This window comes from Mobula hypostoma, chromosome 5 (genome assembly GCF_963921235.1).
Source record: "Mobula hypostoma chromosome 5, sMobHyp1.1, whole genome shotgun sequence".
NCBI classification, from domain to species: Eukaryota; Metazoa; Chordata; class Chondrichthyes; order Myliobatiformes; family Myliobatidae; genus Mobula; species Mobula hypostoma.
In genome coordinates this window covers 119965449-120037537 of record NC_086101.1, presented here as the reverse complement: position 1 = coordinate 120037537, position 72089 = coordinate 119965449, and the positions used below count along the sequence as shown (strand labels likewise).

At 47.1% G+C, this 72089-nt stretch overlaps 1 protein-coding gene and 1 non-coding gene across 3 annotated transcripts; one reads left to right on the top strand and one right to left on the bottom strand.

Moving 5' to 3' along the window:
- Positions 1-26503: 26503 nt before the first annotated feature.
- LOC134346973 (lysophosphatidic acid receptor 6-like) lies at positions 26504-36110 on the bottom strand. 2 transcript variants are annotated; one of them, XM_063048898.1, is made up of 3 exons: positions 35948-36110; positions 34271-34361; positions 26504-31806 (listed from the first exon to the last, which is right to left on the bottom strand). In XM_063048898.1, the coding sequence occupies exon 3, from the start codon at positions 31661-31663 to the stop codon at positions 30557-30559; it is 1107 nt and encodes a 368-aa protein (XP_062904968.1). In that variant the 5' UTR covers positions 31664-31806; positions 34271-34361; positions 35948-36110; the 3' UTR covers positions 26504-30556. The 2 variants fall into 2 exon arrangements, with proteins under 2 accessions (XP_062904968.1, XP_062904969.1); XM_063048899.1 differs by lacking the exon at positions 34271-34361.
- A 24724-nt stretch (positions 36111-60834) lies between these two features.
- trnaq-uug (transfer RNA glutamine (anticodon UUG)) lies at positions 60835-60906 on the top strand. Its single transcript has one exon. It is a non-coding gene; the product is annotated as a tRNA-Gln (tRNA).
- The last annotated feature ends 11183 nt before the right edge of the window (positions 60907-72089 follow it).

Below are 72089 nucleotides of genomic sequence, written 5' to 3'. Positions count from 1 at the left end.
TGCTCACATTCACACACACTCTCTGCTCAAATTAACACACACTCCCTGCACATGCATGTATACTCTCTGCTCACATCCACACACACTCCCTGCTTACATTCAGACACACTCCCTGTTCACATTTACACACATTCCCTGCTCACACAACCTCCCTGCTCACAATCACACACACTCTCTGCTCACACTCACACACACTCCCTGCTCACACATATACACTCCCTGCTCACACATAGGCACTCCCTGCTCACATTCACACACACTCCCTGCTCACATTCACACACTCTCCCTGCTCACACATATACACTCCCTGCTCACACATACATACTCCCTGCTCACATTCACACGTACTCCTTGCTCATATTCACACACACACCCTGCTCATTCACAGGCATTCCCTGCTCACATTCAACAACACTCCCCCTGCTCACACACACTGCATGCTCACATTCACACACACTCTGCTCACTATATACACTCCCTACTCACACATACACCCTCCTTACTCACATACACACACAAACCCTGCTCACACATACACACTCCCTGTCACACCCTTCTCACATTCACACTCTCTCCCTTCTCACACATGCTACTCCTTGCTCACATTCACATACATACCCTGCTCACATTCACACACACTCCCTGCTCACACATACACACTCCCTGTTCACATTCAGACACATTCCCAGCTCCAATTCACACACACTCCCTGCACACACATATATACTCTCTGCACACATACACACACATTCCCTGCTCACAGATACACCCTCCCTGTTCACATTCAGACACAAACCCTGATCACACATACAAAATCACTGCTCACATTCACACACATTCCCTGCTCACATTCACACACGCTGCTCACATTCATACACATTCACCTCTCACATTCACACACAAATTCCGAGCTCACATTTACACAATTTCCTGTTCACATTCACACACTCCCTGCTCCCACACACACACTCCCTGCTCACATTCACACACTCTCCCAGCTCACACATATACACTCCCTGCACACACATACACACTCCCTGCGCACATTCACACACATTCACTGCTCACATTCACATACACACTCCCTGCTCCCATTCACACAATCTCCCTGCTCACATTCACACATACTGGCTGCTCACATTCATACACACGCTCTGCTCACATTCACACACACTCCCTACTCACACATATACACTACCTGCTCACACATGCACACTCCCTGCTCACATTCACACACACTCACTGCTCACTTTCACACACTCACTGCTCACATTCACACACACTCTCCCCGCTCATAGTTACACACAATCCCTGCTCACATTCACACACACTACTTGCTCACATTCACTCACACTGCCTACTAACACAAACACTCCCTGCTCACACATAAACACTCCCTGCTCACTTTCACAAACAATCCTTGCTCACACATATTCACTTCCTGCTCACACATACACACTCCCTGCTCACATTCACACGCACTTCCTGCTCACATTCACATACACACCCTGCTCACACACACACACTCCCTGCTCACATTTACACGCACACCCTGCTCATTCACATGCATTCCCTGCTCACATTCGCACACACTCCCTGCTCACATTCACACACATTCCCTGCTCACATTTACACACACTCCCTGCTCACCTTCACATGCACTCTCTGCTCACGTTCACACACACTCTGCTCACATTCACACACACTCTCTGCTCACACACACATTCCCTGCTCAGATTCACACACACTCTCTGCTCACATTCACACATGCTCCCTGATCACATTCATACACACTCCCTGCTCACATTCACACACACTCCCTGCTCACATTCATACACACGCTCTGCTCACATTCATACACACGCTCTGCTCACATTCACACACACTCCCTACTCACACATATACACTCCCTGCTGACACATGCACACTCTCTGCTCACATTCACACACACTCACTGCTCACTTTCACACACTCACTGCTCACATTCACACACACACTCTCTGCTCACATTTACACACACTACCTGCTCACATTCACGCACACTGCCTGCTCACATACACATACACTCTCTGCTCACATTCACACACACTCTCTGCTCACACACACACTCCCTGCTCAGATTCACACACACTCTCTGCTCACATTCACACATGCTCCCTGATCACATTCATACACACTCCCTGCTCACATTCACACACACTCCCTGCTCACATTCATACACACGCTCTGCTCACATTCATAAACACGCTCTGCTCACATTCACACACACTCCCTACTCACACATATACACTCCCTGCTGACACATGCACACTCTCTGCTCACATTCACACACACTCACTGCTCACTTTCACACACTCACTGCTCACATTCACACACACACTCTCTGCTCACATTTACACACACTACCTGCTCACATTCACGCACACTGCCTGCTCACACAAACACTCCCTGCTCACACATAAACACTCCCTGCTCACTTTCACAAACAATCCTTGCTCACACATATTCACTTCCTGCTCACACATACACACTTCGTGCTCACATTCACACGCACTTCCTGCTCACATTCACATACACATCCTGCTCACACACACACACTCCCTGCTCACATTTACACGCACTCCCTGCTCAGTCACACACATTCCCTGCTCACATTCGCAGACACTCCTTGCTCACACATATACATGCTCTGCTCACATTCACACACTTTCCCTGCTCAGACATACACTCCCTGCTCACACACACTCCCTGCTCACATACACGCACACTGCCTGCTCACACATACACACTCCCTGCTCACATTCACACACACTTCCTGCTCCCACATATACGCTGCCTGCTCACATTCACACACACTCCCTGCTCACATGCAACAACACTCCCCCTGCTCACACAAACTCCCTGCTCACATTCACACACACTCCCTGCTCACACATATACACACCCTGCTCACACATACACACTCCCTGCTCACATTCACACACACTCCCTGATTACATTCACACACACACTCCCTGCTCTCATTCACGCACTCCCTGCTCACACTTACACACACTCCCTGCTCACATTCACACGTACTCCCTGCTCACATTCACACAATGTCCCTGCTCACATTCACACACACTCCCTACTCACGCATATACACTCCCTGCTCACATTCACACACACTCCCTGCTCACATTCACACACACTCACTGCTCACATTCACACACACACTCCCTGCTCATATTTACACACAATCCCTGCTCACATTCATACACACTACCTGCTCACATTCACGCACACTGCCTGCTCACACAAACACTCCCTGCTCACTTTCACAAACAATCCTTGCTCACACATTATCACTTCCTGCTCACACATACACACTCTATGCTCGCATTTACACGCACTTCCTGCTCACATTCACATACACACCCTGCTCACACACACACACTCCCTGCTCACATTTACACGCAATCCCTGCTCATTCACATGCATTCCCTGCTCACATTTGCACACACTCCTTGCTCACGCATATACATGCTCTGCTCACATTCACACACACTCCCTGCTCTCATTCACGCACTCCCTGCTCACACATACACACTCCCTGCTCACATTCACACACATTCCCTGCTCACATTTACACACACTCCCTGCTCACCTTCACACGCACTCTCTGCTCACGTTCACACACACTCGCTGCTCACATTCACACACACTCTCTGCTCATATTCACACGCACTCCCTGCTCACATTCACACACACTCCCTGCTCATATTCACACACACACTCCCTGCTCACACATATACATTCCCTGGTCAAACATATACACTCCCTGCTCACATTCACACACATTTCCTGCTCACATTCACACACACACTCCCTGCTCACACATACACTCCCTGCTCACACAAACTCCCTGCTCACATTCACACACACTCCCTGCTCACACATACACTCCCTGCTCACACAAACTCCCTGCTCACATTCACACACACTCCCTGCTCACACATACACTCCCTGCTCACACAAACTCCCTGCTCAGATTCACACACACTCTCTGCTCACATTCACACATGCTCCCTGATCACATTCATACACACTCCCTGCTCACATTCACACACACTCCCTGCTCACATTCATACACACGCTCTGCTCACATTCATACACACGCTCTGCTCACATTCACACACACTCCCTACTCACACATATACACTCCCTGCTGACACATGCACACTCTCTGCTCACATTCACACACACTCACTGCTCACTTTCACACACTCACTGCTCACATTCACACACACACTCTCTGCTCACATTTACACACACTCCCTGCTCACATTCGCTCACTCTCCCTGCTGGCATTCACACACATTCCCTGCTCACATTCACACACACACTCCCTGCTCACACAGACACTCCCTGCTCACACAACCTCCCTGCTCACATTCATACACACTCTCTGCTCACACTCACACACACTCCATGCTCACACATATACACTCCCTGCTCACACATGCACACTCCCTGCTCACATTCACACACACTCCCTGTTCACATTCACACACATTCCCTGCTCACATTCTCACACACACACACTCCCTGCTCACACATACACTCCCTGCTCACACAACCTACCTGCTCACATTCACACACACTACCTGCTCACAATCACACACACTCTCTGCTCACACATATACACTCCCTGCTCACACATAGACACTCCCTGCTCACATTCACACACACTCCCTGCTCACACATACACTCCCTGCTCACACAACCTCCCTGCTCACATTCACACACACTCCCTGCTCACATTCACACACACTCACTGCTCACTTTCACACACTCACTGCTCACATTCTCACACACACTCCCCGCTCACATTTACACACACTACCTGCTCACATTCACGCACACTGCCTGCTCACACAAACACTCCCTGCTCACACATAAACACTCCCTGCTCACTTTCACAAACAATCCTTGCTCACACATATTCACTTCCTGCTCACACATACACACTCCCTGCTCACATCTACACGCACTCCCTGCTCACACATACACACTCCCTGAACACATTCACACACATACCCTGCTCACATTCACACACACACTCCCTGCTCAGACATACACTCCCTGCTCACACAAACTCCCTGCTCACATTCACACACACTCCCTGCTCACATTCACACACACACTCCCTGCTCACACATACACTCCCTGCTCACACATACACACTCCCTGAACACATTCACACACATACCCTGCTCACATTCACACACACTCTCTGCTCTCATTCACACACTCCCTGCTCACACATACACACTCCCTGAACACATTCACACACGTACCCTGCTCACATTCACACACACACTCCCCTCTCAGACATACACTCCCTGCTCACACAAACTCCCTGCTCACATTCACACACACACTCCCTGCTCACACATACACTCCCTGCTCACATTCATACACATTCCATGCTCACAATCACACACACTCTCTGCTCACACTCACACACACTCCATGCTCACACATATACACTCCCTGCTCACACATGCACACTCCCTGAACACATTCACACACATACCCTGCTCACATTCACACACACTCCCTGCTGACATTCACACACATTCCCTGCTCACATTCACACACACACTCCCTGCTCACACATACACTCCCTGCTCACACAACCTCCCTGCTCACATTCATACACACTCCCTGCTCACAATCACACACACTCTCTGCTCACACTCACATACACTCCATGCTCACACATATACACTCCCTGCTCACACATGCACACTCCCTGCTCACATTCACACACACTCCCTGTTCACATTCACACACATTCCCTGCTGACATTCACACACACACACTACCTGCTCACACAACCTCCCTGCTCACATTCACGCACACTCCCTGCTCACAACACACACACTCTCTGCTCACACATATACACACCCTGATCACACATAGACACTCCCTGCTCACATTCACACACACTCCCTGCTCACACATACACTCCCTGCTCACATTCACACACACTCCCTGCTCACATTCACACACACTCACTGCTCACTTTCACACACTCACTGCTCACATTCTCACACACACTCCCCGCTCACATTTACACACACTACCTGCTCACATTCACACACACTGCCTGCTCACACAAACACTCCCTGCTCACACATAAACACTCCCTGCTCACTTTCACAAACAATCCTTGCTCACACATATTCACTTCCTGCTCACACATACACACTCCCTGCTCACATTCACACGCACTTCCTGCTCACATTCACATGCACTTCCTGCTCACATTCACATACACACCCTGCTCACACACACACATTCCCTGCTCACATTTACACGCACTCCCTGCTCATTGACATGCATTCCCTGCTCACATTCACACACACTCCCTGCTCTCATTCACACACTCCCTGCTCACACATACACACTCCCTGAACACATTCACACACATACCCTGCTCACATTCACACACACACTCCTTGCTCACACATACACTCCCTACGTACACAAACTCCCTGCTCACATTCACACACACTCCCTGCTCACATTCACACACACACTCCCTGCTCACACAAATTCCCTGCTCACATTCACACACACTCCCTGCTCAAATTAACACGCACTCCCTGTTCACATACACACACATTCCCTGCTCACACAACCTCCCTGCTCACATTCACACACACTTCCTGCTCACAATCACACACACTCTCTGCTCACACACACACACACTCTCTGCTCAAATTAACACACACTTCCTGCACATGATTATATACTCTCTGCACACATCCACACACACTCCCTGCTTACATTCACACACACTCCCTGTTCACATTCATACACATTCCCTGCTCACACATACACTCCCTGCTCACACAACCTCCCTGCTCATATTCATACACACTCCCTGCTCACAATCACACAAACTCTCTGCTCACACTCACACACACACCCTGCTCACACATATACACTCCCTGCTCACACATAGGCACTCCCTGCTCACATTCACACACACTCCCTGCTCACATTCACTCACACTCCCTGCTGAAATTCACACACATTCCCTGCTCACATTCACACACACACGCTCCCTGCTCACACATACACTCCCTGCTCACACAACCTCCCTGCTCACATTCATACACACTCCCTGCTCACAATCACACACACTCTCTGCTCACACTCACACACACTCCATGCTCACACATATACACTCCCTGCTCAAACATGCACACTCCCTGTTCACATTCACACACATTCCCTGCTCACATTCACACACACACACTCCCTGCTCACACATACACTCCCTGCTCACACAACCTCCATGCTCACATTCACACACACTCCCTGCTCACAATCACACACACTGTCTGCTCATACACACACATTCCCTGCTCACACATATACACTCCCTGCTCACATTCACACACACTCCCTGCTCACATTCACTCACATTCCCTGTTGACATTCACACATTCCCTGCTCACATTCACACACACACACTCCCTGCTCACACATACACTCCCTGCTCACACAACCTCCCTGCTCACATTCACACACACTCCCTGCTCACACTCACACACACTCCCTGCTCACACATATACACTCCCTGCTCACAGATACACACTCCCTGCTCACATTCACACACACTCCCTGCTCACATTCACACACACTCGCTGCTCACATTCACTCACACTCCCTGCTCACATTCACGCAAACTGCCTGCTCACACAAACACTCCATGCTCACGCCCACACACTCCCTGCTCACATTCACACACAATCTCTGCTCACATTTACACACACTCCCTGCTCGTATGTGCACACTCCCTGCTCACATTCACACACACTGCCTGCTCACACAAACACTCCATGCTCACACACACACACTCCCTGCTCATATTCACACACAATTCCTGCTCACACATATACACGTCCTGCTCACTCATACACACTCCCTGCTCACATTAACACGCACTCCCTGCTCATATTCACACTCTCACCCTTTTCACATTCACACTAACTCCCTGCTCACATTCACAAACCCATCCTGCTCATTCACACACATTCCCTGCTCACATTCGCACACACTCCTTGCTCACACATATACATGCTCTGCTCACATTCACACACATTTCCTGCTCACACATACACACTTCCTGCTCACATTCACACACATTCCCTGCTCACATTCACACACTCTCCTTGCTCACACATAGACACTCCCTGTTCACACATACACACTCCCTGCTCACACTCACACACTCTCCCTGCTCACATTCACACACAGTCCCTGTTCACATTCACGCTCTCTCCCTGCTCACACATATAAACTCCCTGCTCACACATACGCACTCCCTGCTCACTTTCACATACTCCCTGCTCACATTCACACACACACCCTGCTCACACATACTCACTCCCTGCTGACAGTTACACACACGCCCTGCTCATATTCACACACACTCCCTGCTCACATTCATAAACACTCCCTGCTCATATTCACACACACACCCTGCTCACACATACACACTCCCTGCTCACATGTACACACATTCCCTGCTCACCTTCACACACACACACACACACACACTCTCTCTGCTTACATACACACACACTCCCTGCTCACATTCATACACACTCCCTGCTCACATTCACACACACTCCCTGTTCACATTCACACTCTCTCCCTGATCACACATATACACTCCCTGCTCACACATACACACTCCCTGCTGACAGTTACACACATGCCCTGCTCACATTCACACACACTCCCTGCTCACATTTACACACACTCCCTGCTCACCTTCACACACACACACACACACACACACACACACACACACACCCACACACACACACACACACACACACACGCACACACACACACTCTCTGCTTACATTCACACATACTCCCTGCTCACATTCACACACACTCCCTGCTCACATTCGCACACACACTCTGCTCAAATTCACACACGCTCCCTGCTCACATTCATACACACTCCCTGCTCACATTCACACACACTCCCTGCTGACATTCACACACACTCCTTGCTCACACACTCACTCCCTGCTCACATTCACACGCACTCCCTGCTCACATTCACACACACTCCCTGCTCACATTCACAAAAACACTCTCTGCTCACATTCACACACATTCCCTGCTGACATTCACACACACTCCCTGCTCACACATACACTCTCTGCTCACACACACACACTCCGTGCTCAAATTCACACACACTCCCTGATCACACACACACTCCCTGCTCACATTCACACAGACTCTCTGGTCACATTCACATATGCTCCCTGCTGATATTCATACACACTAACTGCTTACTCATATACACTCCCTGCTCAAACGTACACACTCCCTGCTGACATTCACACACACTCCCTGCTCAAACATTTACGTTCCCTGCTCACATTCACACACACTCCCTGCTCATATTCACACACTCTCCCTGCTGACATTCACACACACACCCTGCTCACATTGTCACACACTCACTGCTCACACATATACACTTCCTGCTCAAATATATACACTCCCTGCTCACATTCACACACACTCCCTGCTCATATTCACACACTCTCCCTGCTGACATTCACACACTCTCCCTGCTCACATTCACACACACTCCCTGCTCACGCATATACGCTCTCTGCTCAGATTCACACACACCCACAAACACAAACACACACACACACACACACACACACACACACACACACACACACGTATCCATACACATACAGAATCAGGTTTAATATCACTGGCAGATGTTATGACATCTGTTGTTTTGTGCCAGCAATGCATTGCAATTCATGATAATATAGAGATAAAGAAAGCTGATTTTCTGTATTTATATTAAATGGATAAATTAAATAGGTAGTGCAAAAAAGGAAATAATAAAAAAAAGTGAGGTCATGTTCTTGGGTTCAATTTCCAATCAGAAATGCGATAGCAGAGGGAAAGCTGATCCTGAATCACTGAGTATGAGCCTTCATACTCCTGTACCTCCTTCCTGATGGTAACACTGAGAAGAGGGCATGTCATGGATGGTGGAGGTCCTTAATGTCAACACTCCCTTTCTGAGGCATCGCTCTTTGAAGGTGACCTGGATACTACGAAGGCTAGTGCCCGTGATGGAGCTGACTAATTTACAACTCTTTGCAGCTTCCTTCGTTCCTGTGCAATAGCCCCACCTCCATGCCAGATGGATGTTGCAGCCAGTTAGAATGCTCTCTGCATTATGCTTGTAGAAATTTGCGTGTTTTTTGGTGACAAACTAAATGTCCTCAAACTCCTAATGAAATATAGCCACTGTCTTGCCTTCTTTGTAGCTGCGTTGATATGGTGAGTCCAAGTTTGGTCCTCAGATATATTGACAACCAGGGACTTGAAGCTGCTCACTGTCTCCACTTCTGATTCCTCTATGAGGACTGGTATGTGTTCCCTCATCTTACCCTTTCTGAAGTCAACAATCAGTTCTTTAGTCTTACTGACATTAAGTGAAAGTTTGTTGCTCCAACATCACTCAACTAGCTGGTATATCTTGCTCCTGTACGCCCTATCGTCACCTGAAATCTCAGAATCTGAGATTCTGTCAACAATTTGTAGATGGCATTTGAGCTGTGCCTAGCCACAGAGTCACGGGTGCAGAGAGAGTAGAGCAGTGGGCTAAGCATGCATCCCTGAGGTGCACCAGTGTTGATTAACAGCAAGGTGGAGATGTTATTTCCAATCCACACCAATTGCGGCCTTCCAGTTAGGAAGTCAGGGGTCCAGTTGCAGAGGGAGGTACAGAGTCCCAGGTTCTGATCAGAACTGTAGAATTGATGGTGTTAACTGCTGAGCTCTTGGCAGTAAGTAGCATCCTGATATAGGTATTTGTGTTGTCCGGGTGATTCAAGGCCATGTGGAGAGCCATTGAATCCGCTATAGACCTATTGTGGTGATAGGCAAATTGCAGGGGGTTCAGGTCCTTGCTGAGGAAAGAGTTGATTCTGACCACAATCAAATTCTCAGAGCATTTCATCACCACACATGTGAGTGCTCCTGGGCGATAGTCATTAAGGCAGCTCACCCTGCTCTTGTTGGGCACTGGTATCATTGTTGACCTTCTGAAGCAGGTGAAAACTGCTGACTGTAGCAATGAGAGATTAAAAATGTCTTTGAACAACCCTGCCAGTTGGCTGGCACAGATTTTCAGAGCCTCACCGGGTTCTCCATCAGGGCCTATCACCTTGTGAGGGGTCACCCTCCTGGAAGACAGCCTGATGTCGGCTTCGAAAACTGAGATCACACAGTCACCAGGTGCTGCAGGGATCTTCTGTGCTATAAATTTATTCTCCCTTTCAAAGCAAGCCTAAAAGGCATTGAGCTTGTCTGGGAGTGAAGCGCCACTGCCATTCATGATGTTGGGTTTTGCTTGGAAACCCTACCAGAATTGACGTGCATCCAATGTCGCCTCTAGACTCACTTTGAATTGTTCCTTAGCTCTTGAAATAACCCTCTGCAAGTCATACCTGGTTTTCTTATACAGACCTGGGTCACCAGACTCAAATGCCGCAGGTCTAGTCCTCAGCAGATGACGAAACTCCTGGTCCATCCATGGCTTTTGATTTGGGTATGTACAGGAAGTTTTCGTAGGCACACACTCATCCACACAGGTTTTAACAAAGTTGGTGACAACTGTGGCATACTCATTCAGACTCGAAGATGCATCCCTGAATATTGTCCAGTCCACCAGTTCAAAGTGCGCCTGTGCCTCTCTTGTCCATACCTTCTTGCTGTCTTCAGTCTCTGCCAATACACTGGGAGTAGAAGTACAGCCAGGTGATTGGACTTTCCCAAGTGTGGGCATGGGATGGAACAGTAAACACTCTTGATGGCAGTGTAACAGTGGTCCAGTGTGTTGGTTCCTCTGGTTCTACAAGTGATTTGTTGGTAATAATTACTCAGAGCCTTTTTTAAGCTGGTTGGTTAAAATTCCCAGAATGATGGGGAAGGCATCAGGGCGTGCTGTTTCATGCCTGTTGATTACATCACTCAGTTCGTCTGGAGCCTATTTGACATTGGCCTTAGGTGGGATGTACACCACTACCAAAAAGATCACTGAAATCTCCCGTGGCAGATAAAATGGACAGCACTTGATCACGAGGTGTTCCAGGACTGGGACAGCTCTGCCATGTTTGTACACCACAAGGAGTTGATCATGAGGCATACTCCGCCATCTATCATTGGCTTTAGAAGACTCAGCAGTCCTGTCCTGGATGTGTACTGTGACCCTGTCAATCTGAATTGCTGCTTCTGGAATGGAAGGAGTTTGCCAAAATTCCATGAAACAAAAGATGCAAGCGGTCATAACGTCCCTCTGATAGAACACCCTAGCTTCAATTTTGTTTAGCAGAGACTGTACATTTTCCAGCAAGATAACTGGTATTGGGAGTCAAAAGCCTCATTTTCTTAAATGCTGTTTAGCCCAGCATGACAGCATCTCTTGCACTGCTGTCTTAAAGGGGCAACACGCCAGCCAGAATCTGATCTATTTCTGTTGACTTTGACCAGCGATAAATTGTTTAATCGCATTAAAACGTTGTTACTAACTGTACAGACCTTAGATGCAGTCGTGGTTCTCAGTTGTAGCAGACTGAAACGAGAGTATTTGATGTTTTCCATCAGAGATGCTGTATGAGTCACCTTTATTGATGGTGGCCCGGAAGTGAACTGACCTACGGGAGGCACATGCAGAAATTGCAGGGGCTCCAACAGGGATGCTTAATCATTCTTAGCAACAGGTGAGATATCAAAGGATTGGAGAATGGCTAATATTGTTCTGCTATTTAAAAAAGGCTCTAAACATAAGCCAGGAAATTATAGGCCGGTCAGTCTGACATCAGTAGTGGAAAAGCTATAGGAAGGTATTCTAAGGGACTGGATACGCGAGTATTTAGATAGACAGGGACTGATTAAGGATTGTCAGCATGGTTTTGTGCACAGTAGGTCATGCCTAACCAATATTATAGAAATTTTTGAGGAAGTGATAAGGAAAGTGTTTTGAAGGCAAGGCATGGATGTTGTCTACATGGACTTTAGTAAGGCATTTGAAAAGATCCTGCATGGGAGGCTGGTTAAGGTAGTTCAGTTGCTTGGCAATCCAGATGATGCAATAAACTGGATTAGATTAGACACAGGCTTTGTGCGAGAAGCCAGTGAGTGGTAGTAGAGAGTTGCCTCTCTGATTGGAGATGTGTGACCAGTGGTGTGCTGCAGGGATCAGTGCTGGTTCCTTTGTAGTGTATCAGTGATCTGGATGATAATGTGGTGAACTAGATCAGAAAATTTAAGGATTATACCAAGAATGGGGTGTAGTAGACAGCAAGGAAGGCTATCATGGCTTGTAAAGGGATCTGCATCAGCTGGGAAAATGGGCTGAAAATGACAGATGGAATTTATTGCAGACAAAGAGAGGTTTTGCACTTTAGTAGACCAACCAGGGCATGTCTAACACAGTGAGCAGTAGGGCACTGAGGAGTGTGGCAGAACAAAGGGATCTGGGAGTACAGGTACAGAATTCGCTGAAAGTGGCATCACAGGTAGACAGGGTTATAAAGAAAGATTTTGGCACTTTGGCCTTCATATATCAAAGTACTGAGTAAAGAAGATGGGATGTTATGTTGAAGTTGTATGAGACATTGGTGAGGCTTAATTTGGGGTATTGTGTGCAGTTTTGATCACCTACCGACCACAGGAAAAATGTAAACAAGGTTGAAAGAGTACAGAGAAAGCTTACAAGGATGTTGCTGGGTCCGGAGGACTTGAATTACAAGGAAAGATTGAATAAGTTAGGACTGTATTCTTTAGAACGTAGAAGACTGAGAGGAGATTTGATAGAGGTATACAAAATTATGAGGGGTATAGATAGGGTAAATGCAAGCAGGCTTTTTCACTGAGGTTGGGTGGGACTACAATCAGGGTTAAAGGCGAAAGGTGAGAAGTTTAAGAGAAGCAGGATGGGAAACTTCTTCACTCAGAGGGTCATGAGAGTGTGGAATGTGCAAGCTCGATTTCAACTTTTAAGAGAAGTTTGGATAGGTACATGGATAGTAGGGGTATAGAGGGCTATTGTCCTAGGGTTCAGGTCAATGGGAGTAGGCAGTTTAAATGGTTTTGGCATGGACCAGATGGACCAAAGGACCTATTCTATGCTGTACTTCTCTATGACTCTACTGATGTCAGGCTCACTGGCCTATAAATACTGGTTTATGCTTGGAATAATTCTTAAACTACGGAACAACATTATCTATCTCCAATCCTCCAGTACCTCACATGTCGCTAAGGATGATTTGAATATCTCTGCTAGGGCCCCAGCAGTTTCTGTACTTGCCTCCCACAGGATCTGAGGGAACATATTGTCAGGCCCTGGGGATTCATCCACCCCAATCTGCCTCAAGACAGGAAGAACATCCTCCTCCTCCTCACTTCTACAGACTCTGTGTCCATCTCCTGACTAAATACGGATGCAAAAAATGTATTGAAGATCTCCCCCCATCTGTTTTGGCTCCACACATGGATTACCATTCTGATATACCAGAGTACCAGTTTCGTCCCTTGTAATCCTTTGGCTCTTAACAAATCTGTAGAAGCCATTAGGACTCTCTTTAAAAGTTCCAGATACCCTTCTTTTACTAAATATACTTCTGGACTGCGATCCATTGCAGCCTGTAATTTCCTTTCCAAAGATGTATTTTTGGGCCGGCTAAATGATCTGGCACTTTTTTGATCTGAGGGATTTGGCAAGGATGAGAGCGGAGTGTGTTGGTAAGGCGTCTGCAGGGGGAGGGGGTGGCTGAACTATTGCAGACGGCAGAACACAGACTCGTGGTCAGCTTTGTTACACCATGCTGATTTAAAATCAAGCAGATTACTATTGTTGAGGACAAGAATGGACTGGTACTAACACTTCCTCCTCACTGATGATGTGTGGCGCATGGCCAGGTGGTTAGAGCGTTGGACTAGCGATCTGAAGGTCGTGGGTTCGAGCCTCGGCCGAGGCAGCGTATGTCCTTGAGCAAGGCACTTAACCACACGTTGCTCCAGTCTACCCAGCTGAGAATGGGTACCGGCAAAAATGCTGGGGGTTAACCTCGCGATAGACTGGCGTCCTATCTGGGGGGTGGGGGGGGCGGGGAAGTCTCGTACTCTCAGTCGCTTCATGCCATGGAAACCGGCATAAGCACCAGACTGATGGGCCACAAGGCTCGTGACAGACTTTAATCTTTAATCTCACTGATGATCAACACTGGTGCACCTCAGAGATGTGTGCTCAGCCCACTACTCTACTCTCTCTATATGCGTGACTGTGTGGCTAGCCATAGCTCAAATGCCATCTATAAATTTGCTGATGATACAACCATTGTTGGCAGAATTTTGGGTGGTGATGAGAGGGTGTACAGCACTGAGATATACTGGCTAGTTTAGTGGGGCTGCAGCAACAACCTTGCAATCAACATCAGTAAGACCAAAGATCAGATTGTGGACTTCAGAAAGGGTAAGACAAGGAAACACACACCAGTCCTCATAGGGGGATCAGAAGTGGAGAGAGTGAGCAATTTCAGGTTCCTGGGTATCAATATCTCTGAGGAAATCTAACCTGGTCCCAACATATTGATGCAGCTATAAAGAAGGCAAGACAGCAGTATATTTCATTCAGAGTATGAGGAGATTTGGTTTGTCACCGAAAATGCTCGAAAACGTTCTCCGATGCACCGTGGAAAGCTTTCTGACAGGTTGCATCCCTGCCTGGTATGGGGTTGGAGGGCCTACTGCACAGGACCGAAAGAAAGTTGTAAAATTAGTCAGCTCCATCATGGGTACTGTGACGGGGTCCTGAATTACCCCTATGAACTGTGCTTTTGAAGAGAGAGAGAGAGTTATTTAACACCAACATGTTGTTTTGAAAAGAGAGAGAGAGAAAAAGAGAGAGAGAGAGACAAAGACTAACTTTTGAACTGTCACTTCAAGGCATGAGGAAGAACTTTTGGATTTCTGCTGAGTTTGGAGCTCGTAAGTCGTTATGGTGACCGAGGGCAGTGTTATTTGATGGACAATTGATGTTATGATTTTTCGGGAGCGTGTTTATACTTCCAAAGACACAAAATAATCTGCAGATGCTGGGGTCAAAGCAACACTCACAACACGCTGGAGGAACTCAGCAGGTCAGGCAGCATCCGTGGAAAAGATCGGACGACGTTTTCCACGGATGCTGCCTGACCTGCTGAGTACTTCCAAAGACATTTGTCTGCTTGTACATTTCTTACACAGTCAAAGGAAGGAGGAGTTACTTCAATGACAGTTGGTACTCAGTACAGTGAGATAAATAGAAGGTCAGATGATATAGACCTCAGGCACATGTTTTGGACACTGAATGAGCTTTGTTGACCCCACAGAAAAAGTGGGTTTTTGGAGGATTGATCAGGCAGATCGATCAGTGGCTCTTGCAGTGAAAAAAGGCAATGGGGAGTTGTCCATGTGTCTACCCTTGCCTGCATTGATGGCTCCACCACAGAAAAACGGTCCCCTTTGCTGAAGTCACAGTCGGTGACTTTTTAAAGGTTTTTGGAGGACAATAGGAAGATCGATGGCATCAGCTCACCTGAAGACTCAAATCTCTCCCTCTCTCTCTCCGTCACTACTCAACTCAACACCACGAACTGAACTGAACTTTACTCATCATTGTAAGACTGTATCTTTTTACTCCTAGACTTGAAGAAGTTTGGTTTTTCACATATATTTCCACACTTTCTGATTTTCTTACTTATATATATATATAATCATTGCTAGCCTGTTTGATTTATCTACATTTATATTACTATATTGCATACTTACTAATAAATATTATTAGTTAATAGCAATACTGGACTCTAAAGTGTTTTCCATCTCTGCTGGTTCTTTAACCCATCATGGGGTACGTGACGAAATTGGGGCCTCGTCCGTGATATGAACAAATTGGTTGGGAGGCTTGTTTGAATTGATTGGGGAAAGTCCCTTTTGATGTGGTTGTGTGGAAAAACAGCAGAAGTGGAAGTTAGGGACTTTCTGAAATCGCCAGAACTGCTGACTTTGAAGGAAGCTAAAAAGGATGATGTGCGGGACATTGCTAAAGAATTGAAAATTGAGGTAAAGAAGGATATGACTACCTACGGTAGAAATTCAAAAAAAAATAACTGAATATTATATTTCAATGAAGCAATTTACTGAGGATGTGTTGAAAATGTCCGTGGAAGGTAAACCTGCTGAGGCTGAGCTTCAGCTTCAGGTGGGAAAATTAAGAATGGAGCATGAACTGAAATTAAAACAGCTGGAGAGAGGCTATAGAGGCAGAAAACCAGAGACAGCTGGAGAGGGAGAAATGGCAACATGAAGATCACGCGGCAGACAAGCAGAGGCAGCTTGAGCTGGAAAAGATAGAGATGTGGCAGCTGAGAGGTTTAGTGTCGGACCCTGATGATTTTTACAGCTTGGAAGGGTTTGTTTTGTTTGATGAATTTAAAGGTTGTGCTCTTGATGATGTAAGGGCATACCTAGGTTTGGAGGATGCCGCCACCCTGCAGGGGTCTGTTAAGAAAGCAGACAAAGTTGTTTTAATCCACGAGCCTGAGTTTACTGCAGATGGGAGTTTCCCAGAGAATAGCTGGGAGGTTTGGGGTGACCTTGAATTTGAAACTGGGACAAGTGATGACAGCCCAGAAGAGGCAGCTGTCCCAATTGCCTGTGTTCAGATTGTTGAAGTACCTGTGAATTCACAGGATTCTGAACCTTGTGTTGAGACTCAGTTAAAGTCTGAGGTGTCTGACTTGGTTGAAAAGGAATGCAGTTTTTTTGTGTCAGATGATCTTGGTTCAGTGAATAAGGGGTTAACTTTGGTACCAGGGGAATGTAGGGATTCTTGGTCACTTGTATTAGACAGTGTTTTAAAAGTTAGTGATGAGGTAAAAATTGATGAGGTAAGTTTTACTGAAAGTAATGGGAAAAGGGCTGTTCCAGGACTTTTGGATAAAGTGCTGAGAAAGGTCGGATTGGTTGCGCGACCTTTGACCCTGCTTGCAGGACAGAGGCCTGCTGAGGAAAGATGTGCTACTCTATTGAATTTTGTTTGGACATTTGGAGGTACACACCTGCAAAATTATGATGTTGTGAAGAAGGAGATTTGTTATGGTTTTGGGTGGAAGTTGTTATGGAAGCAAGTTGAAGTGAAGGTCGTAATCAGATGGATGGATTGTTTGGTCTCTTCCACAATGTATAGATGGTTCCCATAAGCCTGGTGATGGTGCTAAGTTTAGTAAACAATGGAGGAATGTTGACACCTCTCCAAGATAAGGTTGATATAGCTGTTCAACTGATGAGCAAAGCTGCTGTTGAGGCCTATGATAGTAAAACCAGAGGTTTAAATTATGATGATGTGTCACAGACTTTTCTACCTTCCAGATTTCCACAGGACTTAGAGGGTAGTAAAGCTGATGAAAGTAAGGTGTATGAGGAAGGTTTGTCCTTATTGAGGAAGGAATTTATAGAAGAACAGAAGCGAGATTCTGAAATGGTGGCTTTAAAGGAGATAGCTGTCACAGGAGAGGAGGTTCAGAGAGAGTCAATGGGATATTACCTTAAAGATGGGGTGTTGATGAGGAAGTGGAGACCAACCACTGGGAGTGCAAGTGAGAATTGGGTTATTGAATATCAAGTGGTGGTTCCAAAAGTTTACAGGGCTGAGATTTTAAACATGGCTCACAGTATGCCTTTAGGTGGACGTCATGGAGTGAGAAAGACAGTGAACAGGATTATGAAGAAATTTTACTGGCCTAGTTTAAGGAAGGATGTTGTGAATTTTTACAGGACTTGCCATACTTGTCAAGTTGAGGGGAAATTTAATCAGGTTATTCAAGTCATGCTACTTAAAACAATACCTGCTTTTGTTGAACATTTTTCTAGGGTCATAGAGGATTGTGCAGGCCCATTACCAAAGACTGCAGCTGGTTATCAGTATGTGTTAACAATTGTGTGTGCTGTGTCTAGGTCCCCTGAAGCCGTGTCTTTAGAAAACATCAAGGCCAAGACTGTGGTGAAGTCATTCAGTACGTTTTACATACTGGTAGGTCTGCCTAAAGAAATTCAATTTAACCAGGGTAGTAACTTTACTTCGAGAACATTCCAGGGGATAGTTAGAGAATTGGAAGCTAAGCACATGGTGTCATCTGCATATCACCACAAGGGAGCCTTGGAACAGTTCAACTCAACTCTTAAGACCATGATTAAAACATATTGTGTGAAAAAAGGGAAAAATTGGGATGAGGGGGGTTCCCCTCCTTTTATTTATTGTTGGAGATTCCATTCAAAAGCCATTGGAAGGTAGTCTGCTGGAACCTGTGTTCAGTTACAGGCAAAAAGGATCTTTGACCCTACTCAGAGAACTATGGTCTGATTTGGAAACATGTGTCAGTGTGCTTAATTATGTTTTAGAACAGGGGTCCCCAACCTTTTTTGCACTGCAGACCGGTTTAATATTGACAATATTTTTGTGGACTGACCGATGGGGGGGTGGGGGGTGGTGGTAGGGTTGCCAACGGACAACAGTAGCAGTCAAATATGTTGTCTTTACCCAGAAAAGACTACAATGACCTTGCGCGGGCACCAGTGCGCATGCGTGTACCTGCCAATTTTTTTTTCCTGCAAATCGTTTTTGGCGATTCTGTTCGGGGGGGGGTGTTAATCACAACCGGAATATAGGTGATAAGTAGCTAATACACTCAATTTTGTTTCTAAAAGGGTTTATCTAATGAATTTAATATTAAACACACAGCGCCTATTTTCCTCGCATGAATATAGTGATAAGTCAATTATCAGGGGAGGACAGGGGAGCTTGAAGTAAGTGTTGAATGAACTTCCAGTAGAAGTGGTAGAGGCAGGTTCGATATTATCATTTAAAGAAAAATTGGATAGGTATATGGACAGGAAAGGAATGGAGGGTTATGGGCTGAGCGCAGGTCGGTGGGACTAGCGTTCAGCACTGACTAGAAGGGCAGAGATGGCCTGTTTCCGCGCTGTAATTGTTATATTGTTATATAAGTAAGTCAATAGCATCATAACATTTTAAGTAACGTTTGGATATTAAACACACAGCGCATATTTTCCTCGTATGAACACACAAAATCATTGCAACACACCAATATCGCTGAATCAGTGGGAGCCCTGGGTTTGTTTCCCTGCAACAAGACGGTCCTATCAGGGGGTGATGGGAGACAATGATACTCGAAGGGGGTTCCTTATATCCAGTCTATTCCGCAATTTAGTTTTCGTTGCACTCATTGCAGAAAACCCCGCATCGCAGAGACAGGTTGGAAATGAAAAGCAACGTTTTCAGTGCTTTCGTGGCTATCTCAGGATATTTAGCCTTGACTTTGATCCAGAATGCTGGCAGAGATAGGTTATGTCAAATATACTTTTCAGCCTGTCGTCATTTGCAAGCTCGAGGAGTTGAACTCCTTCCCGCGCTGACATGGATGACACGCGGGTAATGACCTCACGTGCGTTCAAGCTCAACAGAGGGCATGACAGGGAATGAGGAAAGGTGCAGCTGATTCATATCGCCAAATCATATCGTTTCCTCGCAGCCCGGTACCGGTCCGCGGCCCAGTGGTTGGGGACCGCTGTTTTAGAACTCTGGAAAGAATTTAATAAGATTTGTGACCTTGCAAGGGAAAGTTTACAGAATGGTCGAATTAAAATAAAACACTTGTTCGTTAGAATGGCACCTGGGAGAATTGTTATGGAACAAAATGGAGTCGTGGAATCTGATAATGGGATGAAAAAACATGTTTACCTACTGAATTTAATATCAACAAGATGTCAGAATTCCATTGTTTTGAAACATATTACTGATAAGGTCCATCAGTTGGACCCTACACTGCAAAAACAAGTGAAAGAACTAATTGACAAGCATGGAGAGTTACTTTCTGACATTCTGAAGCGATGCACAGGTGCAGTGCACTATGTCATTATAAATTCAGCCCAGCCCATGAAACAGCATCTTCACAGAGTGAACTTTGAGAAAAGTAAAATGGTTGAACAAGAAATTGGAAACAAGAAAGAACAAGGAAAAAGAATGGATGACCGTATTGATAAAGTGGGGAAGGCTAAATACCTTACAAAGATTGATTTGTTAAAAGGATGCTGGGGTGTTCCTTTGTCAGAGAGGGCTAAAGAGATATCAGCATTTGTGACACCATCTAGACTGTATGAATACCATGTTTTACCCTTCGGGATGAAAAATGCTACGGAGACATTTCAAAGAATGATCAATTCTGTGATTGGAGGTTTAGAAAACACAGGGGCTTATAATCGATGATTTAGTGGTCTGGAATGACACGTGGGAAGAGCATACTGCAACGGTAGAAAAACTGTTTGACAGACTTTCCAAGGCCAATCTTACTGTGAACCTCGCTAAAGTGAGTTTGGTCATGCTACTGTTATTTACCTTGGCTATGTGATAGGCCACGGCCAACTGGCTCCTGTACAGGTCAAGGTTCAAGCTGTTGCTGAGGTTCCTGTTCCGACCAGCAAGAAAACTTTAAGAAGGGTTTTAGGAATGGTTGAGTATTATCATAAGTTTTGTAAGAACTTTGCTGACATCGCTCTCCCGCTAACAAAACTTCGAGGGAAGAGTGAAAGATTTGTATGGAATGACCTTTGCCAGAGGGCATTTGAACGTCTGAAAACCATCCTGTCTTATCATCATATGCTCAAAGCACCAGATTTTTCCAAGCTATTTACTATAGCAACAGACGCTAGTGACGAAGCTGCTGGGGCAGTACTGTTACAGAAGGGCGTGTATGACATTGAACACCCAGTAGCCTATTTCTCAAAGAAATTTAATGTGCACCAGAAAAATTATTCAACTGTTAAAAAGAAATTACTAGCACTTATTCTGGCTTTACAACATTTTGAGGTCTATATTTGTCCTGCCCAGGTACCACTTGTGGTTTACATGGATTATAATCCGTTGGTGTTTCTAACCAAGATGAAGGATAAGAATAGAAGGTTGTTAAATTGGAGTCTGATATTGCAAGAATGTGACTTAAAAATCAAACATGTGAAAGGTACTGACAATATTATAGCTGATTATTTATCCAGATGTTAAGTTGGAAATTGCACACATTTTGCTCTGTCATCTGATGATCATACATGTATTATTTCAAACTCTGTAATTTACATTTAGACAAAAATAATTTCGCCTTCGTCAAATCTTTTTTACTCTGAAGGAAGGGGGTGTGACGGGGTCCTGAATTACCCCTATGAACTGTGCTCGATTACCCCTATGAACTGTGCTTTTGAAGAGAGAGAGAGAGTTATTTAATACCGACATGTTGTTTTGAAAAGGGAGAGAGAAAGAAAGAGAGAGAGAGAGATGAAGACTAACTTTTGGACTGTCACTTTAAGGCACGAGGAGGAACTTTTGGATTTCTGCTCACTTCGGAGCTCGAAAGTCGCTACGGTGACCGAGGGCAGTGTTATTTGATGGACAATCGATGTTATGTTTTTTCAGCCTCGTGTTTATACTTCCAAAGACATTTGTTTGCTTGTACATTTTTTACACAGTCAAAGGAAGGAGGAGTTATTTGAATGACAGTTGGTACTCAGTACAGTGAGATAAATAGGAGGTCAGATGATATAGACCTCAGGCACATGTTTTGGACACTGAATGAGCTTTGTTGACCCCACAGAAAAAGTGGGTTTTTGGAGGATCGATCAGGCAGATCGATCAGTGGCTCTTGCAGTGAAAAAAAGGCAGTGGGGAGTTGTCCATGTGGCCACCACAGAAAAACGGTCCCCTTTGTTGAAGTCACAGTCAGTGACTTTTAAAGGATTTTGGAGGACAACAGGAAGATCGACGGCGTCAGCTCACCTGAAGACTCAAATCTCTCCCTCACTCTCTCTCCATCACTATTCAACTCAATACCACAAACTGAACTGAACTTTACTCATCATTGTAAGACTGTATCTTTTTACACCTAGACTTGAAGAAGCTTGGTTTTTCACATATATTTCCACACTTACTGATTTACTTACTTATGTATATATAATCCTTGCTAACCTGTTTGATTTATCTACATTTATATTACTGTATTGCATAGTTACTAATAAATATTATTAGTTAATAGCAATACTGGACTCCAAAGCGTTTTCCACCTCTGCTGGTTCTTTAATCCGTCACGGGGTACGTGACAGTACCATCCTCCGTAGTGAGTGGTGCCTCAGAAAGCTGGAATCCATCATTAAGGAACCCCATCACCCCTGGGCATGCCCTTTTCTCACTGTTACCATCAGGAAGGAGGTACAGAAGGCCGAAGGCACACACTCAGTGATTCAGGAACAGCTTGAAGAGATGCTGCTGCTGCAAAGTTAAGAAATTTCACGACGTATGCCAATGATATTAAACCTGAATGTGATGAGAGTGAAAAACGAGCAAGTGTGCAGTGCCGTCTGCCTGGGTTTGACTGGCTTCCCTTTCTTCTCGCTGCTGCCATTGGGTGAAAGGTGCAGGGGTCTTTGGTCCCAGGCCGTCAGGTGCAGGAGCAGTGGCCACCCTGCAGCCATCGGGCTCCTGAACAGGTTTCCCTGGCCTTTGCACTGAATGGGCTCTGCTGCTGTGGATTAACTGTCGGAGACTCTGCAGTTCATGTCCCATGTGTTTTTGTCGAGCTTTCTGACTATTTGTGTGATTTGATAAGGGCGCTGAACTAAATCTGTGGCTGTTATATTTTATAACTTCAAAACGTAAGAAACTAACTTAGAGGAAAAGACGATGCCCGGGAGAATGGGTCATCATTTGTCCTTACTTTAGGAGACGAGCTCACATCATGTGGTGGCATCATGATGTATGCAAATTCACTTATTTTTACATATAACCTTTGACAAATTATTTAATCGAGCAAGAAATACTGCTGAAATTTTTAATGCACAACATTCTTCCCTGCTGTTTTGAACTGAACATTCCAAGACTGTTTCAATGACCCTGTGGTTTTCGCTCATTTTTGCTGTTTGCGTGATTTGTTCTTTTGTCACACTGTTCTTTGGACAGGTTCCATGATGTGGTTGTTGTTGACTCTGGGACTGCAGGATGTGGCTCGGACAAGTCTGGACACTTTTCTTCTCCTTTTCTCAGCTTTTTTCTCTGGATCTACTTTGATCCTTGCTTCTCTCCCAGTCCTAGTTTCATTCTCTCTTTTTATCCCTCTCTTGATTGCTATCTCGTTCTTGTTCCTGCTTTCTTTCTTTCTCACATTCCTTTTCTCTTTCATGTCTTTCTCTTTATTTTCCTTTTCCTTCTTTCTAGGATGTGACAAACATCTTGATCTTGGCAGGGTTCACTTAGTTCACTGGAGTATTCTCCTGTTAATCCTTCTACTGCTCCCTTTATGATCTGATCTCTCTTGGTTTCCTTATCCGCAACATCTGAAGAATCCTCTGTTTTCGTATCTCCATTGACTTCATTCTTTTTTGCCTTCCATTCATCCAGCTGGGCTTTGATCTTTGCATCCACTTTTACAAGCAGCCTTTTGTCTCCCACTTGATATTCAACCAATAACCTAATGCATGCACAGTAGAGTTTGGCTCTTGATACTCACAAAAGCTGAATGTTTGCAACTTTCCTGAAGCTCTCTTCCAGCTTAGAACAAAACCACTTTTTGCGAGTAACAGTATCAAAAGCTTTCTCAGACTTGTTGCCTACAAATTGTTCTGGGAGGGCTACTGCTGTCATCACTTGGTCCTTCCTTGGTCCATAATGCTTTCCAACTGGAGGCACAGAGGCTGGCACCAACACCTGTTTGCCCTCTGTTGGGCAACGGTTCATGGTGTACAGCATGGAGACAGATGTGGCATCATCCAGCACCTTTCATAATTCACCTTCAGTTGACTCTGTTGCAGGGGGTGTGGCATGCAAACAGTGGATAGATCTCCAAACAAGTTGTAGTTCCCTCAGCCTTTCACAACCCCACAATGCTGCGCCTCCTCTTTTTATCACATACAAGACCAACATGGTTTGTTGGCTGTTGTATTTCACTCTTACAAAAGTCATTCCCTTTTCTCCAGTATAGTTTTTTGGATATCTACAGGCTTCAGTTCAGTATTTTTGAAACATGATTCAAACTCATAGTGTGGAAAGACTGAAACAGCTGAGTCAGTCTTCAATTCTATTTTAATTAATTTGCCATTCACTTCTGGCGTAAACCATATTGCTTGTCCATTGTTAGTTTTCACATAGTGAATCTCAAGGCTACTCAGTCCTGCTTCACTTTCATCACCATCAGGATTTTCATCAACAGTGCTCTTTTTGAAATTGCAATTTGTCTTTTTAACTTTTTCTCTTCACTGTGCAGTCCATTTATTTTACCTGCCTGACATACTCTTTGTAAGCGTCCTACTTTGTTGCATTTTCTGCAAGTATCACCTTTGAACCTGTATTGGTCTGATGCATGGGAGCCCCTGCCACAACTTGTTTGGCCAGGTACCTTCTGTTTAGATGTTGCAATTTTATTCATGCTCACTTTCATTCCTGACTGCAGCTCAATTGCATCTCTGTCTGTTGTTTTCATTGATAACAGCTATTTCAACTGCTCCTTTCAAAGTGAATTGTGCTTCAGTTAGGGGCCAATCTTGAACGCTTTCTTGTAAGATTCTACAATTCAAACCATCTCTGAAGGTATCATTAAGTCCATCATTGAACTGAAAATGCTCAAACAATCTCTTCAATTCAGCCATGTAAGCTGAAATGGACTCCCCTTCCTATTGCTTCCGCTTATGAAACCTAAAGTGTTCTGCAAACAATGGTTTTGGTTCTAAGTGATACTTTCAGAATATCAGCAAAGTCTGTTGTATCCATTTTGGTTGGAGCAGTTAAACTTCGAAGCAAACTGTATGCCTTTAAACCCAATGCACTCAGCATTGGTACTTGCTTCCCATTGGCTATTTGTTTTGCTTTAAAATACTGGTCAATTAACTCAGTATACATATTCCAGTTATCTGTTGTGTAGTAGAATGTGTCAATGGGTCAATCTTTCTAATGTAGCCAGCCATCTCTGCCTTTCTTTATCACCTAGTACTCCTCATGAACCCATGAATTTTTCCATTTTCTGCTTTTTAAAAAAAAACTTGATCTTATCTTCCCTTCCAAAGAACATGCATTGTGCTTCTTTTTAAAAAAAAACTCAACTGTTTTGCTGTGCCTTTTTAAAAAATATAACCACTTCACTGTGCTTTTATAAACTTGAATGTCTTGCTGTGCTTCAACAGGTAGTTTGTTGTCTGAGGTTCATTTCAAAAATATCTCATCACCACTGGTATGTTTTGTAACTCCAACACATTAAAGTAATTAAAAGAAAAAGACAGGAGTCCAAACTGCGAGTCTAACTCAGTTTTATTTTAAATGAGTGCGCACGTATCATGTGGTAGCATCTTGACATGTGCAATTCACTTATTTTTGCATACAACCTATATTGAAATATTTAAACAAACCAGAATGCTTAATCAAATGATATATTTACAATATTACCCAAATACCACTGAATTATCTAATACACAACAGTGGCCTGCAACCATTAGCACCGTGCAGAACTGACTCCTTTACTCATTTTTGGACTCTGCGGTTCATGTTCTGTGTTATTTGCTTATCTTTTTTATCATTTGCATGTTTTGTTCTTTTTCCCACACATTCGGTGTTTGACGGTCTTTGTTGAGTGGGTTTTTTCTTTAAGTAGGTTATATTTTGTTGTGGCTGCCTGCGAGCAGACGACTGTTAAGGTTGAATACTGTAAACATACTTTGATGATAAATGTACTTTGAAGTCTGCAAGTGTCTAGATATAAAGTGAAGTGTGCGTATCTCTGTATGTTCGCATGTGTCTCTTTGTGTATGCCTATGCATATGTGTTTGCGTGTGTGGCCTGTGTGTAAATATGTGTGAGTGTGAATAAGCACATAATATATGTGTTGTATGCACGCATGTGTAAATCTAAATGTGTGTGAGTATGTGACTGTCAGTGAGAGTGTGTGAACAGCTGTCTGTGTGTGTCTATGAGTGAGTGTGTATTGGTGTGTGAAAGAGAGTGCAGGTGGGAATGCTGCACACAAACGTGAGTTGGCCTGTGTGTCTGCCCATGTGAGTTTGGGAATGTGGTAGTGAGTGCTTTTCTTTCTGATCCACAGCCTGGGGAGATGTCCTGGGTGTGGCTGCGTCTGGCAATGAGTGTGAGTGAGTGTGAGTGGGTGTGTGAGCATGAGTGAGAGTGGGTGTGAGTGAAAGTGTGTGTGAGTGAGTGAGTGTGTGTGTGTGCAAGCTCATCTCATTAACATTCACCCAGTCTGAATGGCCATTATTAGTTCAAACACACTCACGCACACACACACACTCTCATATAGAGATCCAGCCTCACACTCAAACACGCACTCATACATAAGGACCCACTCTCAGCAAACACACACACTCACAGAGACCCAGATTCACACACAAACACCCACTCACTAACACACATTCCACATACACACACTTGCATGCACAGACACTCACATGCGCACAATTATGCACACTCACACTCTTTGTACTCAATGTAACAGGGTGTGCAAGAATGATCCAGTCTCAGAGAACCTTTGGTAGAAATTGTGAGCTTTGCCATTGCTGGTTTGTATTTCTGCAGTGGTTACTGTATCTTATCATTAGATTTCCTCTTGCTGAGTTACAATGAGCAAATCTTCATGCTAGGAGGCTGGAGTTGTGACATCTGGTGGGAAGGCACGTGCGCAGTGAGTGCTGATGGAGTAAGCGGTTCCTCGGTCTCTGATGGACACATGATTCTGCAGCTGCGTTTGTGAATTACAGATCACCGATTGCTCAATAGCCCCTCTGCCGAAGCTTGAAACATATAACAATTTCAAACTGCTGCAATACACACAAAATTCTGGAGGAACTCAGCTGGTCAGGCAGCATTTCAATCATGGCTGATTTATTTTCCCTCTCAACCCCATTCTCCTGCCTTCTTCACAAAACCTTTAACACCCCGACTAATCAAGAACCCATCAACCTTTGTTTTAAATGTACACAATGACTTGGCCTCCACAGCCATCTGGGGCAAAGAATTCCTCGGAAACACCACCATCCAGCTGAAGAAATTCCTCTTCATCTCTGTTCTAAAGGGATGTCTTTCTACTCTGAGGCTGTGCCTCTGGTCCTAGATTCACCCACTATAGGAAACATCCTCTCCATGTCCACTCTTTCTAGGCCTTTCAGTATTCAATAGGTTTCAATGAGCTTCCCCCCTTATTCTTTTAAACTCCAACAAGTACAGACCAGAGCCACAAAATGCTCCTTTTACTTTAACCCTTTCATTCCTGTAATCATTTTCGTGAATTTCCCCTGGACTCCCTGCAACGCTAAAATATCCTTTCTTAAATAAGGGATCCAAAACTGCTCACAATACTCCAGATGAGGCCTCACTTGGGCCTTATAAATTCTCAGTATTACATCCTTGTGTTTATGTATTTATTTTTTGATTGATTGATTGAGATACAGTGCGGAATAGTCCCTTCTGGCCCTTTGAGCCTTGCTGCCCAGCAACCCCTGATTTAACCCAGCCTAATCACGGGACAATTTACAATGACCAATTAACCTACCAAACAGTACGTATTTAGACTGTAGGAGGAAACCGGAGCACTTGGAGGAAACCCACAGGGAGGACATACAAAATCCTTATAGGCAGTGGCGGGAATTGAACCTGGGCCCGTAAAGCGTTGTGCTAACCACTAAGCTACCATGCCACCCCAAATCACTTATATTCTAGTCCTCTCAAAATGAATGCTAACATTGCATTTGGCTTCCTTATCACTGACTCAGCCTGCAAGTTAACCTTCAGGGAATCCTGCATTTGAATTCCCAAGTCCCTTTGCCCCTCTGATTTCTGAATTTGTCCCCTATTTAGAAAATAGTCTACACCTTTATTCCTTCTACCAAAGTGCATGAGCACTTCCCGACACTGTATCCTGCCTGATACTTGATTGCTCATTCTCCTCATCTGTCTGAGTCCTTCTGCAGACTCCCTGCTTCCTCAACACTAGCTGCCCCTCCACCTATCTTTGTGTCATCAACAAAGCCATCAATTCTGTCATCCAAACCATTGACATATCACATGAAAAGAAACCGGACGCCTGCGGGACACCATTGACCACATCCGACTACCAACCAGAAAGGGCTCCCTTTAGATCAAAGCCGTGGGTCAAGGAGTTACAATTAATTGCAGCATGTGTGTGTTTTTCACAGAGTTTATTGACACTGTGTGAACTGAAAGTTTATGCACATTCAAAGCACAACAGCTCCCGACCCACCACTGCCCTACAACAGCAGAGGCCCAGATCACGTGTGGAATGTGTGAAAAGGGCAGAGAGACAGTCTGTGTGGAAGACTGTTTGTGACTGTAGGAATGTTTCTGTATCATGGCATGTGTGAGAGACAGATTGTGTATGTGACTGTATGAGAGGCATTATGTAACTTCATGTCTCATTGAGTCTTTGATGGTGTGTATGTGACTGTGAGACTGGGATGGTCTGTGTCACTATGAATCTGTGGTGGTGGTGGTGTGTGTGTGTGTGTATGTGTGTCTGTGTGTGTGTGTGTGTGTGTGGCTGTGAGACTGGGATGGTGTGTGTCACTGATTGTGAAACTGGGATGGTGTGTGTCACCATGAGTCTGTGATGGTGTGTGTTTGTGACTGTGAGACTGCATGACAGAGAGGATGACTGTAGGTGTGACTGTGTGTGGGAGAGACAGTGTGAGGCAGTGCGTGACTGTGCACCTGTGACGGTATGTGCAACTGTAGGGGTGATTGTATGTGTGAGAGAAAATTGTGTGAGAGACTGCAGGATTATGTCTGTGTCTGTGTCTGTCTCTGTGTCTGCCAATATGTTTGAGAGAGTGTCTATGTCTATAACTGTGCATGACAGTGAGACATTGTGTGTGTGTGCAGGTGACTGTGAGTCTGTGTGTGCGCGCGTCCACGCCTGAAGAACTTGTGTGGCATGACTGTGTGAGGGAAACCATGTGTGATTGTGTGTGTGTGTGTGTGTGTGTGTGTGTGTGTGTGTGTTGTGTTTCTCTATGTGTGCTGTGTGTGATTTTGTTACAAACCAAAGTCTCTCTACTCACCACGGGTCACCCCCTCCCTCCCCCGTCATAGAACGACCTTAGAAATGGACAAGGGAATCACAAGTCTGGGCCACAGAGTCCATACACACAGCCTAATCTGGGATCACCCTGTGCAGACACTTCCCAGTCTGGGATTAGGCTGTGCCTACACGGGCCTGTCTGTCCCATTATCCAATGACGGACCGGTCTGGGATCACCCTGTGCAGACACGGCCCGGTCTGGGCTCCCACTGTGAAGACACGGCCCAGACTGGGATCACCCCGTGCATTCAGTGACGGAGCCAGCTCTTGGTCGTATCATTGCTCCGACGGCTGATGGTGAGTTTCCAGCGCTGCCGGCAGCACGGCGGGACGCAGGTGAAGGAGTGGCGGCTGAGGGAGTAGATGAGTGGGTCCAGGCAGCTGTTGATGCTGGTCAGGGCCATGGTGACCCGACGCGCCGCGTACGTGAAGCGGATAAACTGGCAGCTAGACCACAGCCCCAGGCGGCGGAGGGTGTGCAGCACCTGGATCACATGATAGGGCACGAAGCAGATCAGGAAGACGGCGAGAACCAGCAACACCGTGCGAAGGGCCCTCTTCTTAACCGTGTGCACAGAGCGGCCGGCGGCCGGCTCTAGCAGCCGGCAAGCGATCAGCGGATAGCACACGGCGATCACCAGCAGGGGCAGGAGGAAGCCGAGGCCGGCCGCCACGAAGCTGATGCCAGAGATGCGGCCGCTCCAGGAGCTGGAGGAGAAGTTCTCCAGGCAGGCCGTCCGGCCGTTCGGGAACTTGCTGGTGAGCGGCCCCTTGAGCATGAGGTAGAGGATACAGGCGACCAGCAGCAGCCAGATGAGAGCGCAGACGAGCAGCCGGTAGCGGGGCTGACGGAGCTGCAAGGAGCGCAGCGGGTGAACCACGGCGATGTAGCGGTCCACGCAGATGCAGGTGAGGAAGAGGGTGCTGCCGTACATGTTGGCGAAGAAAAGCGAGCCCGTGATCTTGCAGCCCCATTCACCAAAGATCCAGTCATTGCCCAGGGCGTGGTAGACCACCTTGAAGGGCAGGGTCAGTGCGAAGATCAAATCGATGACGGCCAGGTTCACCATGAACACGTCTGAGGGCGAGAGTTTCTCTTTGGCCCGCAGGAAGAACCAAAGGGCGGCGGAGTTGGTGGCGGTGCCCAGCACGAAGACCACGCTGTAAACCACGGAGAACATGATGTACTGGAAGTCGGCGCTCTCTGCGCAGTCTTGCGTGGTGTTGGCGGTGACCGAGAGGTTCCAGCTGTCCGTGGTGCTAAGGCCCATGAGAGACCAAGGAGAGGACGGCGTTCCCTCGACCCCGAACCTCTCTGTAGCCGCGGGGTCAGATCCCACACTCGTGTTAGCCATCTGCACAGAGTCGTACACTGTTCACCAGCGTTAATACCCCGCACTCAATGAATGGTCCTTATCTGGCTCTCGTTTGCTTCAGTTCCGAGGAGGACTTCCCCAATTGAAGTTCCCTTGAAAGGCTACCTTCCTTGTCTGGGGACCTGCAGATAAGAATAAAGGAGCTGTCATTAATTCACCCGTGAACCTTGTTGCTCCTCTCAGTAAGATCCTGGACCCCCATCCCTGCATGTGCCCACAGACATCTTCCAGGAAATGGGAGCTGGTGCTGGGACACAGGGTGATGTTCTGCAAGGAGAGATGGTGGCAGACCACTGGCAGTGGTCCTGCCCTGGGCCCACTCACCAAACCAGGTGTTTCTTCAAATTGTGTAAATTTTGTGTAGAATTTATGGTTAATTGATTTTTTTTTCTTGTGAATGGATGGCATGTCCCTGTAATGCTACTGCAAATAAGATTTTCTTCCCAGCTCTGGAACATGTACTTGTGCATCTGACAATGAACTCGAGATGACGTTCTGTGATACAGGGAAGTCGATCTGCAGGGAAGAAGTGCTGTCATTACTCTGGAGCATAGAACAAGAGTTGTGGCAGCCCTGGAGATGGTCCCTCTCAACTTGATGGCGAGGGAAACTCTTCCTGAGTACTGAGGAGCTGTTGACTCCTTACTGCACGTCCAGAGCGCGATCCTTTACACTAGTTCTAACTCCGTCAGCATCCGCCGGAACTGTCATGCATTGCTGACATACCCCGCTAATGGGATAGGCAGGGGACACTCACACCGTTATCAGATCACCTCCAACCCTCCAGCATCCGGACTTTGTGTTGCTTCCCTAAATGATCCAAAGTCTTATGCACAGGTAGTCACTTTCATATCGCAGATTCTCAGATGTTTGCACAGGGACCAGAAGTCATCTGGTTGGATGGTAGAGGACTCTCGAAGGCCAGTTGGCCATTTCCTGTGCTGAATGCTCACAGGATTATGGGACTAGGCAGGTGGATGCCATAGCTCGAGCACAGGGTGGGAGAGTCCTGTGGATTCCACGATCCCACAAGACCTACAGCACCAACCCCCTCTGGATCCCCACTTGACATCATTCTGCTGTGCCCTCCATAAACTCCGCCCTCCCCTCCAATTGTTCCCCCTCCTCTACCTCGCTCCCCTTCCTTAAAGCTCTGTGTAGTGCTTTACATTGTTTACACTGCAACAATCCTCTCTGGTACATTCATATTTCAAGACTTTAAGATAAGTGAAGGTTATCAGATAAATAAATTATGGGGTCAAAGTCCTATTATTGTTAAGGAAGTAGCAATTATTCCCAGCTTTGTCAACTATACAACAAGGTGTGAGAGTGATTGGGAATGTTCACTGTTTCCTGAACACCAGCATTGTGTGGGGTTACAGTCACAGTGCTTGACAGCAAGAAAGCAGCCCTTCAGCCCATCTCATCCATGCTGACCAAGTTGCATAAGCAAGCTATTCCCATGTGTCACGTTCCTCTAGACCAGGGGTCCCCAACATTTTTTACGCCATGCGCCTGGACCAATACCATTCAGTAAGCAGTCTGTGAACCTCAGGTTGGGGACCCTGCTCTAAATCTTTCCTATTTATGTCCATGTCCAAGTATCTTTTCAATGTCTTAATTGTACCACTTCCTTTAACAGCTTGTTTTGTATATTTACTATCCTGTGTGAAAAAAAATTACCTCTCACTTTGAAAGCTAATGCCCCCCTAGTTTTAAGCTCCACTGCCCAGGGAGGGGGTGGGGTGGAATCTGTGGCTATTTCCCTTAACTCTGTTCCTTAAGATTTTATAAATATCAATAAGGTTACCCCTGAGCCTCCTTCAGTCCAGGGAAAATAGTCTTAGCTAACCAGATTCACTTCATAACCTGGTAATTTATTTATTGGGATACATCACGGAATTGGCCTGTCCGGCCCTTCAGACCCCACTGCCCAGAAACCCTAGACTGATCATGGGACAGTTTACAATGACTCATTAACCTACGAAACGGTACGCCTTTGGACTATGGGAGGAAACGGGGAGAACGTACACACTCCTTACAGGCAGCGACAGGAGTTCAACTCATTGCCTGCACTGTAAAGCGTTGTGCTAACCACTACATTACCACACTGCCCCATAATATCATTGCGTCTGTATTTTTCTGCACCCTTCCAGTTTAATGACTTCTTCCCATAGCTGGGTGACCAGAACTCTACAAGGTGCGGTCAGCTGTAACATGTCATCAAAAACTTCCTGAGTAATGAAGGCAAGTACCTTCTTCGCCACCCTGTCTACTTGACATGGGGCATGGACACAGGCTCTTCAGCCCTGAGTTGATCTCATCTGCCTGGAATTGGCCCATAGTTCTCTACACCTTTCCTATCCATGTACAATTAGATCAGGGGTTCCCAGCATGGCGTCCCCAGACGGACTGGGAACCCCTGATCTGGAAAGGTGTAGAGAACTGTGGGCAAAATGCAGGCAGATTAATGGTCAATTGTAAGGCTCCATGGCATAAAAAAGGCTGGGAACCCGTGATCTAGATGTTTGTTAATGTGCCGCTTCTGCCACTATTTCTGGCAGCTTATTCAAAATATACACCAACCTTTGTGTGAAGAAGCTGCCCCTGATGACTCTTTCAAACTTCTCGCCTCTGATCTTAAACTCACGCCCCTCTTGTTTTCAACGCCTCCTTCCTGAAAAAAAACAAGTGCTTTCACTCCTTCTATGCCCCTCATGATCTGTCAGGTCACCCTCTCAATTTCCTACATCCTAGGGAAAAGTGTCCTAGTCTACGCAACCTCTCCTTGTAACTCAGGCCCCTAAATCCAGGCAGCAATCTGGTAAATCTGTTCTGCATTGTTTCAGCTTTACTAACATCTGGCCTGTGACAGGATGGTCAGAACTGTGCACCATTGTCTAAGTGCAGTCTCACCAGTTAGCATAACTTCCTAAATCCCATACTCAGTGCCCTGACTGATGAAGGCCAATGTGCCAGATTTCTTCTTCCCCACCCTGACTAGCTGTGACACTGCTGTCAGCGATTCACGCCCTCGCACCCCGAGCTCCATCTGTGCCACAACACTCCCCTGGGCCTTACTGTTCACTGCGTTAACCCTATCCTGGTTTGACCCCCGTGCTCTCGTCATTCCTCTTGCGCAGGCATGTAACAGTTAGGGAGACAGTCGATTCAAAACGTCAACCATGCTTTTGCCTGTGCAGATGCTGCCTGGTCCACTGAGTGGTGTGTGTTTCACTCCGGATTCCATCATCTGCAGTCTTTTGTGACCCCAGCATCAGGTTTAATATCACTGACGTGTCATAAAATCTGTTGTTTTGCAGCAGCATTACAGTGCAATACATAAAAATATTTATTGTAATCTATAGATTTTTATGTATTGTAACGTAATGCTGCCCCAAAACAACTAATTTTACGACATGTCAGTGATATTAAACCTGATGCTGGGGTCACAAAATTTATAACAAATTTATATTTATTGCATTATATATATAATAAATAAAAATACGAATATAAAGGTATTCTTCTGGGCAGTGTCTTCACAAGACAGCCATTATCGGTACTGTTCAGAGATTATCTGCTGGCGTCAGTGGTTGCATAACCAGGACTTGTGATGTGCACCGGCTGCTCCCATGGCTTCACGTGACCCTGAATTTTGGCGGGGTCGGGGTGGGGTTGGGGGAGGTTAAGTAGGTGCTACACCTTGCCCAGAAGGCTAGCGGAGGGAAGGAGCTCCTTACGTCTCCTTTGACAGAGAGGGATCTCCACTCTGTCACTCTGTCCATTCGGAGGAGGAGAAGCCGTTCCTGAAATGCTCTGTGTTTCTTCAGGCTGCTCTACCTCCTCTGTAATGGTAATGATAGGAAGAGAGCACATCATGGTTGATGGGGGTCCTTAATGATGGATGCTGCCTTTCGAAGGTCTCCTTGATGCTGCAGATGTCAGCGCTCGCTGATGGAAATAAAGGCATTTCCCTGGCACTGGTCACCATTTCAGGATGTCGCAAAGTGCCGTACAGCCAGCACAATACTCCTGAAGTGTGGCTGCTGTTGTAACCATAGCGATCACTTCATTGTGAGTACAATACACGGTCAATGCATTCACCATGCAGGTCGATGGGACTATGTAGTATAACAGTATGGCACAGACTAGATGGGCCAAAGGGTCTGCTACTGAACTGTAGTTCTCTGTGGATATGACATTTCATTTCACTCTGTAGGATCTGCCAAAAACAAAATGAATCTGAATCTGAGAAACACTCACCAAGAGTCCAGTGGTCACTGAAATACTGAAGCTGTGGAATCTCTGAAACCGGTCTGTCTGCCAATTCTTTCCATCTGTTTAGAATGACTCCTGTCTTTGCTGTGTTCTGGCTTCATCTGGGTTATGGTTTCATCTGGGTTATGGTCTGTTCAATGAACAGAGGTTACTGATATTATACTTCCTGTTCAGTAAATTTCCCAACTGGGTAAATTCCCTCAGCCTCCCTTGAAACTTCCTCGTCCTCTCTAACTGGAAGTGTGATTTGACAGACAGCTGTCTAAGTATAATGAATCTGCATGATTGCACTGAGGAAGAGATTGCCACATAGCCAAATAAACCTGACGCAATAAACATGTGAGATATGATTCACTGCTCACTTTGCTGACTGCACCGATAAGCAGTTCTCATATTCACCGTTTCTTATGGCTAGGTTGATGAGTTTCAGTGAAGCAGGCTTTGTATTGATGTTCCCTCAGCCTCACATACCTTCGATGGCAAAGAAAGAGCTTTTAAGGCAATAAAAATTGACAACTTCTACATTTCTACAACTTAAGGTAACTTACCCAGCAAGGAAACAGGCCCTCCAGCAGAACTCATCGATCCTGTATCCCTGCATTTGGACCGAATCCCTCTAACCATTTTCCTTATGGTTAAAGGGTTGGCACAACATTGTGGGCCAAAGGGTTTGTACTGCTGTATGCTTATGTTCCTTTAATGCAGAAACACTCGCAGGTTGACAATTTAATGAATGATTTGCCTGTAACCCGTTGTATAATTAAGTAGTTGGACCAAAGCCCTTTAACTATTTTCCATTTTGCTAACATTGTGATTGAACCCACTTCTACTGTTTCTTCTGGCAACTCATTCCACATACCCACCTCCCTCTGTGTGTATATGTTGTCTCCCCCCCCCCCCAGATTCTCTTTAAATCTTTTCCCTCTCATGTTCTTGGGTGGCGGGGTGAAGATACATCTCTACCAAAGGAGGTGTGAGGTTTTCCTTTCTTCCCCTAGTGCAGGTCACCTTTGGGAAAGGTGTAGCAACTTCTTAGACCACCGCCCCCCCCACCCCACCCTGATCAGGGTCACGTGAAGCAATGGGAGCAGAGGGTGCACATCACAAGTCCTGATTATGTGCCAATGACGCCAGGCAGACAATCTCTGAAGAGTATTGATAATGTCTGGGATCACCCGTCTTGTAAAGTCACTGGCCAGAAGAAGGCAATGGCAAACCACTTCTGTAGAAAAATTTGCCAAGAACAATCACGGTCATGGAAAGACCATAAATCACCCACATCATACGACATGGCACATTACAAATGAATCTGAAGTTCTAGTTTTAGAGCTCTCTACACAGGGGAAAGAATGTGAGGGCCAGCTAATTGATACGCCTAATGATTTTATACACCTCTATATGGTCAGCTCTCGGCCCTCAGCCTCCTCTGCTGCAGGGAAAACAGTCAGCCTATCCAGTCTCTCCTCATAACTCAGACTCTCCGGTGCCAGTTGCATCCTCGTGAATCGTTTCATTTGGTCTGACTCAGTCATGCTGGGCACGCCATCCAGCTCTGCATTTGGCCACCTCTACGTCCTTCATCTATGTTCGCAATCTCTCACTGTTCCCATTTATATCCTGGCCCAGATCATCTTGCTGAAGGCTGATAGAGTCATAGAAAAGTACAGCACAGAAACAGGCCCTTTGGCCCATCTAGTCTGTGCCAAAGCATTTAACTGCCTACTCCCATTTCTCTGGTTTTGACTCCTCAGAGACATTCCCCCCAGCAAACCACCTGCATCTTCTTTTGTCTCTTACCCTGTCCTAAAATAGGGTCTTCAACTGAAAGTGATAAGTCTGCTTCTCCGCACCCCCCCCCCCCATGGATGCTTCCTGCCCTGCTGAGTGTTCCCAGACACTCCCAGACACACTACATTTTAGACCTTTTAGGCCAGACTTGGAATTCTCTAGTCCCTCCAGGGTATTGTTACCTCCCAGCATCTTACAGCTAATGAGGACAATTAGGAAGTGCAGTGGCTACTTTATACACAACGATCTAGCCTCACGCCATTGGTAGAAGAATCACTGTGAAACAGCAGAAGTAGAATAGCTCTGTCTCCCAGGTGAACCATAGTGAAACACCAGCGTTCAGCCTACAGGATTGACCCTAACCTCCCTGTAACCTGTCACTAGGATTCTCTGTCACACTCCCCCTCTGACTTAGCACTGCCTCCAGTACCCTTACAACGAGGCTCAGTGCAAGATGGGAGGGATCCTTGATTATGTTGGCTGCTTTCCAGAGCTAGTAGGAGAGGCGGATTCCAGAATCAGAATTCAAAATCAGTTTTAATATCACTGACCTAGATTATGTTGTGAAATTTGTTGTTTGGCAGCAGCATTACACTGAAGGGGCTGTTGTTGATCAGGGTCAAACATACTGTAGATGTTGCGTCACAGTTGTCTACGTAATACACAAACCAGGACAGTAGGATATGGAGAGCAAGCTGTAGCCTAAGTAGCAGGTGCCCCCTCTCCACACAGCTGATGAATCCAAAGGAACGGCAGAGACCCATACAGTTTGGCACCAGCAGTGTCGCAGGAGTTGCCAGTCAGCATTGGACAGCCTTAGGGACTCCAGATCCTTTCTGATACCATCAAAATTGTCCTTCCTCCAATTTAGAATCTCAACCCACGGACCAGACCTATCATTTTCCATACTTACTGTGAAACCAATAGCGTTGTGGTCACTAGATGCAAAGTGTTCCCAATACACAAACTCCTGTCACTCACCTTAATAGCAGATCAAGTGTTGCACACTCTCTCATTGGGACCTCTTGGTACAGATTAAGGAAATATTCCTGAATACATTTGACAAACTCTATCCTATCTTGTCTTTTTACAGAATGGGAGTCCTATCTTGCAAGCATTTGCAGAGGAATAAAAAAGAAATAGAATGAAGTTTTATGAAAAAATATATAAAGGAAGACTGGCAAACACCAATGTACAAAAGAAGATAAACCCTCATGTCTGCCTATTTCAGCTTCATTTTTGATGACACTGCCCCAAGTCCATGGAGCTCAGCTACACAACCATCCCCACCATGTAGATTGAACTCATTGACACAGCCAGCCCCACCGTGGAGATGGAACTCATAGACACAGCCAGCCCCACCATATAGGTGGAACTCATTGACACAGCCAGCCCCACCATGTAGATGGAACTCATTGACACAGCCAGCCCCAGCAATAACTTGGCCTCCAGAGTTGTCTGTGACAATGAATTCAACAGATTTACCATCCTATGGCTAAAGAAATCCCTCCTCATCTCTGTTCTAAGGGAATACCCTTCTCTTCTGAGGCGGTCTTAGAATCCCTGAGTGCAGGAAACATCCTCTTCATATCCACTCTAATTAGACTGTTCAATAATCGATAGGTTTCAGTGAGATCCTCCTTGTTTCTTTAAACTTCAGTGAGCACAGGCGCAGAGTCATCAAATGCCGACATTAATTTCTGGGATCATTCTCATGACCTTGCTCTGGACCCTCTCCAATGTCAGCACATCCTTTCTTAGATAAGGGAGCCCAACCTGCTCACAATACCCCAAGTGCAGTCTGACCAATGCCTTATGAAGCCCCAGCATTGCAACCTTACTTTTATATTCTAGTCCTCTCAAAATGAATGCTAACATTGTATTTGTCTTCCCAACCAACACTGAGATATTCTGCTCTACCTAGTCCAGAAATACTCTTTACTTGAAGTGAATTTGCTTAGAGTGTTTCACACAATGGTTCTGAAGTATAGAGGGATATTGGTGTCCAAGTCTGTCGTTCACTGGAAAGTAGCTACGCAATTGGATGAGGTAGCAAAGTTGCATACTCACCTTTATGGTCGGGCTGTTGAGCAGGAGAATAAGGAAGTGGTGCAACTGCTATATGAAACATTATTCAATCCACACAAAGTATTGTGTGCAATTCTGATTGCCATCATTATAGAAAGGAAGTGGAGAGTGTACAGAAGAATTTCACAAGGATGATGGCTGGGTTTGCCCAGATACATTTCCTAAAGTTCATTCATCTTATGTTCCTCTGGTAAGACTATCTACCTTAAGAAGTCCATCCCTCTATGCCCACATTAAGGCAGTCCAAGTTAATATTGGGGAGGTTGAAATTTCTACTGCCTTTGTTTTTCTGTGAGATTTACCCTCATATTCCCTATCTCCTGTTGACTATTAGAACTTTAGTATATTTTCTCATCGCAAATTTCTGCTTCCGTGAGCTCCCTCTGAGATACAAGAGGTACTGCAGGTGTTGGATGTCTAGAGCAAGACACACAATGCGCTGGAGGAGCTCAACAGGTCAGGCAGCATCTATGGATGGGAATTGACATTCAAAATGTTGACTGTTTATCCCCATTCACAGATGCTGCCTGATCTGCTGAGCTCCTACAGCGCGTTGTGTGTATTGCTTCCTCTGGGATAACCTGCAGTTAATGTTGTAAAGTACATCCTCTGTTATGCAGTCCCTGTTCCTCCTGAAGGTTCATTCCCTTGTAATGTTGAGCTGTCAGTCCTGCATTCCTTAAACTACGTCACTGTCGAACCAACAATATCATGTACCTGAATTCTCAACTTTCATCTGCTTACTTGTCAGGCTCTTTTCATCCAATTTAACCTTGTACTCCTCCCAAACGTTAATGCCCATGTCTGTTCCACCTCCTGCACAGACTTACATTTCTTTCTGTATTGGGCTGCACATCCAACCAATGCATATTTGCTGTGTGTCACATTCCACTGTGATTTAAACCCTCCAGCAGCAATGCTTCCTGGAAGCATGTTGGACCCATTCCAGGTCAGGTGAAATATATACAGTTAGTTCTAATTAATCCCTGACTGTTGCTAACCTGAAGAGAAGTGGTTTAGCAGTTTCTATGTATCTGATTGACTCAGCTGGCAGAATTTAGACCATAAGACTTTAGACATAGGAGCAGAATTAGGCCATTTGGTCCATCAAGTCTGCTCCACTATTCCATCATGGCTGAATTATTATCCCTCTCAAACCCATTCTCCTGCCTTCTCCCCATAAACTTTGACACACTGACTAATCAATAATTTTCTTCACACACGAAAAATGGTCTTTGCAGAAGTAGCACAGTCGGTCCACTTGCTACTGAAGGAGATTGAATAGCTTGTAGTTTTGTGCTGTGGGGAAAGGTCTCTGACCAAAAACACGAGCAACACAGAAAATACTACAGAAACTCAGCGTGTCAGGCAGCATCTATGGAGGGGAATAAACAGTCAATGTTTGGAGTCCTCCCAAACTGGGCGGCTTAAAGTGAAGCTGGAAGCCACCTGGCACAAAATGACAGTGGAGACATTTCTTTAATCAAACACAGATCCCTTGGATCCTTGCTGGGACCTAAAATACTAACCCTGTTTCTCTCTCTACAGATTCTGACTGACCTGCTGAGTATTTCCAGAACCCATGTGTGACGAAAGAGGGTTACAAAAAGTACACGTAGATTAAGATGTTAACTGTCCTGTGCTGGCACCAGTGGGAGCAACAGTTGATCTGCCACCTGTCTTCAGGAGAAAGAGAGATAAATAAGACAATGGAGCAGCATTTGGAAATGTTAATGAAGAGACGAGAGAGTTTAACGGAAGGAGACACCGGTCTGGGTATAGTCAAGATCGGCTCCGTTTGAACCCTGAACTGTTTGAAGTGTGATGGACAGGCGATACCCCAGCAGGGGGATAAAAAGGGACAGGTTCTCTAAGGCAGGAGACGCACGACACCACGAGGTAACGAAACCCTGGAAGCGGTGCGCCTCCCACAAGTCGGTGGGAGTTTTTGGAGGGCTGGTCGCGGGACCAAGCCAGGGACGCACAGGGTGGAGAGGTACGATCGGCGGGAACCTGGTGTGTGTCTGCCCTTGCCTGGGTGCCAGGTTCACCGCTGAGGAACGATCGTATCTGAAACAGAGGGGTCACAGTCGGTGATCTCAGAAGACATTACAAAGGGCTCACCCGAAAGCTGACTGCGAGGAATATCGAAGGTCTGTGTGGAAGCCGTTTTGAATATTCATTCGCTTTCGCCCTCTCTCTCCTCCTCCCCCCGTCCCCCCCGTCCACTGGCACAGCAGTGATTACTGTGAACTGAACTGAAACTCAATTGAACTGAACTTTGTGTCACTTTGAAACTAGTCATTTACCCCTAGACGACAATAGAGCTTGATTGATCCTATTATCCTAGTTCTGTGTACATGTGTGTTTATCATTGCTGAACTGTTGTATTTATTATCCTTTTGATTAGAGTACTGTGTTGCTTATTTCTTTAATAAAACTTTCTTAGTTCCAGTAATCCAGACTCCAACTGAGTGATCCATTTCTGCTGGTTTGGCAACCCAGTTACGGGGTACGTAACACATGTCAGAGGCAGTTCAGTTCAGCTACAATGAAGTGGAGTAAGGGTCCAACAGCTCCACCATGGATGGTCCCAAGCCCAGCTGTGAAAAGAGTAGGGTTGGGCAAGGGACTAGCAACCCCATTCTATAAAAACCCAGAACCACAGAAATGGCAACAGAAGCTACAAAGATTTCATCCCAAGGAGAGGAAGGACCTTTGCCAAGAAGATGTATGAAGTTGTGTGGTGAAAGCGGAGGCCACAGGGCTGATCAGCCTTCAGCCAAGGACCGAGGACTCTGGCGAGCTGCTGTTGGTGGCCTATGTCCCAGCAGCGGTGATGGGCTGAAGAAGAAGGGTGATCTCAAGGGGTGCAGGAAAGGTTCACTGCAGGTTTTGGGATAAGGGCATTCAGTGGAACTGGATGGGAGAAGGCAAGATTTATCAGTCTGTTTGGGACATCATTTAACATGGAACATAGAACATAGCACAATGCAGGAACAAGTTCTATGGCCCACAATGTTCTGGGTAGTCGGCGTCCCTGATGATGGATGCTGCTTGGTTGCAACAATGTTTCATGTAGATGTGCTCAGTGTGGGGAGGGGTTTACCCGTGATGGACTGGGCCGTATCGACGACTGACCAGAGGATTGTCTATTCAAGGGCATTAGTGTTTCTGTACCAGGCTGTGGTGAAACCAGTCAGTATACTCTCCCCTACACAGCTATAGAAGATGGTCAAAGTTTTAGATGTCATGTGGAATCTCACTAACTCCTAGGGAAGTAGAGGCACTGCTGTGCTTTCTTTGTAATCACACTTACATGCTGGGCCCAGGACATATCCTCTGAAATAATAACACTTAAGGAATTTGAAGATGCTGTCCTCCTCTGCCTATGATCATCCAGTGAAGACTGGCTCATGGACCTTTGGTTTCTTTCTTGAAGCCGATTATCACTCCCTGGTTTTGCTGACATTGGCTGAGAGGTTGTTGTGACATTCAACCAGACTCACCACCTTTGATGACAGTGGTGTCATCAGCAAACTTGTATATGTCATAGGAGCTGTGCTGAGCCACACAGTCATAAGTGTAATATGAGTAGAGCAGGGGGCTAAGCGCACAGCCCTGTGGTGCACCTGTGCTAATGGAGATCGTGGAGGAGATGTTGATGCCAATCTGAACTGACTGAGGTCTGCAAGTGAGGAAGTTGAGGATCCAATTGCACAGCAAGGTATTGAGGCCAAGGCCTTGGAGCTTATTGATTAGTTTTGATTGGATGATAGTATTGAATGCCGAGCTGTAGTGGATAAAATTCATCCTGACTATGCATCTACACTGTCCAGATGTTCCAGGGTTGAGTGAAAAGCCACTGAGATGGCACCTGCTGTGGACCTGTAGGCAAATTGGAGTGGTCTAAGTTGCTTCTCTGGCAGGAGTTGGTATGTTTCATTACCAACCTCTTAAAACATTTTAACACTTCTGCTGTAAGTGCTACTGGACAATAGTCACTGAGGCAGGTCACCACTCTCTTCTTGGGCACTGCTAGAATCAAAGCCTGACAGAAGCCAGTGAGTACCTCAGACTGCTGAAGTAAGATGTTAAAGATCTCAGTGAACTCTCCACCCAGTTAATCCGATCAAGTCTTTAGTACTTGGCTAGGTACCCCGTCTGGGCTGGATACTTTTTGTAGGTTCACCCTCCTGAAGGCTGCCTCAGACACTGAAATCACAGGATCATCAGGTACTGTGGGAGCTCGTCATGGTTCTTCCATGTTTGGACAGTCAAAGCAAACATAGAAGGCATTGAGCTCATCTGGAAGCAAAGCTCTGTTGTCACCTATGTTGTTTGATTTAACTTTATAAGGGATGATAGCATTCAAGCCCTGCCACAAATGTTGAGCATCATTCATTGATTCAGGTTTAGTCTGGAATTGCCACTTTATCTATGAGACGGCTTTCTGGAGATTGTACCTGGACCTATATTTCATTAGGATGTTAAGGAGGTTTGGTTTGTCACCTAAAACACTCAAAAACTTCTACAGATATACCGTGGAGAGCATTCTGACAGGCTACATCATTGCCTCATATGGGGGGGGGGCACGGGGTGCTACTGCACAGGACCAAAAGAAGCTACAGAAAGTTAGTCAGCTAGTTACTCGCCTCCATAGTATCCAAGGCCTCTTCAAGGAGCAGTGTCTCAGAAAGACGGCATCCATTATTAAGAACCCCAAACATCCAGGTCACGGCCTCTTCTCACTGTTACCTTCAGGAAGGATGTACAGAAGCCTGAAGGCACACACTCAGCAATTCAGGAACAGCTTCTTCCCCTCTACCATCTGATTTCTGAATGGACATTGAACTCATGAACACTACCTCATTTTTATATATATATATATATATATATTATTTATGTTTTTGGACTGTTCAAAATTTAATATACATGTATATACTTACTGTAATTGATTTACTTATTTACTTTTATCTCTATTATTATGCATTGCATTGTACTGCTGCTACTAAGTTTACAAATTTCATGACATATTCCGGTGATATTAAACCTGATTCTGACTCTTGTAACTTCTTTTGTCACCAGACCTGAACACCTTTGATCTGGCTTTCAGCAGATTGTGGGTCATTGTTTATCCAGGGCTTTTGATCGGGGAAGACTCAGAATGTTTTTGTGGGAATACACTCGCCTACAACTACTTTAACAAAGTCCATTACAATCGTGGTATATTCGTTCAGATCCACAGATGAGTCCTCAAACACAGCCCAGTCCATTGACTCAAGTTTAGATTTAAATCCTTTTCAGAAAGGTGTAATAGGAACCATTTTTTAAAATTATGAGAACACTCAGTCCTCGTTTATTGTCATTTAGAAATGCATGTATGCATCAAGAAATGATACAATGCTCCTCCAGAATGATATCACAGAATCACAGGACAAACCAAAGACTAACACTGACAGAACCACATAATTATAACATATAGTTACAGCAGTGCAAAGCAATACCATAATTTGATGAAGAACAGACCATGGGCACAGTAAAAAAAAAGTCTCAAAGTCCCAAGACGATCGACTCCCGAGTCCCAGATAGCAGGCGGCAAAGGGAGAAACTCCCTGCCATAAACCTCCAGGCACCAGCAACTGCCGATGCATTGGAAGCACCTGACAACAGCCGACACTGAATTGTCCGTCCGAAAACTTCGAGCCTCCGACCAGTCCCTCCGATACAGCCTCCCGAGCGCCATCCTCTGCCGAGCGCCTTCGACCTCGTCCCGGCCGCTGAAACAAGCAAAGCCGAGGATTCGGAGCCTTCTCCTCCAGAGATTCCAGACCACACAGTAGCAGCGGCAGCGAAACGGGCATTTCAGAAGTTTCTCCAGATGTTCCTCCGTACTCTCACGTCTGTCTCCATCAAATCAGAATTGTGCATGGTTCCCTACTTGACAAATAACAGACATCACCACAGAAGTGGCCGTATGCACTGCGTCGCACTGCCATCTCTCCCCCTTCTCTACAACTACATATAATTATGAAAATACGTCCAGACTTATCTAATAAAATTAAGAATGATTGGGAAAGGGAACTTAAGCTTACTTTACCTATAGAAAAATGGGAAAAAAATCTTCAATTAGTTAATTCTTCATTTATATGTGCTAAACATGCACTGATACAGTTTAAAGTAGTACATAGGGCCCATATGTCTAAAGGTAAACTAGCTTGTTATTACTCTCACATAAATCCTGTATGTGATAGATGTCACTCTGAGATAGCTTCTTTAACTCATATGTTTTGGTCATGTCCTCTTTTGAAAAAATATTGGAAAGATATCTTTGATATTATTTCAACTGTTCTGAGTATTGATTTACAACCTCACCCTATTACTGCAATTTTTGGTCTACCAATGATAGAACAAAATCATTTCACCTCTTCAGCTCGTTGAATGATTGCATTTGTTACATTAATGGCTAGAAGATCCATTTTGCTAAATTGGAAAGAGATTAATCCTCCCACCACATTTCATCGGTTCCCTCAAACTATGTTGTGTTTAAAATTAGAAAAAATTAGAAGTGTTATTCATGATCCCTCTATTAAATTCAAAAAGACTTGGAGGCCATTTAGTTAACACTTCCATATGATGTAATTTGACCTTCTCCAAACCTATTCTATTACTCTTAAATATATGGAAAGAGGAGCGGAGTTAATGACACTGATGGTCCTATCTGATGTAACACAGTAGCCATGTCTTTTTCTTTTCTTTAGTTTAGTTGATTAGTATTAGTATTGTTTAGATTAGTGTTTTTTAAAATTGATCAGGGAAGACTCTGTACGTTTTTGTGGGAATACACTCGCCTACAACTACTTTAATAAAGTCCATTACAATCATGGTATATTCGTTCAGATCCACAGATGAGTCCTCAGACACAGCCCAGTCCATTGATTCGAAGCAATCCCGTAGCCGCTTCTGTGACCACCCCTTAGCCAAGGCAAAGACCTTTGAATATTGATCAAGTAGCATTTTCTGCCGAGAATGCACTGTTCACTGCCAGCTTTCAAAGCTAATTAACTCCCATGAAACCATTACACGTCAGCAATAGTCTCCCTCATTCCTTTATACTGAAAACCCGTCCCTTGCTCTGTGACTGGGTGTGACCTCACTGATAGAATATAAATTACCCTGGGTGTAGAGCCTCTGCAGGCTCTAGCTCATGCTGTCCAGGATTTTATCTCACCACACACAGGCATTTGTGTCCCACCGAGCGGGGTTCAAGTTCAAATCTTGAGAGGTGGAAAAACTGAAAGTGGATTTGGAATTGTCTTATAATTGTCGTGCGCACTGAAATACAGTGAAGAACTTGTCTTACTTGTTGTTTCTGCAGTTCAGATCATTACTCTGTGCATCAAGGTAAAACAATAGCAAATCTTAAACACAAGAGATTCTGCAGATGCTGGAAATCCAAAGTATCACACACAAAATGCTGGAGGAACTCAGCAAGTCAGGCAGCATTATGGAGAGGAATAAACAGTCAACGTTTTGAACTGAGACCTTTCTTCGACTGGCAAGGAAGGGGGAAGATGCCCGAATAAAAAGGTGGGTGAAAGGGAGGGAGGATAGCTAGAAGGTGATAGGTGAGACGAAGTGGGCGAGAAAGGTAAAGGGCTGGAGAAAAAGAATCTGACAGGAGAGGAGAGTGGACCATGGGAGAAAGAGAGTGGACCAGGGGAGGTGATAGGTAGCTGAGAAGAGCTGAGAGGCCAGAGTGGGGGAATAGAAGAAGAGGGCAGTGGAAGGCAATGCAGACCATAGAGAAAATACAATGCGGGCAGGTAATAATGAGCAAGGACGTAACGAGGCAAATTATGAAGTAAATAGTCTAGTCCAGTTTGGGGGAGAGGACTGAACGCCCAGGGTGGGAGAGAACTTTGATTATGCGATGAGCCTAGCCAATACAATGGGTTACTTCCTCCCTGAGTTTCATAGTCACAGTCCTCCTGGATTGTCACTGCCAATGTACTTGTTGTCTTACATCAGAATGCGGAATGCGAGGTCATCCATCTTGAAAGGAAAAATGGAAGCTCAGATAATTACTTAAATTGTGAAAGATTGCAGCAAGCTGCTGTGTAGAGGAACTTGGGAGTGCTGAAGTTTGGTTTGCAGGTGCATCAGATTATCAAGAAGGCAGATGGAACGATGGCCTTTGTTGCTGGAGGGATTGAATTTAAAAGCATGAGGTTAGTTTTTTAAGATATAGCATGGTAGCTGGCCCTTCAGGCTTAGTGAACCTGTGTCACCCAATTACACCCACGTGATCAATTATCATACTAAGCTGTGCATCTTTGGAATGTGGGAGGACACTGGAGCACCTGGAGGGAACCTGGCAGCCACAAGGAGAACGTACAAACACCTTACAGTGGTGGGAAGTGAACCTGGGTCACTGGCGCTGTGGAAGTGTTAGACTACCATGCTGCCCCAATGCTGCAGGAAAGTACACGAGGTCTGGGTATGACCTCCAGGAAGCCATCTCACATGCAAAGAAACAACTCTGGACCAAGTGTGAATCACAGAAGGATGTTAAACATCTGTGGCAGGGCTTCAATGCAATTACCTCCCACAAAGTAAAACCAAGCAACATGCCGTAGGTGAACATAGAATAGTACAGTGCAGTACAGGCCCTTCAGCCCACAATGTTGTGCCAACCCTTAAACCCTGCCTCCCATAGAACCCCCCACCTTAAATTCCTCCATATACCTGTCTAGTAGTCTTTTAAATTTCACTAGTGTATCTGCCTCCACCACTGACTCAGGCAATGCATTCCACGCACCAACCAGGTTTCATTCCCAAATGAGCTCAATGTCTTTTTCGCTCGCTTTGACCAGCAGAGCACCTTTACAAACCTTCACAGCCCCCAACAGCCTGGTTGGTAGAGGACGTGGGGTGGCTCTGTTGGTATAAAATAAAATCAAATCCATATAAAGCAGTGACATAGGATCAGATAACGTAGAATCCTTGTGGGTAGAGTTTAGAAACTGCAAGGGTCTGAAGACCCTGATGGGAGTTATATACAGACCTCCGAATAGTAGCCAAGATGTGAACCACGGGAGACAGAAAAAGCATGTCGAAAGGGCAATGGTATTTGGGGATTTTCAATATGCAGCTAGATTGGGAAATGGGATTGGTGCTTGATTCTACGAGAGGGAATTTGTAGAATGCCTATTAGTTGGCTTTTTAAAGCAGTTTGTGATTGATCCCACCGGGGGAAAGGCAATTCTGGAGTCAGTGTTATGCAATGACCCAGATTTAAATGGGAAGCTCAAGGTGAAGGAACCCTTCGGAAGCAGTGATCATAATATGTTAGAATTCACCCTGCAGTCTGAGAAGGAGAAGCTAAAATTGGATTATGTATTGCAGTGGGGTTAGGGGAAATACAGAGACATGAGAGAGGAGCTGGGCAAAACTGATTGGCAGAGGAGCTGGAGTTTCCAGGGGCAATTCGAAAGCCACAGGATCAATTCATCACAAAGAAAAAGTATTGTAAAGTGAGGATGAGGCAATCGTGGCTGACAAAGGAAGTCAAAGACAGCATTAAAGCAAAAAGGAGGGCATAGAATATGACAAAGATTAGTGAGAAGTTAGAGGATTGGGAAGCTTTTAAAAACCAACAAAAGGCAACTAAAAATCTACAAGGAGAGAATTTTTTTTCAGATATAAGAAGAGTCAAATAGAGGCAATAGTATCAGACTACTGGAAAATGACACTGGAGAGTTAGTAATAGGAAACAAGGAAATGGCAGATTTTTTGTTAGTATTCTCTGTGGAAGTCATCTGCAGTATGCCAGGAATTTGAGACAGTCAGGAGCAGAAGTGAGTGTTGTTGCTATTACTAAGGGGAAGGTGCTTGGAATGCTGCCGGGTCTGAAGGTAGATAAGTCAGCTGGACCAGATGGACTACATCACAGGATTCTGAAAGGGGTGACTGAAGAGACTGTGGAAGCATTAGTAATAATCTTTCAAGAATCACTTGGTTCTGAAATGGTTCCAGAAGACTGGAAAATTGCAAATGTCACTCTTTAAGAAGGGAAGGGGGCATAAGACTGGAAATTATAGGCTAGTTAACCTGACTTCAGTGCTGGGCAAGATGTTACAGCCCATTATTAAGGATGAGATTTCAAGGTACTTGTAGGGCACGTGAGAAAGTAGGCCAAAGTCAACATGATTTCCCGAAAGAGAAATCTAGCCTGACATATCTGTTGGAATTCCTTGAAGGAATAACAGGCAGAATAGATAAGGGGGAGTCAGTGGCTGCTGCTTACTTGGATGTTCAGAAGGCCTTTGACATGGTACCACACATAAGGCTGATAAACAATAGCCCATGGTATTACAGGAAAGATACTAACATGGACAGAAGATTGACTGACTAGCAGGAGGCAAAGTGTGGGATTAAAGGGGGCCCATTCTGGTTGGATGCCAGTGACTAGTGGCGTTCCACAGGGGTCAGAAAACTGCAGGGGTGGGAACGTTTCTTTTGATGCTTTATGTCAGTGATTTGGAAAATGGAATTGATGGCATTGTGGCCAAGATTGCAGATGGTACAAAGATAGGTACTGTTGAGGAAGCAGGGAGTCTGCAGAAGGACTTAGAAAGATTAGAATAATCAGCAAGAAAGTGACAGATGGAATACAGTGCAGTTAACTGTACGGTTATGCACCGACTGCTGCCGACACTTGTCCCAAAAGGCTCTTGTGAACTCATCTTCCCACAGGAGTCTCTCAGGGTGCTAACTGTGGCCTCCAGTTATCCGTCATTCCTATAGTGGCAATGAGCACTTTCATACCAAGGGAGATGTTTCAGAAGTGCTCACCTCACTGCAGGGAAATTATCGCTGGTTTTTTCAGGTGATTGGGACTGAAACTTTGAGGAGCCCTCGCTGACAATAAGCAGAAGGAGTGCCTGTCACTTTTCAATGCCCTATTTTCATTTCATGAAGCTATGGTTTCGGTTTGAACCTCAGAGTCAGCCACAGCTGACATCTCATAGCTGCTCCCACTTCTCAGTTCTATGGTTAGTCAATATTGCCCAATATTCTTCCTGTTAAGCAGTTGTCAATTCTCTAACAATGTCCCCTGTGTGAGTGTTCAGCCTCTGCTGTGGGGTGCCTGTTTTCAACTTTTGTCAGTACCTATTGCTGATTGGCTTCCTTTCCCCTTTTTGTTGATTTAGTTGCTGATCTTGGGGCAACAGATCAACTCTACCCTCCCTGACTGGCTGAGGATGTTATTCCTGAAAGAGACTGCACCCGGAGGCAAGCCCCTCCAGCCAAAATGAGGAGTTCTGATGTTGAGGACGAGAGGGAGGGAGAGAACTTACTGAAGGGAGTGCGCAGGTTCACGGTTTAATGATGAGCAGTCGGGACTTTGAATCCTGTGATCTGAGTTTGAAACCCGGTGGAGTCTTAACGTTTAGTGATTTGCCTGTGGGCAAACTGAGGGCCTACAAGTTGATAATGCCAGGCTTTCTGGCAGAGAGGAGATGAAATTCTTGTTAACATTGATGAATTATCTCAGCCAGCCTTTGTTTTCCAGCAGGATTTAGTCATGCTGTTGGTGAGTGCACTTGGAGGAGGACGGAGGCAGCCTGTTCCCTCTGGTCACAGGGCAGAGGGCAGAGATGGAAGTCTAAGCAGGGAGAATGAAGAGTGAGGGGGAGGAAAAGCTTTTCAGGCCACTTTGTGTGGTTTAACCCTGGACTGCCCTGTTGTTCTGTGGTGGACATGGTTCCCATTGTGATTCTCTAGAGGGAATCAGGCTACGTAATGGGAAGGAAGCATCTGCAATGGTTTTGCTGAGGGTTTCCTGGTAATTTGCAGTCAGCGGGCATGAAGCAGAGAAACCAGAGAAAGCAGAGAGTGGCCCTTACAACAACCTGCTGTTTCCAGCCTTGAAGGGTTATCCTTCACTGCGGGGCTCCTCATGGAGTTTACTGTACGAGAGTGAATAATTACAGATTGCCCAACTTTTGTCCCAATTTAGAACAGGCTTGGCCCACTGTTATTACATTTCTTCTTCTTCTGCCCTTTACCTCTTCCATCTATCCCCTCCCAGCTTCATCCCCCTCCCTCACCCACCCACCTTCCCCCGACCTGGTCTCACCTATCACCTGTCAGCTTGTACTCCTTCTCCTTCAACCATCTCCTTCTTCTGGCTTCTGCCCTTTTCCTTTCAAGTCCTGAATAAGGGACTCGACCCCAAACCTTGACTGTTCATTAATTTCCTTAGATGCTGTCTGACCTGCTGAGTTCCTCCTGCATTTTGCGTGTTGCTCTGGTTTTCCAGCATCTGCAGAATTCTAAACACTATAAAGTCTGTAGATGCTTGAAATCTCCCCCTCCTTCCCCTTCTCCTATTGCCCACTTCCCTCTCCTATCAGATTCCTTCCTCTCCAGCTCTTTGCCTTTCCCCCCTACCTGGTTTAACATATCACTTTCCAGCTACCCTCCTGCCATTCCCCTCACCTTTTATTCTGTCTTCTTCTCCATTCCTCTCAAGTCCCAAAGAAGGGTCTCGATCTGGAGCATCGACTGTTTATTCATTTCCACAGATGCTGCCTGACCTGCTGAGTTCCTCCAGCAGTGTGTGTGTGTGTGTTGCTTTGGATTTCCAGCTTCTGCAGAATCTCTTGTGTTTAATAGCAGGAGGGCTGAGTGCAAGAGCCACAAGAAAACACTGCAGCTCTCTCAAGCTCTGGTTAGACCACCCTTGGAGCACTGTGTTCAGTTGTAGACGCCTCATTAGAGGAAGGATATGGAAGCCTTAGGGAGAGTGCAGAGGAGATTTACCAGGATAAAATCTGGATTACAGAGCATGTCTTATGAGAAAAGATTGAGTGACTGAGGGCTTTTCACCTTGGAGTGGCAGAGGATGAGAAAGTATTTGATAAGGTGCTTAAGATTTGAAAGGCACAGAAAGAATACACAGCTAGTGCCTCCCCAAAACCCAGTGAACAGCCAATACCTCCACAAGACCCAGTGAACAGCCAGTTCCCCTCCCAAGCTTCAGTGAACAGCCAGTTCCCCTCCCAAGACCCAGTGAGCAGCCAGTGCCTCCCCATGACCCAGTGAACAGCCAGTGCCTCCCCAAGACCCAGTGAACAGCCAGTTCCCCTCCCAAGCTTCAGTGACCAGCCAGTGCCCCTCCAAGCCTGAGTGAACAGCCAGTGCCCCTCCAAGCCTGAGTAAACAGCCAGAGCCTCCCCAAGACCCAGTGAACATCCAGTGCCTCCACAAGACCCAGTGAACATCCAGTTCCCATCCCAAGCCTCAGTGAACAGCCAGTGCCTCCACAAGACCCAGTGAACAGCCAGTTCCCCTCCCACGCATCAGTGAACAGCCAGTGCCTCCGCAAGACCCAGTGAACATCCAGTTCCCCTCCTAAGCCTCAGTGAAAATCCAGTGCCTCCCCAAGGCCCAGTGAACAGCCAGTTCCCCTCCCAAGCCTCAGTGAACAGCCAGTGCCTCCCCAAGACCCAGTGAACAGCCAGTGCCTCTCCAAGCCTGAGTGAACAACCAGTGCCTCCCCAAGACCCAGTGAACAGCCAGTGCCTCCCCAAGGCCCAGTGAACAGCCAGTTCCCCTCCCAAGCCTCAGTGAACAGCCAGTGCCTCCTCAAGGCCCAGTGAACAGCCAGTGCCTCTCCAAGACCCAGTGAACAGCCAGTTCCTCTCCCACGCTTTAGTGAACAGCCAGTGCCTCCCCAAGACCCAGTGAACAGCCAGTGCCTCCCCAAGGCCCAGTGAACAGCCGGTGCCTCCCCAAGACCCAGTGAACAGCCAGTACCTCCACAAGACCCAGTGAACAGCCAGTTCCCCTCCCAGGTCTCAGTGAACAGCCAGTTCCCCTCCCATGCTTCAGTGAACAGCAAGTGCCTCCCCAAGACCCAGTGAACAGCCAGCTCCCCTCCCAAGCCTCAGTGTACAGCCAGTGCCTCCCCGACCCAGTGAACAGCCAGTTCCCCTCCCAAGCTTTAGTGAACAGCCAGTTCCCCTCCCAAGCTTCCGTGAACAGCAAGTGCCTCCCCAAGACCCAGTGAACAGCCAGTTCCCCTCCCAAGACCCAGTGAACAGCCAGTGCCTCCCCAAGACCCAGTGAACAGCCAGTTCCCCTCCCAAGACCCAGTGAACAGCCGGTGCCTCCCCAAGACCCAGTGAACAGCCAGTGCCTCCCCAAGACCCAGTGAACAGCCAGTGCCTCCCCAAGATCCAGTGAACAGCCAGTACCTCCACAAGACCCAGTGAACAGCCAGTTCCCCTCCCAAGACCCAGTGACCAGCCAGTTCCCCTCCCAGGTCTCAGTGAACAGCCAGTTCCCCTCCCAAGCTTTAGTGAACAGACAGTTCCCCTCCCAAGCTTCAGTGAACAGCAAGTGCCTCCCCAAGACCCAGTGACCAGCCAGTTCCCCTCCCAGGTCTCAGTGAACAGCCAGTTCCCCTCCCAAGCTTCAGTGAACAGCAAGTGCCTCCCCAAGACCCATTGAACAGCCAGTTCCCCTCCCAAGCCTCAGTGAACAGCCAGTTCCCCTCCCAAGACCCAGTGACCAGCCAGTTCCCCTCCCAAGACCCAGTGACCAGCCAGTTCCCCTCCCAAGACCCAGTGACCAGCCAGTTCCCCTCCCAAGCTTCAGTGAACAGCCAGTTCCCCTCCCAAGCTTCAGTGAACAGCAAGTGCCTCCCCAAGACCCAGTGAACAGCCAGTTCCCCTCCCAAGACCCAGTGACCAGCCAGTTCCCCTCCCAGGTCTCAATGAACAGCCAGTTCCCCTCCCAAGACCCAGTGAACAGCCAGTTCCCCTCCCAAGCTTCAGTGAACAGCAAGTGCCTCCCCAAGACCCAGTGAACAGCCAGTGCCTCTCCAAGACCCAGTGAACAGCCAGTGCCTCCCCAAGACCCAGTGAACAGCCAGTACCTCCACAAGACCCAGTGAACAGCCGGTTCCCCTCCCAAGCTTCAGTGAACAGCAAGTGCCTCCCCAAGACCCAGTGAACAGCCAGTTCCCCTCCCAAGCTTTAGTGAACAGCCAGTTCCCCTCCCAAGCTTTAGTGAACAGCCAGTTCCCCTCCCAAGCTTCAGTGAACAGCAAGTGCCTCCCCAAGACCCAGTGAACAGCCAGTGCCTCCCCAAGACCCAGTGAACAGCCAGTACCTCCACAAGACCCAGTGAACAGCCAGTTCCCCTCCCAAGACCCAGTGACCAGCCAGTTCCCCTCCCAGGTCTCAGTGAACAGCCAGTTCCCCTCCCAAGCTTTAGTGAACAGCCAGTTCCCCTCCCAAGCTTCAGTGAACAGCAAGTGCCTCCCCAAGACCCAGTGACCAGCCAGTTCCCCTCCCAGGTCTCAGTGAACAGCCAGTTCCCCTCCCAAGCTTCAGTGAACAGCAAGTGCCTCCCCAAGACCCATTAAACAGCCAGTTCCCCTCCCAAGCCTCAGTGAACAGCCAGTTCCCCTCCCAAGACCCAGTGACCAGCCAGTTCCCCTCCCAAGACCCAGTGACCAGCCAGTTCCCCTCCCAAGACCCAGTGACCAGCCAGTTCCCCTCCCAAGCTTCAGTGAACAGCCAGTTCCCCTCCCAAGCTTCAGTGAACAGCAAGTGCCTCCCCAAGACCCAGTGAACAGCCAGTTCCCCTCCCAAGACCCAGTGACCAGCCAGTTCCCCTCCCAGGTCTCAATGAACAGCCAGTTCCCCTCCCAAGACCCAGTGACCAGCCAGTTCCCCTCCCAAGCTTCAGTGAACAGCAAGTGCCTCCCCAAGACCCAGTGAACAGCCAGTGCCTCCCCAAGACCCAGTGAACAGCCGGTTCCCCTCCCAAGACCCAGTGAACAGCCAGTTCCCCTCCCAAGCTTCAGTGAACAGCAAGTGCCTCCCCAAGACCCAGTGAACAGCCAGTGCCTCCCCAAGACCCAGTGAACAGCCAGTGCCTCCTCAAGGCCCAGTGAACAGCCGGTGCCTCCCCAAGACCCAGTGAACAGCCAGTACCTCCACAAGACCCAGTGAACAGCCAGTTCCCCTCCCAGGTCTCAGTGAACAGCCAGTTCCCCTCCCATGCTTCAGTGAACAGCAAGTGCCTCCCCAAGACCCAGTGAACAGCCAGCTCCCCTCCCAAGCCTCAGTGTACAGCCAGTGCCTCCCCGACCCAGTGAACAGCCAGTTCCCCTCCCAAGCTTTAGTGAACAGCCAGTTCCCCTCCCAAGCTTCCGTGAACAGCAAGTGCCTCCCCAAGACCCAGTGAACAGCCAGTGCCTCCCCAAGACCCAGTGAACAGCCAGTTCCCCTCCCAAGACCCAGTGAACAGCCGGTGCCTCCCCAAGACCCAGTGAACAGCCAGTGCCTCCCCAAGACCCAGTGAACAGCCAGTACCTCCACAAGACCCAGTGAACAGCCAGTTCCCCTCCCAAGACCCAGTGACCAGCCAGTTCCCCTCCCAGGTCTCAGTGAACAGCCAGTTCCCCTCCCAAGCTTTAGTGAACAGCCAGTTCCCCTCCCAAGCTTCAGTGAACAGCAAGTGCCTCCCCAAGACCCAGTGACCAGCCAGTTCCCCTCCCAGGTCTCAGTGAACAGCCAGTTCCCCTCCCAAGCTTCAGTGAACAGCAAGTGCCTCCCCAAGACCCAGTGAACAGCCAGTGCCTCCCCAAGACCCAGTGAACAGCCAGTACCTCCACAAGACCCAGTGAACAGCCAGTTCCCCTCCCAAGACCCAGTGACCAGCCAGTTCCCCTCCCAGGTCTCAGTGAACAGCCAGTTCCCCTCCCAAGCTTTAGTGAACAGCCAGTTCCCCTCCCAAGCTTCAGTGAACAGCAAGTGCCTCCCCAAGACCCAGTGACCAGCCAGTTCCCCTCCCAGGTCTCAGTGAACAGCCAGTTCCCCTCCCAAGCTTCAGTGAACAGCAAGTGCCTCCCCAAGACCCATTAAACAGCCAGTTCCCCTCCCAAGCCTCAGTGAACAGCCAGTTCCCCTCCCAAGACCCAGTGACCAGCCAGTTCCCCTCCCAAGACCCAGTGACCAGCCAGTTCCCCTCCCAAGACCCAGTGACCAGCCAGTTCCCCTCCCAAGCTTCAGTGAACAGCCAGTTCCCCTCCCAAGCTTCAGTGAACAGCAAGTGCCTCCCCAAGACCCAGTGAACAGCCAGTTCCCCTCCCAAGACCCAGTGACCAGCCAGTTCCCCTCCCAGGTCTCAATGAACAGCCAGTTCCCCTCCCAAGACCCAGTGACCAGCCAGTTCCCCTCCCAAGCTTCAGTGAACAGCAAGTGCCTCCCCAAGACCCAGTGAACAGCCAGTGCCTCCCCAAGACCCAGTGAACAGCCGGTTCCCCTCCCAAGACCCAGTGAACAGCCAGTTCCCCTCCCAAGCTTCAGTGAACAGCAAGTGCCTCCCCAAGACCCAGTGAACAGCCAGTGCCTCCCCAAGACCCAGTGAACAGCCAGTGCCTCCTCAAGGCCCAGTGAACAGCCGGTGCCTCCCCAAGACCCAGTGAACAGCCAGTACCTCCACAAGACCCAGTGAACAGCCAGTTCCCCTCCCAGGTCTCAGTGAACAGCCAGTTCCCCTCCCATGCTTCAGTGAACAGCAAGTGCCTCCCCAAGACCCAGTGAACAGCCAGCTCCCCTCCCAAGCCTCAGTGTACAGCCAGTGCCTCCCCGACCCAGTGAACAGCCAGTTCCCCTCCCAAGCTTTAGTGAACAGCCAGTTCCCCTCCCAAGCTTCCGTGAACAGCAAGTGCCTCCCCAAGACCCAGTGAACAGCCAGTGCCTCCCCAAGACCCAGTGAACAGCCAGTTCCCCTCCCAAGACCCAGTGAACAGCCGGTGCCTCCCCAAGACCCAGTGAACAGCCAGTGCCTCCCCAAGACCCAGTGAACAGCCAGTACCTCCACAAGACCCAGTGAACAGCCAGTTCCCCTCCCAAGACCCAGTGACCAGCCAGTTCCCCTCCCAGGTCTCAGTGAACAGCCAGTTCCCCTCCCAAGCTTTAGTGAACAGCCAGTTCCCCTCCCAAGCTTCAGTGAACAGCAAGTGCCTCCCCAAGACCCAGTGACCAGCCAGTTCCCCTCCCAGGTCTCAGTGAACAGCCAGTTCCCCTCCCAAGCTTCAGTGAACAGCAAGTGCCTCCCCAAGACCCATTGAACAGCCAGTTCCCCTCCCAAGCCTCAGTGAACAGCCAGTTCCCCTCCCAAGACCCAGTGACCAGCCAGTTCCCCTCCCAAGACCCAGTGACCAGCCAGTTCCCCTCCCAAGACCCAGTGACCAGCCAGTTCCCCTCCCTAGCTTCAGTGAACAGCCAGTTCCCCTCCCAAGCTTCAGTGAACAGCAAGTGCCTCCCCAAGACCCAGTGAACAGCCAGTTCCCCTCCCAAGACCCAGTGACCAGCCAGTTCCCCTCCCAGGTCTCAATGAACAGCCAGTTCCCCTCCCAAGACCCAGTGAACAGCCAGTTCCCCTCCCAAGCTTCAGTGAACAGCAAGTGACTCCCCAAGACCCAGTGAACAGCCAGTGCCTCTCCAAGACCCAGTGAACAGCCAGTGCCTCCCCAAGACCCAGTGAACAGCCAGTACCTCCACAAGACCCAGTGAACAGCCGGTTCCCCTCCCAAGACCCAGTGAACAGCCAGTTCCCCTCCCAAGCTTCAGTGAACAGCAAGTGCCTCCCCAAGACCCAGTGAACAGCCAGTGCCTCCCCAAGACCCAGTGAACAGCCGGTGCCTCCACAAGACCCAGTGAACAGCCGGTTCCCCTCCCAAGACCCAGTGAACAGCCAGTTCCCCTCCCAAGCTTCAGTGAACAGCAAGTGCCTCCCCAAGACCCAGTGAACAGCCGGTGCCTCCCCAAGACCCAGTGAACAGCCAGTGCCTCCCCAAGACCCAGTGAACAGCCAGTACCTCCACAAGACCCAGTGAACAGCCAGTTCCCCTCCCAAGACCCAGTGACCAGCCAGTTCCCCTCCCAGGTCTCAGTGAACAGCCAGTTCCCCTCCCAAGCTTTAGTGAACAGCCAGTTCCCCTCCCAAGCTTCAGTGAACAGCAAGTGCCTCCCCAAGACCCAGTGACCAGCCAGTTCCCCTCCCAGGTCTCAGTGAACAGCCAGTTCCCCTCCCAAGCTTCAGTGAACAGCAAGTGCCTCCCCAAGACCCATTGAACAGCCAGTTCCCCTCCCAAGCCTCAGTGAACAGCCAGTTCCCCTCCCAAGACCCAGTGACCAGCCAGTTCCCCTCCCAAGACCCAGTGACCAGCCAGTTCCCCTCCCAAGACCCAGTGACCAGCCAGTTCCCCTCCCTAGCTTCAGTGAACAGCCAGTTCCCCTCCCAAGCTTCAGTGAACAGCAAGTGCCTCCCCAAGACCCAGTGAACAGCCAGTTCCCCTCCCAAGACCCAGTGACCAGCCAGTTCCCCTCCCAGGTCTCAATGAACAGCCAGTTCCCCTCCCAAGACCCAGTGAACAGCCAGTTCCCCTCCCAAGCTTCAGTGAACAGCAAGTGACTCCCCAAGACCCAGTGAACAGCCAGTGCCTCTCCAAGACCCAGTGAACAGCCAGTGCCTCCCCAAGACCCAGTGAACAGCCAGTACCTCCACAAGACCCAGTGAACAGCCGGTTCCCCTCCCAAGACCCAGTGAACAGCCAGTTCCCCTCCCAAGCTTCAGTGAACAGCAAGTGCCTCCCCAAGACCCAGTGAACAGCCAGTGCCTCCCCAAGACCCAGTGAACAGCCGGTGCCTCCCCAAGACCCAGTGAACAGCCAGTACCTCCACAAGACCCAGTGAACAGCCAGTTCCCCTCCCAAGACCCAGTGACCAGCCAGTTCCCCTCCCAGGTCTCAGTGAACAGCCAGTTCCCCTCCCAAGCTTCAGTGAACAGCAAGTGCCTCCCCAAGACCCAGTGACCAGCCAGTTCCCCTCCCAGGTTTCAGTGAACAGCCAGTTCCCCTCCCAAGCTTTAGTGAACAGCCAGTTCCCCTCCCAAGCTTCAGTGAACAGCAAGTGCCTCCCCAAGACCCAGTGACCAGCCAGTTCCCCTCCCAAGACCCAGTGACCATCCAGTTCCCCTCCCAAGACCCAGTGACCAGCCAGTTCCCCTCCCAAGCTTCAGTGAACAGCCAGTTCCCCTCCCAAGCTTCAGTGAACAGCAAGTGCCTCCCCAAGACCCAGTGAACAGCCAGTTCCCCTCCCAAGACCCAGTGACCAGCCAGTTCCCCTCCCAGGTCTCAATGAACAGCCAGTTCCCCTCCCAAGACCCAGTGAACAGCCAGTTCCCCTCCCAAGCTTCAGTGAACAGCAAGTGCCTCCCCAAGACCCAGTGAACAGCCAGTGCCTCCCCAAGACCCAGTGAACAGCCAGTACATCCACAAGACCCAGTGAACAGCTGGTTCCCCTCCCAAGACCCAGTGAACAGCCAGTTCCCCTCCCAAGCTTCAGTGAACAGCAAGTGCCTCCCCAAGACCCAGTGAACAGCCAGTGCCTCCCCAAGACCCAGTGAACAACCAGTTCCCATCCCATGCTTCAGTGAACAGCCAGTGCCTCTGCAAGCCTCAGTGAACAGCCAGTGCCTCCCCAAGACCCATTGAAGAGCCAGTGCCTCCCTGACCCCAGTGAATGTAAGAAAAATGCAGGACTCGGCCATGCAAGGGGAAGGGTTAGATTGATTGTGGAGCAGGTTCATGTAGGTCTGCACAACATGGTGGGCTGAAGGGCCTGTGCTGTGATGTTCTATGCCAACACTCCTCTGACCAGCCTGACCTCCACAGCTGCTCCCAGACTGGCAGCCAGAAAAGGAATTAACAATTCTCATCCACATTTGCCAGTTCTTCCTCTGGCCTGACTGCTCATCTCCCTGTCCGTTCTGACACACTCATCTCCCCCGCACAGTGCTCACACTGACACACTGCTGCATCCTGGGTGTCTTGCAGTGGGAAACATTTGTTCCTGTAGCCGCCCGGGAGTGAAGGGCCAGGAAAAGCAGTCAGCATATGCTGTGGTTCCATGGTGTAATGGTGAGCACTCTGGACTTTGAATCCAGCGATCTGAGTTCAAATCTCAGTGGAACCTATTTGCTGCCAAGTGCTGTTTTGCCCTTGCCAGCTGCAGGCAGAGGTTGTGCCACCTCACCTGCCTGCCTTTTGATGAAGGAAAGCGGCCATCTGAGCTTTCCCTCCAATTCACTTCATTCCCGTTCTCTGTCCAAGTCCATGGGTTCTGAGGTTAGTCCCTACTTGGCTGAGATCATTCACTGATGGCCTGGAATTACTTTGCACCCAGTGACGAGCCCCCTCCAGCTGGAATAGGAGGTTCTGATGGCAGGGAGGTGGAGGGGCATTGAACATGTTCCATGCTGTAATAGTGAGCACACTCTTCTTTGAATCCAGTGATCAGAGTTCAGATCTGACTGGAAGCTTAATGCAATTTATTGAGGTATGATATGGAATAGACCCTGCCACACCACCTGATTTAACACCAACTTAACCATGCGACAACTTACAATAACCAATTAATCTACCAACCAGTACATCTTTGGACTGTAGAGGGAAACCCACATGGTGATGGGGAGAACATACAAACTCTTTACAGGCAACAGTGGGAATTGAACCTGAGTCATTTGTACTAACCACTACGTTACCGTGCTGGCATGGATGTCTCAGCCTACTGTCAGAGTTGAAAGTCTAGCTACTTTGTCTTGATATTAATTAATAACTGCAGCCAGCTATCTGTCTCAGAAATCAGATCAGAGATAGCAGCTTATACATAGTCATACTTTATTGATCCCGAGGGAAATTGGTTTTTGTTACAGTTGCACCATAAATAACTAAATAGGAATAAAACCATAAATAAATAAATAGTAATATGTAAATTATGCCAAGAAGTAAGTCCAGGACCAGCATATTGGCTCAGGGTGTCTGACCCTCCAAGGGAGGAGTTATAAAGTTTGATGGCCACAGACAGGAATGACTTCCTATGCAGCAGAGATACAGGCCCTTCAGCCCATCTAATCCACCCTGACCACTGTACTAGCCTTATTTATATTGTCTCTATAGAACTAGAAGTGAGGATATTTCTGTGTATTGAATCTGTACAGCATAGACACAGGCCCTTCAGCCTATCGTATCCACCCTGACCACTCTACTAGCCCTACTAATGTTGTAGTTATGGGGCTAGAGCTGAGAACATTTCTGCACATTGAATCTGTAATAATGTGCTTTGGCAACTCAATTGCCATTCTTCATTCTTCTGAAACACTGTGGAAGTCTCTGCCTCACTACCCCTCAGGGGGTACATTCCAGATTCCAACACCCTCTGGGGAAAAGATCTTCTAACCCTGCTGAGCCTTGTCCTCCTCACATTAAATTTCTGCCCTCTGCTCTGAGTAGAGATTCTTGTTATCTCTCCAACCTATGCCCAACAATATTTTGCATAGATCTTGTGGGGACGTGCCTCACTCTGATTGTCCGAAGTCGCTTCCGTTTGTGATTGGTTAGTTGAGAAACTGCAGCTGCTTTTCTGTTGGATGACTGCCTGGTGTCCAGTTTCAAATATCCCGGGTGGACGGGACTTGCTCTCGATTGGGAAGATATGCTCTGCACGTATTTTTAACTAAGTATGTTTGTTGAATATTCAGCTTTGTAGTGAATGTTCGGTCGAATTTTTACTGTTTGTAAATAAATAATTAGTATACCTATTCGAAGTCAGTGCATTTCCTGCCTCACTTGCTGGACCCATGAACATTACACTTAATGCTGCGAACAGGGTTTTTGAGCAGAAATGCATTTCTCTAAGAGGTTATTTAAAAGGGAGGAGGCACCATCTGGGAGATGCAGAATCCTCAGCTGGACAGATAACAGAGCAGGCTTTGGAAGACTCACTAACTTACTGATGGGTTATGGAATTCTGGTAGATTGGTCAGACCAGTTAGATTTCACCACAGTTGAAATGGGACATCACATATTTAATCGTTGGGTTTTCCCAGGAGGGAAGAGAGCCAGTGGGATGCTTTAAGACCATTAGACATAGGAGCCAATTTAGGGCATTCAGCCCATCGAGTCTGATCCGCCATTCCATCGTGGCTGACTCCGGATCCCACTCAACCCCATACACCTGCCTTGTCTCCACAACCTTTAATGCCCTGACCAATCAGGAAACCATTAATTTTCATTTTAAATATACCCATGATCTTGGCCTTCACAGCTGTCTTTGGCAGAGTATTCCACAGATTTACTACCCTGGTTAAAAAAATTCCTCCTTACCCCTGTTCTAAAGGGTCGCCCCTCAATTTTGAGGCTGTGCCCTCTAGTTCTGGACACCGCCAATAAAGGAAACATGTTCTCCACATCCACCCTGTCTAGTCCTTTCAATATTTAGTAGGTTTCAATGAGATCCTCCCGCATTCTTCTAAATTCCAGTGAGTACAGGCCCTAAGCTGCCAAACACTCCTCATTTGTTAACCCTTTCATTCCCAGAATCATCCTCGTGAACCTCCTCTGGACTCTCTCCAATGACAACACATCCTTTCTGAGAAATGAGGCCCAAAACTGTTGACAATACTCCAAGTGCGGCCCAATTAGTGTCTTATAAAGCCTCAGCATTATCTCCTTGCTTTTATATTCCACTTGAAATAAATGCCAACATTGTATTTGCCTTCTTTACCACAGACTCAACCCGTAAATTAACCTTCTGGGAGTCTTGCATGAAGACTCCTAAGTCCCTCTGCACCTCTAATGCTTGAATTTTCTCCCCATTTATATAATAACCTGCACTTTTGTTCCTTTTACAAAAATGCATGATCGCACATTTCCCAACACTGTATTCCATCTGCCACTTTTAAGCCCATTCTTCCAATTTGTCTAAGTCCTGCTGCACTCACATTGCTTCCTCAGCACTATCTACCCCTTTGCCTATCTTTGTATTATCTGCAAACTTTGCCACAAAGCTATCAATTCCATTATCTAAATCATTAACAATGTGAAAAGTAGCGGTTCCAATAATGACCCCTGAGGAACACCACTCGTCACTGGCAGCCAACCAGAAGAGACTCCTTTTATTCCCACTCACTGCCTGCTGGCTGTCAGCCATTCCTCTGTCCATGCCAGTATCTTTCCCGTAACGTCGTAGGATTTTATCTTGTTAAGCAGCCTCTTGTGTGGCACCATATTAAAAGCCTTCTGAAAATCCAAGTAAATGACATCCACTGCCTCTCCTTTATCCACCTTGCTTGTTACTTCCTTGAAGAACTCTAACAGATTTGTCAGGCAAGATTTCCCTTTACAGAAACCATGCTGACTTTGAGTTACTTTATCATTAGTCTCCAAGTACCTTGAAACCTCATCCTTATTAATAGACTCCAACACCTTCCCAACCACTGAGGTTAGAATAGCTGGCCTATAATTTCCTTTCTGACTACTTGCAACAATTGTAAGATGTCAATATAAAATGATAGCCAGTCTTAAGAATGAAATGGAAGATCTCAGTCAGCATTGTATTATTCTGAGCGAATCACTATTGATGGCTCAGAGTAGGGCTACGAAGTTAGAAGTTATGAATATACAGATTGACTGTCGGTTAATGAAAGTACAGAATTTAGAGGTGGCTCAAAGGGGCTTTTGGGAGCTTGACCCTGTTAAGGTATGAGCCATTTTGAGACGGGGTGATGATCCTACTGTGGGGCTGTGAGATAGTGTTATCAGCTGGATGATGGAGAGAGAGTAGCGTGGACCCCTCAGTTTAATCCTCCAGATGATCACCCTCTCCTTGTGTGCCCGAAACAGTACGGGCCAGGCCAGTGATTATGCATTCCCACACCCGTCAGGGGGGGGGACATCGATCCACAGATTCTTCCTCTCTGGAGGGGAGGGGGAGGCTCAGGAATGTGTATGTATGGGGGATGGTGCAATGGACACCTTGGGGGGGGTGGTACCGTGTTATCCTATCTAACAAAGAGATGGGTGCTTTAGGGAGGCTATCATCCCAACACACGATCAATGATGCTTACTAGCTTACCCTAAACATAATTCATCACAATTGGTTCGGGTAAGAGCAGCAGTTAAACTTGCACATCCTTCTCTTATCTGAATGGAATCTAGAACTCCAAACGGAATGGAGCACAGTAGAGAAGGGTACTAAAGTTCTATGCCAGTGAGCTCTATCACAGAATCATACAGCAATAGCGGTATCCCACCAGAGAATGCTGGATTGACCTCTGGAATGGTAGGACACATGGTTACAGAGCCAGTTTTCCCAATAAAAGAGATAGAGCTGTCTTTAATAGCACCAGCTGTTTGTCATCCTGTAAGTACAGTGATTCAATTATTACAAGGTTTAGAGTATGTAGAAGAGGATGCATGTAGTCAGGTTCAAAAGTTAGATAAGCAGACGGGGAGTGGGAGATCCTGCGGATCCTGTAAATGAATGCTTTTAGTGTTGCTTAAAGCTGGGGTTCTGGAGGACCAGGTAAGTGGGGTTCCTACCCCCAACCTCTATGCAATGTGGAAATACTGTCAGGAGGAGTGAGAAAGGAAGACTGATGAGGGTGAAGGTTCATTCTTCAAGTCCTCTGCAGATGAGGGTTCATTTTGTGCTCTGATGGATTCCTCATGTTCTATTCAGGGTTCCCTGCAAAGATTATTGGCTAATGTCCATTAGCAATGGGAATCAGGGGCGTGGTTAGTGCCTCACTGGTGTAGGGAAGTGGGTCATTTGACCTGCATCCACCTTCCCTGTAAATAGAGTGTGGATGATTCAAATGTGGAGAAATGTGAGGTGTGGCCACACGCGCCAGTTTGATTTTGTGCGTGTGTGCGGTGTGTGTGTATTTTGCCTTTAAGAGAATCCCAACACTGTGAATGTGTTGGGCCCTGCCCAGTTGCTTTCTCTTTGATAATTGCTGTTTCTCTGTGAGAAATTAACTGTCTGCTTTAAGTTTGTACAGTTCCATAGGAAGTTTTAAAGAGGAATACAGCCGAGGCTTTATGTTTTGTGTTTAATCTGTTACTTTGTTACTTGCTTCTGCATATAATTGGATGATTCATTTTTCATATTGGCCACATGAAACGTGAGTAAACATTTGGGTAACATTATTCTGGATATGAGATGCCCACATTTCAGAGGGAATTGAGCAACTGGGGAGCAATTCTTGTAGTTCTTTTGCTTTGGTGTTTTCTAAATACCCGGTGACTAATCAGAAGCAAGTACATTTGTATCTCCCTGCATTACAGAACGGCAAAGTGGTGGATGCTGACTTGTGCTGGGAGATCCTGTGATACATTCCTGTGAATGGCATTTGAATTTGGTCACTGGTCAGATTGCTCAATTTGTATGAAGACTCCTTAATACATCACAGAAGGGATGCCACTGACATCAATCCCTTTGATGACAAAAAAAAAGACTATTGGGGGAAATTATCTGGCTTCTCCAATTTTGGCATTCTGATTTGGGGGAGCTGGAAGGGGGTAGTCTATTCCAGCCAAACTCAACCCAGAGTATAGTAATAGCCCTGAGGGACCTGAGCCTTAATAGCCCTGGTGGAGTGAGTGCTTTAAGGGCTGGTATTTCCCTACATACCATTTGTTTAATTGGAATGTCCTGACTCTTGAAGTGACTTTCCAACCTGGTAGAGTGTTGGTGTAGGTGGTATGTTGAGTACAGGTACAAGGTGCAAAGTGGATAACAAGAGTGAGCAAGAACCGTATCCTGGGATGGCTGTGTCTATGCCAAATGGTGTTGTGAAGCTGGGAACTTGTTGGAAGCAGAATGGCACTTACTGGATATGCATTTCCTCGGACTATCCATTGCTCCCAAAGATTGGCGTGGTTGATATGTGGTGCTGTATGTATGCCACCACAGTGGCCCTGGATGGGCACCTTGCCCATGCTGGTTGGTAAGATGACTATTACAAAGGAAGGATGTTCTGAATGATAGCCTTCCTCAGCATGGTATGGCCAGACTGTCCCATGAACTGATTTCAATGGCCTTGGATTACCCGCTCACAAATGAAGGTAGCTCTTGTACTGTTATTGTTAAGGATGCTGCACCTCCTTTCCTGATGGGTTCACTTGGCTTATCGTGTCTCAGAGTCAGTGTATAAGATTGTGGAGGAGCCAGCTATTTGGCTATTACACCTCAGGGTGGGGCTGGTGGCCTTTTGGAGGCTGGTGGACTGCTGTAGTATACTGGGAGGCAAATATTGGGTGTACAGTCCTGGGTATTGTACTCTAGTGTTTTATGTACAGCTTAGTTGAGTTTGTGAGAGTCATACTAGTCTGAGGGTTCACTCATCACGTTCACAACTTTTGAGGGGTGGAGAATCCTGTGGGGTGTGCCTTATTCTGATTGTCAAAAGTTGTCTCCATTGTGATTGCAACACACATCAAAGTTGCTGGTGAACGCAGCAGGCCAAGAAGTCCTGACAAAGGGTCTCGGCCTGAAACGTCGACTGTACCTCTTCCTAGAGATGCTGCCTGGCCTGCTGCGTTCATCAGTGACTTTGATGTGTGTTGCTTGAATTTCCAGCATCTGCAGTATTCCTGTTGTTTCCATTGTGATTGGTTAGTTTTGAAACTGTAGCTGCTTTTCCCATTGGATAACTGCCTGGCGTCCCCTTTGTTTAAGGCAAGATTGGGACGATGTGCTCTACGTGCACTTTTAACTAAGTATGTTCGTTGAACATTCAGCTTTGTGGTGTCTGCAAATTGGGGAACGTGAATGTTTGGTTGAATTTTTACTGTTTGTAAATAAATGATTAATATACCTATTCAAAGTCAGTGCATTTCCTGGCTCATCTGCTGCACCCACAAACCTGATTCAACATTACAATACCTCTTTCACATACACCCTCAGCCTCCTTCATTCCAAGGACATTTAATACCCTATCCTTTATAATGATAACGTGCTTGAGAATTTCACTGCCGTCTCCAGATTCTCAACTACAATGCCTAGGACAGGGGCTCCCAAACTTTTGCTATGGACCAATGCCATGAAGCAAGGGACCATGGGCCCCAGGTTGGGAACTCCTGTCTAGAAGAACATCAGCGAGAAGCAGTCATTTAAGAGTTCACCTAGCCCCACACAGTCTGCCACATTGTTAGCTAATGGGACTCGCTCCTGGTTACCTTCCTGCCCTTAATATCTTGAGACAGCGGCTTTGGAGTTTCCTTAATCTTATCTGCCTGTTATACTTTGTGCCTCTTTGTTCTGCTAAGTTCTTCTGCATGTAACTCTTCTAATTCTAGGCCCCCCAAAAAGCCTCCCCCACTTTCAGTTCCATCACCAGTATTGCTTTATTCATCCCAGGTATCGCTCGACATTCAGGGGCTTTCAAGGAGGTCACCCTCAAAGCGGATCTCCCACCTGGTGAACTGTCTCTCTCACTTTGCACCTCCGATATCTGTGCCACCCTGAGCAGGGTGTTCGTCCAGTTGTTCCATCATTGACGTCGATGAGGACCTCGACACCATAATGATGGTGTTGAGACTAGTGCGTGATTTGGACTTAAGTGAGGGAGAGTTGCGCAACGTCAGCCTCACTCTCTCTTCCCAATTCCCATCTGGATCCAGTGGCAAGACAGAGTCTAGACAGCTGGAGGTGGGACTAGGCACGGTGGATGACCAGGACGTCTTCTGTGTCTTGTCCTGCTCTACACGTTCGACGACGCTTGCAGAGACCGCCTTCTTGACCGTTGGACCTTCCATTGGTCTCGTCCGCTCAATCCGCCGGAGTCTGTCTTCACATGCTGGGATAGACAACTCCCTATCTCACCGAGGGTTTGAGACCCGTCAGCTACCCTCACCTGGTTTAGCTGGCTTGTCGAAGCCGTTGCCCAGGGTGTGGCCGCTGTCGCATGCAAACAGCTACGGGGAGCCATAGTTGAGAGCTGAGTGCCAGGTGGGGACCGAAGGTGGACTAACTGCCCTGAAAAGGGCGCAACATGTTCCCCCACCAGAGGTGCTACCCCTCCCTGACACCCCATACATCCCAGCAGGGTGAATGTACGGAAGGCAGCTGGTCCGGATGGAACACCTGGCAGCGTGCTCAGAGTCTGTGCAGGACAGTTGGCCGGGGTCTTCACGGACATTTTTAATCTGTCCCTGGCCCAGGCAGTTCTCCCCACAAGCTTCAAGATCGCCACCATCGTGCCAGTGCTGAAGCATTCCACTGCCACGGGCCTGAATGACTTCCGTCCAGTTGCACTCACCCCCATCATTGCAAAGTGCTTTGAGAGACTGGTTCTACCACATCTGAAATCCTGTCTGCCCACTACCATCAATTTGCCTATCGCACCAACAGGTCAACAGAGGATGCCATCTCCATGGTACTTCACTCTGCCCTGACCCACCTGGACAGCCCGAACTCTTACATCAGAATGCTGTTCATTGACATTAGTTCAGCATTCAATACTGTGATCCCCTCCAAGCTGATCGCCAAACTTCACCAGCTTGGTATCAGCTCATCCCTCTGCAATTGGACCTTGGACTTTCTGACTAACAGACCCAATCAGTTAAGTTAGACAACCTCTCCTCCTCCACTCTCACCCTGAACTCTGGTGTGCCTCAAGGCTGTGTGCTGAGCCCTCTTCTGTACTCCCTTTTCACCTATGACTGCGTTCCTGCACATGGTTCTAACTCCATAATCAAGTTCGCAGATGACACCACGGTGGTTGGCCTGATCAGAAGGGATGACGAATCTCAGGTTGTATAAATAGACAAATGTACTTCTGGACTTTTTTTTTAAACTTTTGAACTCACTTCTGAAACATATCAGAACCTAATCCTCCAGTACTGTTTTTCTCTGATGCCATCACATTCCTCTGAAGTTAGTGACACCCCAACCCCCTGAAATTTCAGAACCTTATTCCTGCTTGATCCTCATCCCCTTTCATAATTAGATTGAGTTATGGACTAATGGCCATTATCTTTAATGTGCACAGTTTAGACACAGAAATAGGCCACTCAGTCATTGTGTCCTTGCTAGCACACTGTAACAATAAATCATTCACAGCTCCTCCAGTCTGTTCTTTGTAGGCTTGCTGATTTGTTCTCAGTTGTGTCATTGAGTTACCCTTTGAAGGCTACAATGGTACCAAGCACTCACACCACAGGCAGGGCAGTCCAGATTTGAATGGAAACAATATTATCCCTTAACTCTACTGGCGACCTCTACCCCTTGACTCCTGCACCAAACGTAACAGCATGCTGCCATCCACTCTGTCCAGTGGACCCATGCCTTCCAACACGGATTGCTGTTGCTTTACACACTGAGCATCCTATGGCTGGGATCTTCCTGTAAAGCTCCAGCAACCCACATGAAACCTCTTGGGGGAATCTATAGACCAGAGTGAATATGCTGGAAAACCTTTAAAGAGGAAACAGTTAAATTTTCTGAACCAGGACCTCTGGTCCATTGTAACCATCACCAGCACCAAACACTTGCCCCCCTCCCCTCCGTGTCTGAACACGATCACTCCCTTCACAGCTTCCTGTTCCTCATCTACCACTTGTCATATGGCCCTTTGCCATGGAACTGCAGCAGGTTCAACTCTCTCCTTTCACAAACAAGAGATTCCGCAGATGCTGGAAATCCTGAGCAACACTCAGAATGCTGGAGGAACTCAGCAGGTCAGGCAGCATCTATGGAAATGAATAGACAATCGACGTTTCAGGCCAAGACCCATTATCAGGGTTCTGGCCCAAATCGTTAGCTGGGTGATTGTGGGCTGGTCATTGTCCTCACTATCAGCTGGGAGGCAGCAGCATCAATTTCATAGGCAGTGGTCAGCTCACCGCTCTCTTCAGCTTTCAAATGAGTCACCTACCCTGTGCAGAAAATCTCTCCCTGGGTCTGTATTTCCTGCAGAAATGTGAACAACCAAAGTCTGGGAATTGGGCTGTGAGTTCGCTGTTAGGACCATGGTCCACTTAGGCAGAACTGGACTGGGTTAAAGAGAGGGCAAATTCAACATGTACGATCAATATTTGATATTGTAGTCATAGCAAAGAGACAGGGTGGAGATTGGAAACTACCAGTGGAATCAGAATTAGGTTTATTATTGTGATCATGGCCCAGTTCTAGACTCCAGAGGAAACAAACTCACCAGTCGCTCAGTCTAAATCTTTCAATACAATCCTCTCCTTCCATTTCAAGTACAAGATCATCTTAACTCAACCAAATACAGAAACAGAGGAGCTCTTGGAACCCACAAAAGGCCCCTTGAGGTCAAGGCTCCTCCCAGTGGATCAAAAGCAGTCCCGTGTCTCCTTAAACAGAGGCAGCAGTGACAAACTGATCTACAAATGTCACACGGATGCATCCAGTTCTGATGTCAGTAACCATGCAGCACTGCTGTGGTCAGAGACCCACCCATTGGCTCCTGGTTCCCATGGTGATACCTCAGCGTAAATTGGCCGACCCCATACCCAGGGAAATGAGATACCACACCTGGTGGAAACAGCCACTGCTTTATTGGTCATCAAATCAGTAATTCAACGGGGTTTACCAGTGGTTCCTGTCCAGGAATGAGGCTGTCAGAACAGCAGAGAGCAGAGAGAGAGCTGTCACAGTCAGAGCCACAGACAGAACCACCACAGTCTCCACAACTACAGAGCAATGAGAAACCATGGTCAGTGAGGGAAACTCAAAAGGGCAAGTGGGAACAGTCAGTGGGCCAACTCACCCCCTGGATACATCTCCAGTGTCTGAGGTTCAATCTCACTCAGAGAATCAGTTGCCAGGTGGGTCGTAGTGTCCAGAATGACCAGGGGTCCCAATGAAGCAAATTCCTCCTCATTTAGTCCAGCACTCCTCCCTGCAGAATCACGCATTCCAGTTAGTGGCTGGTGTGGGAAAGAGGGAGGGCACATTCTACCACCCAGACCTTCAACGTTTTACCAGTTTCAGGAACAAGCTCCCTCCTTCCTCTGGAAGGGAATTGGAACTTGTCTGTGGTCATTGCAGTTGCTCATGTGACAACAGGCATAAACATAAACGCATGATTCTTCCAGTGGAGTCAAGCTAATCCATCAGTCAGGTGGGACAACACTTCACCAGGAACCCTCCCGAGGGGGAGGTGGGACGCTCACATTCTGCATCTTCTGGAAAGTACAAACTTTGCTCATGGAATCTCTCCGATCCACTGCAGCAACTCTCAGGAGACAGCTGCTGAAAACCTGAGGACACAATGAACAATTCACTTAGTGACTCGCTGGGAAACAGAGAACATCACGTCTGGACTCTTCTTACCAAGGAACGTTTGT

Excerpts from the sequence above, each read along its gene's own strand:
- LOC134346973 (XM_063048898.1), bottom strand. The coding sequence starts at position 31,663 with ATGGCTAACACGAGTGTGGGATCTGACCCCGCGGCTACAGAGAGGTTC.